The 72,089-nt window shown below is 43.9% G+C and overlaps 1 protein-coding gene across 1 annotated transcript; it reads right to left on the bottom strand.

Annotated features, from left to right (window-relative positions):
* Positions 1-44,835: 44,835 nt before the first annotated feature.
* On the bottom strand, positions 44,836-51,973 carry LOC309543568 (uncharacterized protein; the record flags this gene model as incomplete). Its single annotated transcript, XM_082242969.1, has 4 exons — positions 44,836-44,941; positions 47,501-48,527; positions 49,236-49,909; positions 51,072-51,973. The coding sequence occupies 4 exons, from the start codon at positions 51,971-51,973 to the stop codon at positions 44,836-44,838; spliced, it is 2,709 nt and encodes a 902-aa protein (XP_082099095.1).
* Between the last annotated feature and the right edge of the window lie 20,116 nt (positions 51,974-72,089).

Here is a 72,089-nt window from a genome sequence, read left to right as displayed (position 1 = left end):
AGGTAGAGGGGGAAAATCAAAACCCAAACAACAGGAAACCCCGCTTACTGTAAAGATTTTCAATCTCTCCTCCCATAATTTATCATCGTCTGAAACCCGTTTACTTGCTAGGACTTACCTTTGCTCCCAGCACCCCACCCAATGCGTTCCAACTGTTCAAAGATTTGAACAGATTTGTCCGCAATCTTACGGTTAGTAGATTCTATGACATTAGGGCCACCAAAGAGAAGGTCGCTGATCCTTTAGAAGATACCTCTATAGTTTCACCCCAGGACTTAGCACTTAACATTCTAGAGGAACTATATCTAGAAGACAACGGACCCATATTAGACCCTGATAATATAGAATCGGACGCATACATGTTTACACAGTACTTAAATCACTGTCCTCCCATCAGGCACACGTCATTTAAACCCAAATCAAACTTTTATCCCACTCAATCTAAGGGCCCATGTATAGAAGCCTTTTATCGAGTGGTGTATTCAGAATTTGAAAGTATGTGCAACAAAGACCTACTCACACATTCAAAACATAATCTTACATCAGCCGAAAGGACAGCTCTTGAGGCCTTAAAGACTAACACTAATATTTCAATCAAACCAGCCAATAAAGGAGGGGGCATTGTAATACAAAGTAAAGAAGACTACATAAAGGAAGCTTTCAGATTGTTAGGAGACCAGGATACCTACATTAAATTACACCAGGACCCTTTGCCAACATTTACTATGGAAGCTAATACACTGGTAAACAAGGCCCGCAAAGAAAACATCATCACTGCCCAGGAAGTGTCTTTTCTTCTAAAAAAGTATCATCATACTCCATACTTTTATCATCTGCCAAATATCCATAAAGACAATACAACACCACCAGGCAGACCGATTGTGGCCTCTATGGACAGTATTACCAGCGGGTTCTCGCAATATGTGTATTATTTCCTCCAACCACTTGTACAGGACCTACAATCATATATCCATGATGGGACCCATCTTCTGGAATTGTTGGAACCGTACAAGTGGGAATCCAACTACTCATGGCTGTCCTTAGATGTCACATCGTTATATACATCTGTTCCACATCATCTTGGTATACGAGCTGTACAAACGTCTTTATTGGATGATCACACTCTTCCCACCAATCAGATCCAATTCATTCTAGACGCTACATCTTTTTGTTTGACCCATAATTATTTTCAGTTGCAAGATCTTTTTTATCTCCAAGTGAACGGGACTGATATGGGTACCAATTTTGCCCCGTCATATGCGAACCTCACGATGGTATACTAGGAATCCTCATAGATCTTGACCCAGAACCCCTACATGTCACATATCGCCTTTTATGGGCGATATATTGATGACATTATTATCATCTGGGCTGGGGACACGCAGGATATACCTCTATTTGTCAGCCATTGCAATAACAACGACATGGGTCTTTCATTTACCTCGGTCCATGATATGGACCACCTTGCATTTCTGGATTTGGATCTGTACCATGAAAATGGTCAGATCTATTCGGGAAACTACTACAAACCTACTTCTGGGAACTCCTTTCTCCATTATAATAGCTGTCACCATCCGTGCTGGCTAAATAATATACCCAAAAGCCAGTTCTGCAGATTACGACGCAATTGCGTCAAGCTTGCGGTCTACCAGGAACAAAGACTATCCTTGAAAAAGAAGTTTTCAGATAAAGACTACCCAGCGTCTTTGGTAGAGGAGGCCTGTGCTTTGTACGACACCCCAAACCGAGGAAGTCTATAAAAACCAACAGTCAGGGAAACATCATATGCTTTACCACCCAGTTCCATAGTCAATACAAACGCATGGAACATATTATGCGCAAACATTGATCAATACTTCAACAGGACCCTCACCTAGCTAATTGCCTATCCAATCAACCAAGGTTTTCATACAGAAGAGCCCCAAATATTAAGAGCCAGATAGCCCAGAGTAAGCTTCGTTCCAGAAAACATACATTCCCCTCATTAAAATTCTTCTCCATTATCGAAATGTATCAGTGCAAAAAACCTCTGTGCCTCACTTGTAGTTTCATCCAACATGGACAAAAAGATTTTTACGTCAAGAGTAAAATTTACCCCATTAAAGAATTTTACACTTGTTCTACGGAACATGTGGTTTACTGTTTATCCTGCCCCTGCGGCCTACATTATGTAGGCCGCAATATACGGCCGCTAAGACAACGCTTTGGAGAACATCGCCGAGCAATTCAGGCCGGTAAAGACAACCACAGTATACCTCGCCACTTCACAAAACACCACAATAAATCTAGTGCTAGCCTAAAAGTATGGGTCATAGAGTCCATTCCCCCCACCTTTTCTGAAGCAGAGAGGTTCGTGCATTTATGTCGCAGAGAAACCTACTGGATTTATGCCCTTGACGTTTTGTCACCTGGGGGCATAAATAAGGAATTAGAAATTAATCCGCTATTAATGAATATTATTTTGCGCTGGATGTGGGGTTTTTTTTTATTTATTTATTTATTTATATGTGTATGTATATATATATGTATGTATATGTATGTTTTTTAATATATATTTTTATACATTTTTTTTATATTTTTAACATGGTAATGCAGTATTCACATTTGCGATAATTGTGCAATGGTTACCAGCTTTCAGGGGTATGCACATGCTGGTATCAATTTCCTATCCATTTATCTTCTGCCTGAATGCACCTGTCCCATTTAATAACGATTTCAGTTGCCTATATAAAAGTCCTTTTACCTCCAGCGGGTGGAGGTCTGACGAAGGAGCTGAGCTCCGAAACATGTAACCGCCCACCACCCGCTCTATTGGACACCAGCCGCTGCGTCCACACCCTGCCTTCAGGAAATCTCATGCCGACCAGGCTGAGACAGAGACGAAAGGACGCATCTACAGGAAGCGCATCACCGGAGGTCCTCATTTCAACCACTCAGCACAGCGGATAGGAAGACTCCAGACAGATCTTTGCTATGAGTGAAAAATGGTTGGTGCGCTAAAATAAGATGTGATCCCAATCAATGACTTGATAAGGAACGCAAATATGGATACATAAATTATATATCATATATGTGCAAAAATTCAAAATTAATGTCCATCAATATAAATAATATTCTGTGACAATTCCGTGATGAATTCTGTGCTGAAATTCAATAGAAATGAACATCCACGTGAAACGATCCCACCACCAGCAGGTTTAACTTCTTACCAGATATATGGATATAAATGGCATAGCTAATCCTCATGAACCGAAATTATTTATTTTCCCATTCACCATCACCCGGGTGCAAACACACTCCAAAGCCTCTTACCAGATGCAAAATGTGCTGAGCATTGGAAGTAAGCTTTCCTCTATTTGGGATATGGCTATGGGCTGACCAGCAATCCTACGGTCCACGGATGGTGTGATGTTCTGACTCTTATTGCTCCCCAATTCGCATATGTGAAAAAATTCAATAGGAACCACAATAGTGCATTACCTCCGATTTATTGGATAAAATATGGCAATTACAGTTACATTTATCCAGATATGAGATAACGAAATCGAGAAGAGCCTGTGGAAAACTTCACGTCCGGCTGCAGCACGGACGGATGACGCGAGTGGCGGTGCGACACGCCTCCTCTCTGGCGCGTTTCCTCTGACGAGAATTCTTCCGAGATAGGAGGGCTCCCCTGATATGCTGCAGCGCCCGCTTCCTGAGGCTACACCATCCAATGAGGCGCAGTCAGGTCCCCTGCACATATCATTCCAGCCAAGACACCTCTGTGGAGGGAGGGGGATTAAAATGAATTCTGCATTGTGATGCATCAATGCGCCAAAAAATTTCAAGACCCCTACTGACAATGTTTTTATTGCTTCTTTTATTGCTGCTTCTTTTATTGTGACTTCTTTTCCGGGTGACAACTGCAACTGCCTCCTGATGACAAGAAACTAAAAAAGCCTGATAAATAATAACTGTATCTCACTGAATCCCCAACTAAAGCTGGATATACACTGAAGTTTTTTTTCGTTCAACCAGAGGGCTGAAAAAAAAAACCCTCACAGATTCCTGCATCCACACAAGTGGTTATTCTCCCTTTGTCAAAATATACTGATTAGAACTGCAGCCATTGGCTGCACCAGCTGAGTAAATGTCGGTGTAGCCCTCTTTTGTAGAGGTTATGAGAAATGTCCCTCCCCAAACAGGATATTGCACTAAACCTGTAGGTAAATAAGAGAACCAGAACCTTCACTAAGTGGAAAAGTGGGTATGATAATAAAGTTGGCAGTGCCTCCACCCAAGACAGAGACTCTGTGAATGGAGGGGATTCACTTCCTGGGAAATTAACCAGTAATTTAATCAAAGTAATTGCAGCAGAAAAACTGCTGTAACCAGCATATAATATTAACGATAAATACATAGATGCAAACCAGTATAGAAATGATACAAGCTTTATAGATGAGAAGAAGAGAGTAATAACAGTACATACATTCAATGTACAAACAGGTATAAACAGCAAAGAGCCCAATAGGCATCCGGTACAACTATTAAAAACCCATTGAAGGCGCCAACCCAGTGTAAGTGAAAAAACTGCCAAATAACTACCGCCTCTTTAAATGTGAAACAGTTATAACATGAAATCTCTACAAACAGGTGAGTATTCATCAACTCCCCAAAAATAACTTGAAGTGCAAGTGAAAAACTGAATACTAAATGCCAAATGTTAGCACTTAATAACCAAAAATATATTCATAATGGTGACAGTTCACTATAAAATAAAATGCCAATAATCTGTGATGATCTTCCTTGAATAAAGTGCTCCACCTTGTGAAAGGCAAAATATACGCGCTCATCAGAGTCCCCCAGTCCCAGGGACCACTAAGCTTTATAGGGGTATGGATGCCAAGACACCCAAAAATTCTTCCACAGCGAACACTCTTAGCCTTGGAGCGCAACCTCCTCTCAGGAAGCAGATTACATAAGACATGAAAAGTGCCTAGACCGGCATCAGATTGAATCGCCTCTACTGCACCCACCCTCTTTGGCATCAGTAACGTCTCACCCCTCGCTCTGATCCACCAGCTGGCGTGCGTTCAACGGAGGTTCCGGATATGACGTCAGTGGTTAAACATGTACTTCAAACAGCAACCAGATCTCATTTACATTTTTCCATCCATAGGCATCATCAGGTATTCCATCCATAGGCATCATCTGGAGTTTTTTAGGCATTGTCACCGATAGAGACTTGGTCTCTATCGATATAGAGAACTTATACTGCGTTATTCCCCATACTTTGGGAATCTAAGTGGTGGAAAGCTTTTTAAATGAGATGCCATATAGTTTATTTATTGTGCGTCTATTACAGCACATCCTTACTAAAAATGCATTTACATTTAATGGCTCCCATTAACTCCAGGTGCAGGGGGTTGCGATGAGGACATCTTCTGCCCCATTATATGCCAACCTATACCTTAGGGGGTGGGAGCATTGGCTATTCGCAAATGACGCCTTGTCTTTATACCTGTCCAACATCTTGTGCTGGTACAAGTATACAGTATAGATGACGTGTTTATGGTGTGGACTTCCAGTAAAACGGAGCTGCTCGCTTTCACAAAATGATTGTCAGATAATGTGTTTAATCTCAAATTTACTATGCAAAGTAATGCAAGCATGGTACCTTTCCTGATCCTGAACCTTTACATATACAAACAAAATGATGGTACACTTGGCACAACATTATATAGGACTGCTGGGAATACTATACTTCACGCATCCAGGTCACATCCATAACCTTTAATCAAAAGTATACCATACTCACTGTATTGCGAATTAAACAAAATTTATCTAGCAATGAGGAATTTGAAACAGAGCTTAAACTTTTGAGGTCCAGGAGATACACTAAAACAACTTTGAAAAAAACATATAATAAAGTTTTCCAGAAAGACAGACATGAATTACTTTTTGGCAATAAAATGAAGAAAAAATCTGAAACAGTAAGAATTATCACGACTTACTCAAGCCATCACTATCTGATTAAGAGAGCGATTGGCAAACACTGCCATTTACTGACAAGTGATCATATTCTGAGAAAATACATACAGGAATATCCCCAGTTCTTATATATAAAAAAAAAAAAAAAAAAAGTAGATCCCTGAAAGATAAATAGGAAAGGGATGCATAAATGTGGTGCATGCGAATATTGTAATTGGATACATGAAGGACCATCATTTCAGCTGTTGAATGGATGCATTCATAAGATTGAACACTATGTTGACTGCCAAACCCCTGGCGTGGTCTACATTGTGTTCTGTAAATGTGGAGCATTCTATGCTGGAAAGATGATTAGAAATTTTTGGAAGAGAATATGTGATCATATTTACTATATCAGAAAAAAATCTCTTATACACTCCGATAGGAAGACACGTAGCACTTCAACATAAACATGATACATCTATGGTTCGATTCACCGTATTGGAAAAGGTCTTGGGAGCCCCAAGAGGAGGAGATTTTGACAGAAAATTATTACAACGAGAGGCGAGGTGGATAGTTAAATGAAATGCCACCTCTCAACCAGGTCTCAATGACACCTTCAGCTATAAGCCATTTCTATAATAAGAAGCCCATCTCCCCAACAATAAAATTTTCTTTTGAAGGGGATTTGTTGTGTTTTTTAAAATGTCAATTTTTTGTAAGCTTCGAAAAAATGTGTACATATAAAGGCACAAATTATTACTGCCACTTTCTTATCTGGCATATTATATTATACGGAGCTTATCTGGGAAGGCACTGTGTGATATGTTGCTATGATGCAATATTGCACAAAAAATTATTTAGATACATTTATAATTTTTTTCTCAGAGATTACTTATTTTGAGTGGACGATATAAGTGAGGAGATATCTGTGCAGGAGACGTGATGTACCCTGGATGCTGATAGCAGTTCTGCTGTTTAATACCTCCCTTATGGAACACCTGATATTTGGTTATGCCTATAGTGTATGTTTCAAGGATATCGTACCAAGTAAGTGGTATTTTCTTTTTTTTTTTTGTGTGTGATGCTAAGTGAGTCCTGTTGGCCAGGATGGCCTATTTACCCACCTATGCTCCTTATTGTACGTTATTACAAAAATACTTTTTGGCACTACAGTTTTACGGCCTTTTGTCATACTTCACATCATACCCTCATTGTCACATTACGTGTCCTGAGCTACCTTGATGGTAAGATTAGCGTGTTGATATGATCCAGGAACAATACAGTACTTTTGATATACAGTATCTCACAAAAGTGAGTACACACCTCAGATTTTTGTAAATATTTAATTATACCTTTTCACATGGCAACACTGAAGAAATGAAACTTTGCTACAATGTAAAGTTGTGAGTGTACAGCTTGTATAACAGTGTAAATTTGCTGTCCCCTAAAAATAACTCTACACACAGCCATTTATGTCTAAACCGCTGGCAACAAAAATGAGTACACCCCTAACTCAAAATGTCCAAACTGGGCCCAAAGTGTCAATATTTTGAGTGGCCACCATTTTATTCCAGCACTGCCTCAACCCTCTTGGGCATGGAGTTCACCAGAGCTTCACAGATTGCCAATGGAATCCTCTTCCACTCCTCCATGACGAGCTAGTGGATGTTAGAGACCTTGTGCTCCTCCACTTTGCATTTGAGGATGCCCCACAGATGCTTAATAGAGTTTAGGTCTGGAGACATGCTTGGGCAGTCCATCTCCTTTAGCCTTAGCTTCTTTAGCAAGGTAGTGGTTGTCTTGGGGGTGTGTTTGGGGACATTATCATGTTGGAATACTGCCCTGCAGCCCAGTCCAGAAGGGAGGGAATCATGCTCTGCTTCAGTATGTCACAGTACATGTTGGCATTCATGGTTCCCTCAATGAACTGTAGCTCCCCAGTGCCGGAAGCACTAATGCAGCCCCCAGACCATGACACTCCCACCACTACGCTTGACTGTAGGCAATACACACTTGTCTTTGTACTCCTCACCTGGTTGCCGCCACACACGCTTGACACATCTGACCCAAATAAGTTTATCTTGGTCTCATCAGACCACAGGACATGGTTCCAGTAATCCATGTCCTTAGTTTGCTTGTCGTCAGCAAGCTGTTTGCAGGCTTTCTTGTGCATCATCTTTAGAAGAGGCTTCCTTCTGCGATGACAGCCATGCAGACCAGTTTAATGCAGTGTGCGGTGTATGGTCTGAGAACTGACAGGCTGACCCCCCACCCCTTCAACCTCTGCAGCAATGCTGGCAGCACTCATACATCCATTTCCCAAAGACAACCTCAGGATATGACGCTGAGCACGTGCACTCAACTTCTTTGGTAGACAATGGCAAGGCCTGTTCTGAGTTGAACCTGTCCTGTTAAACCACTGTATGGTCTTGGCCACTGTGCTGTAGCTCATTTTCAGGGTCTTGGCAGGGTCAGGGTCTTTCCCAAAGCCTAGGTCATCTTTATGTAGAGCAACAATTATTTTTTTCAGATCCTCAGAGAGTTCTTTACCATGAGGTGCCATGTTGAACTTCCAGTGACCAGTATGAGAGAGTGAGAGCGGTAACACCAAATTTAACACACCTTCTCCCCATTCACACCTGAGACCTTGTAACACTAACGAATCACATGACACCAGGGAGGGAAATTTGCTAATTGGCCCCAATTTGGACATTTTCACTTAGGGGTGTACTCACTTTTGTTGCCAGCGGTTTAGACCTTAATGGCTGTGTGTTTAATTATTTTGAGGGGACAGCAAATTTACACTGTTATATAAACTGTACACTCACTACTTTACATTGTAGCAAAGTGTCATTTCTTCAGTGTTGTCACATGGAAAGATATAATAAAATATTTTCAGAAATGTGAGGGGTGTACTCACTTTTGTGATATACTGTATATTGTGATGTATATTATTGACATGTAATTTGCTGTGTTCATTTATTTTGAAAAGACCAGTTGTTTTCTTTGCAAACCATAATGCTTGAGGTCCTGAGGAAGCAAAAATTGCAAAACGTGTCGACCTCTTGAAACAGTAGCAAAGGAATATGGAAGAATTCTCATTATTATGATCTGCCCTATCCATATAAATACCGATTTGTATGATTATTTTTATGGTTTTTAGCTTTTTGTAATAAAATACTCTTTTTTAACACTACCAATTGTTTCACTGTCATTTTATGGTACCAGTAAAGTCTTAAAGGTTCTCTATTTTTTTATGGATCTATGTTATGGTTGAGGTACTAGAATATCATAGCATATATACATACTTTTTGATTCATTTAAAATGTCAATAAAATGTATTTTACCAACAAGCCAACCAACAAACTAACCAGCACTGTAGGACTTTGCTAATCTTTCTGTATATTTTCTTTTATTGTCTTTCTGCGTTTGTATAAACCACCCAGTAAAAGAATCTCACGAGTTCTGAGCATAGCTCAGTAAAAATCACAGCTTGATTGCAAGCTGCTAACTATCCCTTTGTATGCAGTTGCTAACTACCCCTTTTTTTATCCATGCACCACAGCACCTTTAAATTCCTGATGCTGACTGTTTTTTTATGAAAGAAGACAATACAATAGTATTTTTCTTCTAAAACCTGCTACCTGTTTTATAAGGGGAATTGGATGATTGCATTACATTGACATAATCTCATTAATGCAATTTTTTCATTTAGATTTAAAGCATTTTTGCTAATCAACTTATACAGCTAATCAACAAGAAACTGCAAAAAAACCATAATAAGGTGGTATTCAATACCTAAATGAAAACAGAATACATTAAAAAAAAACATCTGTATTTTATAATGATAGCATGACAAACTAATGTGACTATTCATCATCTAGAGTAATGCTGCATCTGTAACCATGCTAAGAGTAATGGTGGTAATCGGCTTCTGTGGCTTTTCTGGGATTCCAAAATACTTAAATTCAATCATAATTGGAAGGCTGCAGCTAAAATGTATGTAGACCCTAAATCTATTATTCACTATAATTAGCATCCTGGCTCGCTGTATGCAGTTTTTTTTGTGATTCTGTAATACTTGCTTGGAGATCATGGCAGTAACAACATTTCCTGTTGCAAGCTGACAACGGTAAGCCACTGCCTTGCAATTGGACTCAGCAATATCAGCATGCTATATGTGCTTCTATACTTGGCCAATGGGCTGTCTAACAGACATGATAGGCAGCCCAACAGCCAACTGAAGGACCATACAAGGCAAGCTGACAACACTATATCCAATTGCAAGGCAGTGGCTTATCGTTTTCAGCTTGCCTTCCCTAAACAGGATGTTCTGCTTTTAAGATACCTCCCCCCTCCAACATTATTAGCACTTTATTTTTGTTTTGGGGGGGGGGGAGCGAGCGAGTACTTATTTCTTGGCAGGTACCTGCTCCCGACCCCCTGCAAACCTCTTGAGACATGCCACAAGTCCCAGGAGACTGCAGAGCCATTGACAAGGTGCAGAAGTTGGCTGTGAATCTGCTAGGAGTCCCAGCTGGCTTCCCACAATAAACACGCCGGCTCCCGGGATCCAAGGACCAGCAAAGAATTGGCTTGGGTGGGGACAACCCTGGATTCATGGACAGTGTCCTTTAAAAAAAAAAAAAAGTTAGCAGTTACAGTATTTGTAGCTGCTGACTTTTATTTTTTTTTCTAGTGACTTAAAGTGGAAGTAAACCCTCCTATCATTTTCAGCCAAGGAAGCTGCCATCTTGGCCTTGGTTAAATATTCAACTGCCATGATTCTGCACATGTGATCAGTTATGACACCAGCCATTGGGTGGTTTGAAAGATTGGTTAAGAGCACAACCAATGTCACAGTTACATTTCTGGCACGTGCCATGAATGTAACTGTTTTTTATAACTGTTAAATTGATGGGTTTTACTTCCGCTTTAAGATCCTCTTTACGGTACTTAAAATATAAACTCCACTAGGTCAAGGACCTTCTTCCCTTACAGAGCATACAATCTAAGGTCCCTACCTCACATGCATCCATATACATGCTAGGGCAGTGATGGCGAACCTTGGCACCCCAGATGTTTTGGAACTACATTTCCCATGATGCTCATGCACTCTGAGGTGTAGTTGAGCATCATGGGAAATATAGTTCCAAAACATCTGGGGTGCCAAGGTTCGCCATCACTGTGCTAGGGCAAATTTAGACAGCAGCCAATTAACCTCCCAAATCTTTGGAGTGTGGAAGGAAACTGGTACCTGAAGAAAACCCACGCAAGCACATGGAGGTAGTGTACTGGTTGGGATTTAAACAAAGAACCCCAGTGCTACAAGGCAAGAGTGCTAACTATTAAGCCAATGTGTTGCCACAGATACAAATTAGGATCATTTTTTGGGATACTAGCTTGTTCATTTTCTTGCTTTAGCACACTTTCTAACTGCAGCTGAGTAGCAGTTGATATACGAATACACATGGGCATAAAAGGACTGCAGTTTTCACATATATCTAATTTTAAATTAGATATTTCTAGGTGAATTGAGAAGTTGGTGTTAATGCTACTTTGATTTGTGTATAGAGCAGATAGAACTGAACTTTTAGACACCAGCCATCATCTGCCTGTCTCCTTTCTTATCTTACACATTCCCTACCGATACAAAAAGCTACTCTGTCAGTGATTAAATAAAGCACTTACTAATGGCGCTGAGCAGCAGGGTAATTAGTTCCATTAATTTACAAGAGTTTTGTGTAAAAATAAAAAAAACACCAACATTAAATGAGTTTTAGTACACAGTAATTTTGTTGTTGAAAAGAATTTACATTAGCAAAGTGACTAATTAGCTCCCATATACAGTAATTGTAGGAGGTGGCATGCGGCATGACAAACAGCACAAATTCACAAAATGGCCCCTTGTGTGTGTTTGTTTTGTAAAATAAATAGATTTGACATCATTTGGTGAAGTTGGGTGTACATTTTGTTATGTTGGAGACAGCTTTATCTTCTCTGTTCAGCGGAGAAAGAAATATTTTTTCTTTTTAAAAAGAGAAATAGTTAGTTACAGAACTTTAAAGAGCCTTAAAGAGAACGAGTCAAACATAAGCATTTGTGAAAATCTGAATCTCTACTTCTAAGATATTTTAATAGTGCAACCTTATATCTCAGAGACGTGTTGTGCTGTTTTTCACTTGTAAAGTAAATCTATTAATAAAAGGTTTCCTTTCATATACACCTGACACCACTTTTGTAATATGTTTATTTCAAATCTCATTATATTGTTATAAAATAAGTATTAGAGTGCTTTCCATTCACTAAAGTTATATATGGTACATTCAATTAGCAAAGGCTTGAACGAATGCCTGTAGAATATATAAATGATGTTTGCAATTTTGATTTCAGTAAACACTTAGGAACTCTACATTTGAAATTTTCAAAAATTGAGATATTGGTGCCATGAATAATGCAAATCTAGTCATGTCCACATAATTTTTTGAAATTTAGGAACATATAGTGATTTGTAGTTTGGGTAACCAATACAGTAGAAACATAGTCCTCTAGATCCCTGGAGCCCAACCTATGCCATATGTGGCCCTCTGGTATATGATGTGGGGCCCTCAGGCCTCAGCAGTCTGAAGTGGGAACATTGATTAGGGTAATAACATTGAACTCTACCATGTAACATGCTCCCAGTTTCATATGGTCTTGTGCAGCCATCCAGACAAAAATGTAGCATGTCCACACTTTCGGACCCTCTTTTCCTCTATTAGGTCTGCAGTTTCTGACAGTTCTCTCGAGCATTACATATACTGAATATTATGTGTTTCTCTTTGGTGATGTCAGGGACCACATCTGAGGCCCCCTTTAGCTCATATGTTGACAACCACTGCTCTAGATGGCCAGAGTAATGATGAAAGAATAAGAGGATAATATATACAATTTTACTAGTGTAAATACTATTATAATTTTTTCACTATGAATTGGTGAAGGAAGAGAAGAGAAGGTAAGGGAGAAAAGCTAGAGGGTCTGTTCCTCATGCAGCGCTCAGGTATGAAATAGGACTTATAGCAGGGGTAGGAAACCTTAAGAAGGTGGAGATCTACCTGAAAAACATGGGAGAAGTCAAAGATCCCTGAGCACAGCGTCACTTCCTCACACCTGCCTTAAACATCCAATTGCCATACTACTGTGTTGCAATCGCATGCATTCCACGGGTAGCCATGGGTTTAAATCAGGTGGTGAGGAGGCCACGCATTGCCTTCTCACTACCTGTCAAATACATTTGGATCCCTTTTCAGAGGAGTAGCAGTGCCTGCTGCACTTGTGAATGAGCTCCTAATTGCAATCCGCAGTGGAACAATTAGGACTTGTTCACACTTAAAAATGGGGGGTGGTGAAAACCTGCGGTTGAGGCAGTTTAGTGTGAAAGCAGCCCTAAACTATTACGCCCAGTGTATTGCTTCATACCGACCTGAAGATCTCTCCTTTCCTGCTGCTGGCACCACTCTGGAGACTGTTAGCCGGGATAATAGGTGGAGTGCAGTGGGTATCACTCCACATGGGACAGGAAACCGCACCATAGAGAAGGCATCGGCTTTTGCCGCTCTTGCTCCCTACTACAGCTTCAACTTTACAAGCTGTCCCTTAGCATGGCACTCTGTTTGATGCGATCTACCAGTCACCTGCCTGAGATCTTCGGGTAGATCATGATCTACAGGTTGCTGATCCCCGATTTATAGTGTTACACTCACCTTGACACTTCTACCTCTACTACAGGGAGATAATACCAGTAAAAATATAAATGGTAAGCAATCTATTATAGGTAAGGCTGCCCTATTTTTTTCAACAGAGTAGATTCATATTGTTACAGATGCCCATTGGTGACTGTTTGTCCTCAATGGGGTCTGGATAAGAAAAACAAAACATTCACAAGATGATTTGGTACCCTTCATGCCAGATTTTTACAACATCTGCTGGTGGATGTAAAATCCAACCCTATATATACAGTTATAATCACATGCTGTGATTTTTTTTTATTTTTTTTTATTTATAGTCTTCAGTCTAACCTACAATGTTGATCAGTGAGATAAGAGGCTAACCTGTTTATAAGTGTGCTTTGGGAAGAGATGGGACACAGAAGGACCTGAATAACCTAGAGGTAGAAACCATATTTTGTAAATTATCTCTTCAAAGTGACTAGTTTAATAAGACTGCAACTGAAGTATAAAACAATCAATAATCAATGATATTTTGTGGGCTCAAATTCTAATTAACTACTTTACCAGGGCAACATTAGGATACAAGTGAGCCTGAGGCAATGGAAAATGTGATTCTTAGGTTTTCCCTAATAGGGTATGTGTATGCTTTATCATCAGACTTGCACAATTTATGAATCCCTATCAGCAGCAAATTGTACAATTCCTATATCTGAAAAACCTGCACAAATTTTTCAGAACTTGACAATTGCAATTTACTTAGAAAGTATCAGATTCTTTTCCGCATTCTGCCTTTCTCTTTTCCCAAACCACAGTGAATCAATTTATTTATGTCTGCCTATTCAGGGTAAAAAAACAGTTATGCTGGCTAGTCACCCATTCCGCTGCTGTAACAAACCTGCATTTACATCCTCTCCACCACTACATTTGCTGGACTAAAAGCAAATGTCAATTTTCCCCATTTTTATTTTTTTTGCAAATATAATCTTTATTAACTCCCAGAATGGGAAGAACCAAAACAACATATTGAATGTTTCAGACACATAATACATTTAATAGTAAAACAGTAACCTGAGATAAAGAACAAACAAAGGTATGACAGATAAGCCCAAGTCTGTCAGGGCTTTCCTCTTGTGATATCGCTGCTTGGAATAAAAAAAGTGCAACCAGTAAGGTCATGGGCCTCTTGGCTGCATCTCTGATCAGTCTTCTCCTTGTATGAGCTGAAAGTTTAGAGGGACGACCAGGTCTTCGTAGATTTGCAGTGGTCTGATACTCCTTCCATTTCAATATTATCGCTTGCACAGTGCTCCTTGGGATGTTTAAAGCTTGGGAAATCGTTTTGCATCCAAATCCGGCTTTAAGCTTCTCCACAACAGTATCTCGGACCTGCCTGGTGTGTTCCTTGTTCTTCATGATGCTCTCTGCGCTTTAAACGGACCTCTGAGACTATCAAAGTGCAGGTGCATTTATACGGAGACTTGATTACACACAGGTGGATTCTATGTATCATCATTAGTCATTTAGGTCAACATTGGATCATTCAGAGATCCTCACTGAACTTCTGGAGAGAGTTTGCTGAACTGAAAGTAATGGGGCTGAATAATTTTGCACGCCCAATTTTTCAGTTTTTTAATTGTTAAAAGTTTGAAATATCCAATAAATTTTGTTCCACTTCAGGATTGTGTCCCACTTGTTGATTCTTCACAAAAAATTACAGTTTTATATCTTTATGTTTGAAGCCTGAAATGTGGCAAAAGGTCGAAAAGTTCAAGGGGGCCGAATACTTTCGCAATGCACTGTAAATGGGGTAGTTCAGAATGTTTGGGAATGTTTAAAAGGCTATACGTTTTAGATAGGACTTGATGGACAGTTCCATCGCCCCAACAATGATCCTCAGAAGGTGTCATCTGGCAACCAAAGCACTGAGGATTAGGGATGGAGACTAGAAAGTGGTGAAGTTGGAGTGCGTTCCAGAAAGGGAGCTTAAAAGGGCCCCCGTCACTTACTAATGTTGGTATGGATAGCCTTCCTTCGGCTATTAGAAAGTGGGAGGCTTGAGTATGACCCCAAAGGTGTTGGATCTTAAACTCGGGAGTGTAAAGGCCCAGGGTAAATTGTGAGTTCCCCAGGATAGGGAATAAGGTAGAGTCATGGGTAGAGAGGGAGGCCTACATGCTAACCTGTGAACTTATTTTTAGGTGGTGCCAATTAACGGGTGTGATTTTAGCCCTGGAGGTAAACTATGGTAACACCACAGAGCACTTTTCTGGAGGATGTCCATTTGGGCCTGCTCTCATTGTGTCCAAAGTTTGGACTTATAGTGACGGCACCAGTCAATAAATCTACTAAAGTGAGATGTCTGGTAGTATTTCCAAACATTAGGAAGTGCCAGACCGCCAGACAGTTTAGGTAGGGTGAGAAGGTGGCAGGGGAGGCGAGGTTTCTTAGTTAAATCTTAGGAAGAGGGAGTGTATTTGTTTAAAGAAATGAGAGGGTATTTTTATGGATAAGGCTTGAAAAGGTACAGGCATTTTGGAAGAATACACATTTTCAGTAGATTACATATACCAAACCAGGTGTGCAAGCCTTTGTGCCAGGTTTCTAGAAGTGTGCGGGTTTTAGTCAACAGAGGTGGAAAGTTGAGAGCATATGTGTGGGAAAGGTCAGAGGGGATATAGGTATCAAAATATTGTAGTGCTGAATCTGTCCATTTGAATTTAAAGCTTAATTTCAAAGCTGATAGGAGAGCCGGGGGTATACCTACTCCCATGGCTTCTGACCAAAATTTATATTCAAATTGGAGAGAGCCCCATCAAGTTCGAATTCACGAAGAAGGGTTGGAAGCGAGACTGTAGGGTTTGTTAGGGAAAAAAGTAAGTCATCAGCATACTCTGAGATTTTGTATTGGGTGTTTCCAACAGGTATGCCCTGGTTATCCACGTTTAGTCAGATTTTACATGGAAACAGCTCAAGGGAAAGGGCAAAGAGAAGGGGGGATAAGGGGAAAACTTGTCTCGTTCCATTTGTAATTGTGAATGCGTCAGAGAGGAGTCCATAGGCTTTAACCTGGGCCATCGGGTTGGAATAAATTGAGGTGATCCACTGTATCATGGTTTCCCCTAAACCTATGTGTCTGAGAACAGAGAACATGAATTTCCAGTTTACACGATCGAACGCTTTTTCAGCGTCTGTCCCTAGAAAGACACAGGGTGTTTTAATCGTGTTGGCGACATGAAGCAAGTTAAGTTGCTTTATCTCTTGCCTCTCTAGATGGGATGAATCCGACTTGGTGTACGCGGACCAAGGATTGTAGGTGTTGTGCTAAGCGGGCGGCTAAGATCTTGGAGAACAGCTTAAGGTCAATACTGAGAAGGGAGATGGGTCTATATCTACCACAAGAGGATGGGTCTTTCCCTTCCTTAAGGAGGATGGTAACATGGACTTTTAAAGTTTTCCTAGCGAAGACCCCAGCGGATGCTATTGTATTAAATAGTTTTACCAACTGTGGACCTAAAGTCGGGAAGAAAGCCTTATAATATTGAAGGGTGAAGCCATCTGGGCCATGGCCCTTACCCTGTTTCACCTGATTGAGTATCCATTGGAGTTCTTTTAGTGCGATGGGGCGTCTAGCTCTGTCCGAATATCGGAGGGGAGTTTAGGTAATCGAGATGAGGAAATGCATTCCTCTATGTGAATCTGGGAAGGAGAGTGATCTGGCAGGTTGTATAAAGAAGAGTAGAAGTCTCTGAATACCTGTACAATCTGTTTGGGTAATGTCATTTTTTGGCTTTTCGATGACAGAATTTGAGGTATATACATTGTCTGTTTAAGTTCTCTGACCAATATAGCTAAGGTTTAGCCACATTTATCACCTGACTCATATCCCATTCTGTGGCAGATTTGTAGGGCTGCCTTATCTTTGTATAGTAATAGGTCGGTGATTTGCTTACGGAGGGAAGAGAGCTCTGATTCTAGAAGAGGAGTGGGTGCATGTTTATGTTGAAATTCTTTCCCATGAGGTTCAGTAAGGAGCAATTTTCCCTATTTTATACCCCGAAAATATCCATGCTACTGATCAATAACAGAAAACACTTATCTGCATTGTTTTAAGTCATATTAGAGGGTCTGTTACTTTGAAGAAGCTTTGGGTAAAAAGGGTAAAAAGGATGCTTAAAGATGAAAGCTGATTTTTAGATTAGAGGGGTGCTGAAAATTATTGGCACAATCAGGGAAACACAGGAGATTTCTATAAGATGAAGAACCCAGTCCATCATGAATTTATCTTATGTATTTTACTTTTACAGACTCCTAAACTATTTTATAACATCTTCAAAATGAACTGCTTATGTCATGATAGTTAGTTGTATTTAATGTACTTCCAGACAGACAAATGTAAAAATACCAATGATGTTTGGAAAACCAGACTTGAAGCTCTGTATTTTTGCACCCTTTGTATAGCCCACAGACTTCCCAAGTGATGCTGCAGAAATGCCTGTAACAAGCTCTGGGCTTAAATACATGACAACATCATCGAGCTCTTCAAGAGCTCAGTTAGTGGACTAAGACATCATTAGAATCCTTGTTTCTGGAATCATAGCATAAACATCTCCCACATTTACTGAAGAGTGATTCCAGCAACTTATTATTTGTAGTTTTAAGTAGGGCCCTAAAGGTCAATTAAAGTACCAGGCTCTTTTTACTTCCATTTAGCACAGCTCTGATTGCCCAAATAAGAACATGAGTGCATTTTTACTTCTCCGCCTCTCATACAAAAACAGCATCAATTAGACTGTGGCTGTGATGATTTTTCTCCTTCTTTGGCTGTTGCTCTTAAATACATTATAAAAGCCCCTTTTCCCCCTGTTTACAAACGTTTTAATGGAGAACGTTGATTGTGGAGGGTCCAAGAGACAAACAAAAGCAGGGGCGAGCAACCAAACAAACGGAATTTCTGAATAAGGCTGCTTACATGAAAAGGTCCTCTAGACCTCAACTCCACTCCTCCATTCTAATTCAGCCGTCAAGCCGCTACCATTTTCCTGCTAATTCACGTAGCAGGTATTGCTCTATTGAAAACTGAGCGAGGCCAGGAAAGTACCCATATTAACACAATGCCAGCTAAGATTACTTAAAAACCTCTGCTAGCACTCACTTCATTTTAACTAAATCATTAATAGAAGGAAGGCATACAGTTTCCTATTTTGTAAATGGTAAAAAAAATAATATGTAAGATGGACTGTGTATGAATAAATCATTTACTAATGAAAGCAATATTTAAAATGTTTCGATCTTTATTGGTAAAGTGAACCTATCTATTCTCCAAGCAAGCAGACAAAGTGGCAACTTCGTAATCTGCAATGTCATAGTCCGCTTTTTCTTTCTGCAAAGGTGCAGCATAAGCAAACTAAACAGCGCTGTTATTGATACACCTAGTAACAGTTAGTCACATTCAACTGGACTTGTTCTGTAATATTGAAGATGGATCCAGTGGCTTCATTCATATGGCTTCAATGGTGATGAATGTAGGAATATATCTCAGCATTTATAGCCACCCAGCTAACTCAATCACTTGGATGTGTCAAGGAGGATGCTGATTGTCCAAGAAAAGGATAGGGGGTGTTAACCACTTGCCGACCGCCGCAAGTACATATACTGCGGCGTTCAGCCCCGGTCAGGCAAAGTGACGTACTGGTACGTCACTAGCCTGTCACTGGCTTGTGAGCCAATAGAGGGCGAGCGCGCGCCTGCTGAGGCGCGTGCCCGCCCCAGCTCTTTCCCTAACAAGTCAGTGCGTGTGACTGGCGGACCCGATGTCCGCCGGTCACTTGCGATAGTTCGCCGGGAAGGGAGAAAGGCAGGCGGCTAATGTAAACAAGCCGCCTGTCATTCTCCCCTGTGTAAAAATGGAGATCAGACGGTTCTACTATGTAAGACCGTTGATCTCTGTTTTTACACTAGTAGCCATGTCCAATCACAGTTATAAACACGCCCCTAGGACACACTTAGCCCCTCCCTCTCCACTACAGTTAACCCCTTCCCTGCCAGTGTCATTTTTACAGTAACAGTGCATATGTATAGCACTAATTACTGCAGAAATGTCACTGGTAACCCAAAAAGTGTCAAAAATGTCAGTCAATGGTCCTATCTGTCCGCCGCAATGTCGCAGTCCCGCAAAAAAAAATCGCAGATGGCTGCCATTACTCGTTAAAAAAAAAACACCAAAAATTACAAAAATCTTTCCCTTTGTTAGTAAACGCGATAACTTTTGCGCAAACCAATCAAAATACGCTTTTTGCGATTTTTTTTTTACCAAACATATGTAGCATAAAACAAATTGGATTTTTAATTTTTTTGGGGGGGAATTTCATATAAAAAAATGTGAAAAATATTGTTATTTTTGCAAAATTGTGGCTCTTTTTTTGTTTATAGCGCATGATCAAAAAATCGCACAGGTGATCAAATACCACCAAAAGAAAGGTCTGTTTGTGGGAAAAAAAGGACGTCAAATTCGTTTAGGTACAGCGTCGCACGACCGCGCAATTGTCCGTTAAAGTCATGCAGTAAAAAATTGCAAAAAACCCCCTGGTCAGGAAGGGGGTAAAATCTTCCGGGGCTTAAGTGGTTAAAGTCTGTGAAAGCTCCCTGTTCTTTGGAGGCAAGATGGCAGCTCCCAGTGGGGAATTAGCAGGGTTACAAAAGACAGTTTTTTGCACTAATTAAGCACTGGTGAGTTGTTTAAAAGCTTAATTATTCATATGGGGTGCTTTCACATTGGATCGTTACAGAGCTTTACAAGCAAATTTTCAATCAAGCAAAAATAGACAAACATCAACATAGAAAAGTGACAGCAGATAAAGACGAGTAGTCCATCAAGTCTGGCCATTTTTTAAATTTTTAAACAAATTTTTATGGTCTTGTTTTTTTTTTTTCCGTTAACTTTGTTGTCTGACTAGATCTGTATTTATCCCAAGCATGTTTGAAGACATTTTCTGTTTACTGTCTCACTACCTCGCTGGTAGTATATTCCAAGCAATAACTGTCCTTTGAGTAAAATAATACTTTCTAAATTAGTTTTGAACTTCCCTCCAGTTAGTTTGAGGTCATGTCCCAGTGTTCTTGATTATGGTTTAATATTTCACATTTGGTTTCAAATGTGTCATGATAAAGTAAAAAGTCATCTGGGGGTCACTAGTTACAACTACCAATACCACCATACCTGCTAGACTGCAGTTCCTTTCTGATTCTCTGGAGTAATAACTGGGTATCCTAGTAGGATAGGCAACTGAACAGCATAAACCTAAATGAGATATACAGTGCCTTAAAAGAGTATTCATACCCCTTGAAATTGACCACATTTTCTCATGTTACAACCAAAAACGTAAATGTATTTTATTGGGATTTTATGTGATAGACCAACACAACGTCGCACAAAATTGGGAAGTGGAAGGAAAATGATAAATGGTTTTTACATTTTTTTTACAAGTAAATATCTGAAAAGTATGGTGTGCATTTTTATTCAGCCCCCCCCCCCCCCCCATGTCAATACTTCGTAGAACCACCTTTCACCGCAATTACAGCTGCAAGTCTTTTTGGGAATGTCTCTGTCAGCTTTGCACATCTAGAGAGTGACATTTTTACTTATTCTTCTTTGCAAAATATCTCAAGCTCTGTCAGATTGGATGGAGAGCGTCTGCGAAGAGCAATTTTCAAGTCTTGCAACAGATTCTCAATTGGATTTAGGTCTGGACTTTTCTAACACATGAATATGCTTTGATCTAAACCATTCCATTGTGGCTCTGGCTGTATGTTTAGGATCTTTGTCCTACTGGAAGGCGAACCTCCGCCCCAGTCTCAAGTCTTTTGCAGACTCTAACAGGTTTCCTTCTAAGATTGCCCTGTATTTGGCTCCATCCATCTTCCCATCAACTCTGATCAGTTTCCCTGTTCCTCCTGAAGAAAAGTATCCCAACAACATGATGCTGCCACCACCACGTTTCACGGTGTTAGCTTTCCGCCACGCATAGCGTTTTGCATTTAGGAAAAATTGTTAATTTTGGTCTCATTTGACCTGAGCACCTTCTTCCACATGTTTGCTGTGTCCCCCACATGGCTTCTCACAAACTGCAAACGGGACTACTTATGGCTTTCTTTCAACAATGGCTTTCTTCTTGCCACTCTTTCATAAAGGCCGGATTTGTGGAGTACACAATGAATAATTGTGCTGTGGACATAACTCTGCAGCTCCTCCAGAGTTATAATGGACCTCTTGGCTGCTTCTCTGATTAATGCTCTCCTTGCCCGGCCTGTCTGTTTAGGTGAACAGCCAATTCTTGGTAGGTTTGCAGTTGTGCGTTTTGCATTTTTTTTAACCTAACCCTGCTTAAAATGTCTCCACATTATCACTGACCTGTCTGGAGTGTTCCTTGGCCTTCATGTTGCTGTTTGATCAATAATGTTTCTCTAACAAACCTCAGAGGGCTTCACAGAACAGCTGTATTTATTCTGAGATTAAATTACACACAGGTGGACTCTGTTTACTAATTAGGTGACTTCTGAAGGCAATTGGTTCCACTTAATTTTAGTTAGGGGTACCAAAGTAAAGGGGGCTGAATACAAATGCACGCCACAATTTTTAGATATTTATTTGTATAAAATCTTAAAAAACATTTTATCATTTTTCTTCCACTTCACAATTATGTGCCACTTTGTGTTGGTCTATCACATAAAATCCCAATAAAATACATTTATGTTTTTTGTTGTAACATGACAAAATTTGGTAAATTTCAAGTAGTATGAAAATTTTTTCAGGGCACTTTGCAGGTGTTTGCAGTCACAGAAACCCATAACTCAGGAGGTAGTTAGCTTTACAAAAAAACAAAACAAAAACATCCCAAGTACCAAAGAAATCACCCCTTCCGAATGGATGAAGTGGACATGATGAGGTCTCTGCACTGCCTCTCCACCTCATTCAATCAGAGAATGATTTGCATTAATTGAGAAAACGCAAAGTGTTTCCTGAATGACACCTGTGCTGAGCAAGTAAACCAGTAAGCAGCAGGGCAGCCTCTCGGCATGGGACCCAGAAGCTAGTGGTGAACACTGTAGTAGCAGTGACTACAACAGTGATTTCCAGCTTCCACAGAGATCCCACAGGTATGGCACATACTGTATATACTTATTTTGGTCCAAGCTGAAACTATGTAACTAAGTAAAAAATGCCTTACCTAAACTTCAAACTAAAGGAAACTGAACAAAGATTGCATAGTGTGTGGCCAGCTCTATAAATATCAATATAAAAGTACAATGAGGCTTTTTTTTTTTTAGACCGCATCCTAAGAAGAACAGTTCGGACTCTCTGTTCATATGGAGTTATAGAAAAAAATCTGTGAAATAGATCCCATATGTATCAAATCAAAAGCTGTACAAAGACTTTGTTTTTTGTTTTTACTTAGAAAGCTTGCTAGGGACTAACGCCTTTCTATGTGTGATCTCTATGATCCAGTCAGAACTATTACCACTACTGACGGCTTCACGCTAAGCTAATTCCATGCCTGTTTCATACTAAAGCCCTGTACACACGATCAGATTATCGAACGATCTGTCGTCCGTTTTTTGTGGCATGCTAGTCTGATGTGGAAAGTGAAGAGGTTATTTTCATACGAATTTTCCCGTACGACAGAATTCTACTTCAGAAGTGATGTCATGTGTTGGATTGCTCTGTATGAGTTCTTTCTTCTCTGAGCATGCCTAGTCTTGCTCTTAAGATTTTTTTCCGTCTAAATCTGTACTAATGAGACGAAAATCAGACGTTGTTTAACAGACGACAAAAATTATATAGCCTGCACATCAGGATTTTGTCAGCCGAAAAGTCGGAGTCGGCTGTGGAAAGCACCTTACTAACAATCCAAAAATCGGCAGATCGGTCATCGGACCAATTTTCCCTACAGATTTTCTTATCGTGTGTACGGGCCTTTAACCACTTGCCGACCGAGTACGGTAATAGTACTGCGGCAAAGTGGTTCGTTATCGTCTGACGACGTAGTATTAACGTCGTCAGACACTCCCCCTTCTGGGCGGCGCTTGCGTGCCGCCGGAGGCTCGCTCCCGCTGTTTTCATTCACAGCGGGAGTCGGGCCAGGGGAGGAGCAGCGGCGATCGCCGCTGCTCTGCCCCGATCACCGGGGATCTAGTGTGGAGATCCGCCCGCTGTGTGTAAACACAGCGGCCGGATCTCCATAGTGACAGGGAGTGACAGATCGGACTGTTCAGCATAGCTGGACATCCGATCTGTCCATGACTCACTCAGTCACCTCCCCCCCTACACGTCAGTAAGCACCAGGCATACATTAACCCCTCCCTCTCCAATAAAATTAACCCCTTCCCTGCCAGTGACATTTTTACAGTAACAGTGCATATATATAGCACTGATTACTGCAGTAATGTCACTGGTAACCCCAAAAGTGTCAAAAATGTCAGTCAAGGGTCCGATCTGTCCGCCGCAATGTCGCAGTCCCACAAAAAAAATCGCAGATCGCCGCCATTACGCGTTAAAAAAAAAAACACCAAAAATGACAGAAATCTTTCCCTTTGTTAGTAAACGCAATAACTTTTGCGCAAACCAATCAAAATACGCTTATTGTGATTTTTTTTTACCAAACATAGGTAGCAGAAAACAAATTGGCCAAAAATTTTTTAAAAAATTGGTTTTTACATCTTTTTTGGGGGGAATTTCATATAAAAAAATGTTAAAAATATTGTTATTTTTTCAAAATAAACGCTCTTTTTTTGTTTATAGCGCAAAAAGTAAAAATCGCACAGGTGATCAAATACCACCAAAAGAAAGCTCTGTTTGTGGGAAAAAAAGGACGTAAATTTCGTTTGGGTACGGCGTCGCACGACCGCGCAATTGTCAGTTGAAGTCGCACAGCGCCGAATCGCAAAAAGTGGCCTGGACGGAAGACAGCAAAATCCTCCGGTGGTAAAGTGGTTAAGCTTGTGAGTGCATTGCCATTGTTTTGTTAGGTTTCTGTTGGGTAAAATTGGCCCCATACACTTTCCGATTTTTGAATACACAGATTCAGATCTGATTTTGAACAAGTGAAATGCTGCTTTCTTGTTGTTTTATTTTTAAAATTTTATTGCGAAAAGCAGATTACAAGTATACATATAGAAATGTAACAGGAAAGATGCAAATAATTCTGATAATTGTGAGGTACAATTGTACAGAGTAAATAATCAAAATTAATCCACAGAAGTTAAGGACTCTGCAATTATTCACAACAACATGAGCTGAAAACATCATTAAACCAAGTGAGGTTACCCCCTAGCGTTAACTTGCAAGTATGTGTCAATACATTTCGGGGAAATAATCCCAAAGCATAGGGGGGTCTCCAGATGAGTAGTTAAAGATAATAAAATGCTAAGTTGCGTAAATAGAACATGTACCTGAATCCAATTAGGAGAAGAAGAAGAAGACCAGAAAAAGAGACAAGGAGGGAAGGGAAATAATAAAAAAAAAAAAAAAAAAAGGTGGGGGGGTGGTGGGCCGGGAGGGTATTGAAGCAGGAGGATCAGAGGTAAACGGTAGGTACCAAGGCAACCAACTCACACCGAGTCGTGGGGAATCCATCACTCACCAGGAGTCTTTTTTTTTTTTTTACACTTTAACCACTTTAAGACTGGAAGGATTTGCCCCCTTAATGACCAGGCCACTTTTTTCAACTTGGCACTGCGTGATTTTAACTGACAATTGCGCGGTCATTCGACACTGTACCCAAACAAAATGTACGTCCTTTTTTTCCCACAAAGAGGATAAATTTGCATTTCTGTTTGTCAAAAAAGCAATATTCTTGTAACGAAGCTTAACTTGGTTTTATTTATAAAGACGTTATATCTATCACAACTGCTAAATCTGTGTCTGTAGTGCATGTTCAAACCCTAATACCATAAATAATACCAGTGTTAGATTTTTACTCCAGGAGTTTCCAAGTTCCAGAGAAATGCTTAACCACTTAAGCCCCGGAAGATTTTACCCCCTTCCTGACCAGGGGGTATTTTGCGATTCGGCACTGCGTGACTTTAACGGACAATTGCGCGGTCGTGCGACGCTGTACCTTAAAGAATTTGATGTCTTTTTTTCCCCACAAACAGAGCTTTCTTTTGGTGGTATTTGATCACCTGTGCGATTTTTTGATCATGCGCTATAAACAAAAAAAGAGCGTCAATTTTGCAAAAATAACAATATTTTTCACATTTTTTTATATGAAATTCCCCAAAAAAATGTAAAAATCTAAATTTTTTAACATTTTCGGCCAATTTGTTTTATGCATATGTTTGGTAAAACAAAATCGCAAAAAGCGTATTTTGATTGGTTTACGCAAAAGTTATCGCGTTTACTAACAAAGGGAAAGATTTTTGTCATTTTTGGTGTTTTTTTTTTAACGAGTAATGGCGGCGATCTGCGATTTTTTTTGCGGGTTTGCGGGACTGAGACATTGCAGCGGACAGATCGGACCCTTGACTGACATTTTTGACACTTTTGGGGTTACCAGTGACATTACTGCAGTAATCAGTGCTATATCTATGCATTGTTACTGTAAAAATGACACTGGCAGGGAAGGGGTTAACTGTATTGGAGAGGGAGGGGTTAAGTGTGTCCTAGGGGCGTGTTTATAACTGTGATTGGACATGGCTACTAGTGTAAAAACAGAGATCAACGGTCCTACATAGTAGAACCGTCTGATCTCCATTTTTACTCAGGGGAGAATAACAGACGGCTTGTTTACATTAGCCGCCTGCCTTTCTCCCTTCCCGGCGAACGATCGCAAGTGACCGGCGGACATTGGGTCCGCCGGTCACACACACTGACTTGTTAGGGAACGAGCCGGGGCGGGCACGCGCCTCAGCGGGCGCGCGCCCGCCCGCTATTGGCTCACAAGCGAGTGACAGGCTAGTGACGTACCGGTACATCACTTTGCCTGGCCGGGGGTGACCGCCGCAGTATATGTACTTGCGGCGGTCGGCAAGTGGTTAAATAATGCATTAGAATTTAATTAAACCCATTCGATTTTAGTCGGCTAAAATGTACTGGAGGTTTTAGTCGACTAAAATACAACTAAAACTAAAACAATTGAGACGACTAAAAAGACTATGACTAAAACCGAACTGGAATTTGATGTCAAACTTAACACTGTTTAATGAAATAGTTGTAGGAAATGGCTGTCAGACTCTGTTCACATTTGGGTGATTAGTAATCATGGGAAGAATCAGCGCAATTCTGCACCAATTTCAAATCACTACAAAACACATAATGTGTGTTGGGTACTATTCATCCTGAATGGCACCTCAAACACAGTATGATTTTGCTGTGATTGTTACATGGCAAAACTGCCTAGCTCAGGGTCAAATTTGGGTCCCTGAGCTTCTTTACCATGTCAAACATGCATAGGACAGCCAATTCAAATGAATGGGCTGCCTTACACCCACCATAGATGGTGCCATTTTCTTTCCTGCAATCACGGGCTGCAGGAAAGGAAACTGCTTGATTCCCCCATCAACACAGTGGGTGTGGATGGGGGAATCCCTCCTGCGGAGGAATTGTGTTCTCCTGGTGGGTGGGCAGGGGGAGACATCCCTGCCAGGAGAACACAGTGATTATTGCTGGCAGCTATAGCTGCTGGCAATAATTGCATGAAAAATCTGAGAACACAAGTCGATGGATCAATCAACTTGGGTACAATCAGCCTGCCCATACATGGTTTGAATCTCAGCCGGTCCCTGCTGAACTGGCCATGCTTTGAACTATGTCCAGCTTGTTGCACAACACACAGAATCGGATGATGCATAAACAAAATTGAGAGTGGGAAGGCTATTTCCCGATATGTAAAGTATGAACAGAGCCTAAGTTTGGGGGAGCACACAATCTCCATGCACCATTTCAGGGAGTTTTTTGAACTAGGGGCCCACAGTGCAGCAGCATAAATAAAACATTTTGCACCCACACACTTACACCCCACACTACTTCAGCGCAATTTCAAAGCCGCCGGTCAGTGCAATTTCATGTGCAGCTTGCTGACATCTGTGCAACTTAATGCACAGATGTCTATGCAAGTCGCACATGAAATCACCAAAAATAGTGCAGGAACCTTTTTCAAATTGGTGCAAGTCGGAGTTGCACCAATTTGAACAGTTCCATAGGCACAAATAGGGTGCAACTTGTCGTGCGATTTTAAAGGGTCAAATCACATGACAAGTCGCACCGGTGGGAACGGGGGCTTAGATTAATGCACAGTAGTGCTAAAATTGTTTGTATTTTATGACATTGAAATTCCATATACAGTAAAACCTTGGATTGAGAGTAACTTGGTTTGAGAGTGTTTTGCAAGACAAGCAACATTTTTTTTTATAAATTTTGACTTGATAAACAAGCGATGTCTTGATATACAAGTAGCGTTATGTCACATGTGAGTATAAAAGAGAAGAGAGGCGCCTCTAAGTGTAGCAATATGGTTACATTTAATGAAGGTTCAACATTTAGCAACTCACATAGTTGATGAATAAAAGAGGCAAATCTAAGTATGCAGGTATCCAGGGTAAAGCTGTCCACATAGACCATCCTCAGCACCGCCATTGACGTGATCCCTTCCACACTGCTCTCCCAAGTGCTACAAGCCTCGCTTTCAGATCGTTCTACTGCAGGGTAGTCTTCCCGGTCATGATTGCAGACTGGCAGCAGTGAGAGCCAGCGGTGAGGAGGACAGTCTATGTGGACAGCTTTACCCCGGATGCCTCCATACTTAGATTTACCTTCATTAAATTTAATCATATTGATACACTTAGAGGCGCCTCTCTTCTCTTTTATACCCTGTAGCTCCTGCTGGATTTTGCTTCTAATCCCCTTATGGAGGCGCCATTTGTGGATGGACATTTTATGGTTATACAACAATCACATTGCTATAATCTTTTTATATGGACACTAAACTGAAGGATTTATGAATAACAAATTGGTGGAACAAATTATCCGAGTTTCCATTATTTCTTATGGGATAATTCCCTTTGATATAAGAGTGCTTTGGATTACAAGCATGTTTCCAGAACTAATTATGCTCCCAATCCAAGGTTTTACTGTATATATATTTACTGTATAAGGACGTTTAGGTTGTTATTTTAGTGCATTCAGTTTATTGGTCTTATAATTATATATTATGTAAAAGACTTGTTGACTGTTAGACGATCCATTTTGGATCTACCTTCATATCTATTTAGGCACTAGAAGAGTACAAATGTCAAACCTATAAAAATAAAGGGCTGCGGATTGTATTTAGCACTTGTGTCCAATCCTGGAGGAAGGCAGGAATGGATTGCGGTCACATTTACAGGTACTTTGTATGCAGTCAGAATCCTCCTGATGTATGTGGGGAAGTGAAGACCTGGCGCTCACCAGCTGAAAGACAGCGAGAATGGAGGCTATTTGAATACTGATGTGTCCCTCACATTCTCCTATTTCCATTAATGACATGCTCATCAAGGGCAGACAATGGAGTCGGCTGCCTGCGCCTGTCACTCTGTGCCGGTCCTGGCAATGCCAGCTTGTCACTCCTTGGCTGCTTTCAGAAAGCTGCTAGCTAATAAGAAGTGTTCAGGGCAGACAGGTGCTTCCGCTGCTGGGACAGGATCCATTCCAGCCCAGATACCTTCCTCTTCCTCCTCCTCAGACCTGTGACAGACACCATGAAATGTGGGAATTAGCAGCCCCATCAGCTTGGCCCGCTGCCTGTGCTAAAAAGCAGAAAATCTTCTTGTCACCTTTTTGTTTGCTGGAATTATTTTTTTTTTTCCTTTCTTCAGTAAATTCAGATTTTTTTTTTCTGTTCATTGCCTTATGCTCATTAGTGTAAAGTGTACCCGTCACATGCATACTGCAGGCAAAATACATTTGTGGCTTTGTGACTTGGGGCTCGTTCATTCCATAGTTCTTACCGCTTGCATACATTTTGGCTTATGCATTCACACACATTTTTTTAATGTGTTCTAATGTGTTTTTCCTTCTTTTTTATTTTGACACTTCTTTCTTGACAAATCTTTGTTTTCATTAGGACAATGTGCATTTTGGTGCGTTTACATGTATGTCATGCGTTTCGGATGAACAAATGCAGAAGGTTTTACTTTTGTTGAAAGCACTGGAATTGACTTCACTGGTGTGAACTTGTAAGATCCTGGTACTTTCAGTACCTTCTAGCCTCTTACTTTCGGGTTGCGTTCCACCATTCAGGTAGATGGAACGCATATAGCTGCATGTCTCTTTAACAACTGATGACGTCATCACTAGGCGCCGCTCTGAGCGGCTATTTCAACCAACGGTCTGCACTCACAAGGTGTTCGTGCAACCGCTCATAATACAAGCCTGACTGACGCTGCCGTATCCTCCAGCTATCTTCCCTATACCTGGACTGACCGGAGCCTCGCTACTTGATCCTTTACCTCGCTACCTGATCCTTTACCTCGCTACCTGATCCTTACCCTCGCTCACCAGCCTGTGATAAGTACCCCGCAGGGGATCCCTTCCTACCAAACCACGTGCTATATCTTTCTGCATAATAAGAACTGTTACTAAGCTCTAAGATACATGCTCTCACCATCTATCACCTGCATCGCTACCTAGAGTGTTAGCTCTTGAACCTACTACCACCTGTAACCTATATCCTTGTGTTTGCTTAGCATATCCTGTACACTTCATCTGTTATCACCTATCACCTATTACCTGTACATGATTGCTATCTCTCCTGCATACTATCTATCACCATCTGCTATCACTCCTGCAACATTACTACCTGAGTGCTTATTATTATTTGCTTTCACTACTCAAGCCTATCCCTTCAGTATATCACCTCACTACTATTGCATAGACCTCTATCACTCCAACAACATCATCTCTGAGTGTTTGTGTGTGTGCATACTGAAGCAGGCTGAACCACCAGGTGATTCAACACATCTCTACACGACTACTGAGTGGAAATTCTGCAGCTGCAAATCCAGTTCACAAAATCAAACCCCAGAGCGTTACAGAACTAGGGCTATTGGAATAGATGGAAAACACTGTGCATGCATTCTGGGTGCGGTTTAAAGCGGAAGTATCATCGCTTTTTTACCTTTTACCTACAGGTAAGCCTATAAGGCTTACCTGTAGGTAAAATTAATATCTCCTAAACCTGCAAGGAGGTATTCGCCCTGCATGCAGCCGGCGGACCTGCAGAGCTCTTTACCGGCTCCCTGCCAGAAAGTGACTCCAGTGCGCATGCACAGGAGTGACGTCATTGCGGCTCCGGCCACTCACAGAGAGAACATCACAGCTCCCTCAGCGGTGTTCCAGGGACCGTGTCGGGGCTTCGTTTTAAGGTATTTCATAATGAGCTAGTATGCGATGTATACTAGCTCATTATGCCTTTGTTTCGGCCCATCCAACGCTGCCAGGGTGCACCTCAGTCTGTTCAGAAGCTCAGTGATGCTCTGGTCCAAATCTAGGAGGAAATACCCCAGGACACCATCCATCGTCTCATTAGGAACATGCCCCGACGTTGTCTGGAATGCATACAAGCATGTGGGGGCCATACAAACTACTGAGTACCATTTTGAGTTGCTGCAATTAAATTTCAGCAAAATAGATTAGCCTGCTACATCATTTTTTCACTCTGATTTTCAGGGTGTCTTTGAATTCAGCCCTCTGTAGGGTGATAATTTTCATTTCCATCAAATGATGTGGCATCCCTTCGTTCCTTACACATTACCCAATCCCTATCAGTATAGATATCAAGCATGATAATTTGCACCATAGAGATCTGATGTGTTTTCAAAGTGTTCCTTTAATTATTTTGAGCAGTGTAGATAAATCAAAACGTTCGTTGTTTCTGTTTCCATAGGTCTTAAAATATGGCAGAAACTACCAACGTGCATAGAGTCCAGTCCTTCAGAGAATAGCAAGTTAAAGCTCTCTTAGATGCAAACAATTTGACTTTAAATGTCTGCTGCCAGTTGTGTAGGGGTGAATGTAACACACAGAACAGTCATCTCTAGCAGTGGTCAGTGATTCCATGGAGCTCATAGTATTTGCCACAGACTTGTGCAGTTTTATTCGATACGAATACACCAAACTAGCCAGCATAAAAAAAGCATATTCATAATATAGATTTATAACGTTGAACTATCCACCCCTGTATTCCCTATGGAATCCCTAGCTCAGACGACCCCTATAAATTTTACCAATAGAAGAAACTATATCTCGGTCCACAGTTAGATTTATGACATATGACTTTGTAATCGTATAATATAATAATATCATTGATCTTTTTTTTTTGTTATTATTATTACTAGTACTACATCTATACAATAACTATATTATTTATCTTCAATATAAATGTGTCATGTCTCCTTATAGGACTGGCTGTTATCTAATTATGGTAATATCTGATTTTTAAAACTTCCTAGCTACATCTCCGTCTCGTTTTGCAAATTTGAATACTCTGCAGACTGATCTTAAAACAAGGGAAAAACTTTGACCAAAGTACCACGTGGCAAACTTTTCAAAGGTGATTTATATGGGTTTAATAGAAAATATACAGATTTATTCATTAAAGTGGAACTTTAGTCACAAAATTAAGCCCTGATAGATGACTTCAGGCTGGCTGCCTTTTCAGATATCCAGCAATGCACTCCAGTCTCACCCTTCTCTGCACATGCTCAGTTGCTCTCTATTCTTGGCGCTGTGCCTAAAATCAGAGCCACTGGTGGCAGATCAGCTGAAAGCTTTAGCGTGGTTGTAAACTTTAGTAATTAAGTTTAAAAAAAGTTTATCCCTCTATTGTGTGCACTTGTCTCAATCCACAGCACTAAGTGTCTCACTTTGACAAGATTTCCTGACACCAAGAGGTAAAAAGATGATGGGGAGGGAGCTCCAGTACACAACCTGTGATTGACAGCCTCAGCTTTGTTCCTGTGTGAAGGGGGGGTGTCCTTTCCCTCCGAATGTGATCTCAGATCTCCTCATTAAGTTCTGCAGAGTGTAACTTCAGCTAACCATCGCCTGATTTCTGAAAGATCAGACAAACTATATAAATACTGGATTTTAAATGGCTGTAGAGGAGATTGCTAATAAACAGGTACAACTTATTGATGAGGATTTGTTTAATCTCCGTGTATCATATGAGGCTATTCACTTCACTCCATGTGTGCAATGTGTGCACAAGCCCTGAGAGAGGTGGGGGGCTGTGCACTAAGACACAATGCACACATGGAGGAGCTGCCTGCTTCCCCTGTCCTCTGTGCCCCCCTCCTGCAGCACTGATCATCCTCACTGCTCTGCCCCCCCCCCCCCCTGCACTGCCTCCTTTCCCTACAGATCCCTGAGACAGGGGAGAGATGCTGAAGCCACGAGCCGCAGGGAGCCGACTTCCGCGTCACTCTCCTGTCTCCACAGGGCTGCCGCTGCAGCAAGGACCATCCCACGATCCCGTTCAGGATCCTACACACAGCCCACCCTGGCACTGACAGTCTTCCATGTTAACTCTGAGTTGAACCTGTTATTTTGTTTTTTATATCGTTTTACACTATTGGTCGCTTGGCGCCTTTTTCTCCCTCCCCACTTATGTTTCAGTGTGGGTTCCTGACCCCAGAATAGGTGGCCTGTTTCCAATGGACACCACAGACACTCCACAGTAATTTCTCATTGATTTCCTATCCAGACGGAGTACGTTAAAGACATGGTTTCATATTAAGATGCATGTTTTTGCATAACTTAATACTCTACTTTTTAATCTTATTTTATTTTTCACTATCCTGGACTTTCCATTTTTATCATTTTTTTGGACTTCTTACCAGACAAGCTATGGCAGTGCTGAGAATTACTGTTTGTTCGTTTTGATTTACTAAAGATTTCAGCCACTGATTTTTGATATGTGTTTAAAAGGGCAAATTGGCATGGGCACTGTCCACTGCTGTTGTGCTGTGCTTCTGGTGTGTCCCTTTGCCTTTAGGAGGGAATGAGCTCCCTCCAGGCAGACCTCCCCTCAATGTATCCATTGCTATATAAACTTATGGCCAACTATATTGGCACCCCTGCATTTCTGTTGGATAATGCACCACTTCGGCCAGAAAATTGTTGCAATTACAAATGTTTAGGCATTCTCATGTTTGTTTATTTTGTTTGTATTGGTATGACACAAAAAAGTGGAGAAACAAAAATCCAAATCTGACACATTACACACAAAACTCCAAAAATGGACTGGACAAAATTACTGGCACTTTCTCAAAATTGTAATAAATAATTGCATTCCAATTTTGTGATGCTCCTGTAATTTGTAATTAAACTCACCTGTATCAATTAACAGGTGCCGACAATATAGAAATCACACTGGTAACCAGTTAAATTTGCTGAAAAATTGACAACAATTCTGGTGAGTGTCTCTGTGTGCCACATGGAGCATGGAGAAGAGAAAGAGCAGCAAAGAATTGTCTGAGGATTTGAGAACAAAAATTGTGGAAAGGCATGGACAATCTCAAAGTTGTAAGTCCATCTCCAGAGATCCTAATGTTCCTGTGTCCACTGTGCGCAACATTGTCAAGACGTTTACAGCCCATGGCTCTTTAGCGAATCTCCCTGGATGTGGACAAAACCAAGAAATTGATCAAAGATTGCCATAAAGGATTGTTCGAATGGTGGATAAATAATTATTACAAGCAGGAGCAGGGATGTAATGGAAGCACTGAATGGGTTTTCTCTAAAGCAATTAGTAAAAAGCCCAACCCAAGCTGATCATATTCTAGACCTAGGACTGACAAATGGGGATCAACTGTCTGATGTTGAGGTGGGAGAGAATTTGGGTTCTAGTGATCACCAATGTCTTTGGATTGATATTAAAACATGGGGAAATCTTTTTAAAAAAATGACAGGAGTAGTTAATCAGTGGACGCTGTTAAAGTCTACCATCCTGGAGGCAACTAGTTCAAATGTCAGGCAAGTTAATAAAAATAAATGGAAGGAAAACCCAATATGGTTTACTGAAGAGGTAAGTAGGATAGTAAAAGAGAAACAATGAGCATATAGAAGATTTAACCACTTTACCTCCGCTCACATGGAGGCTACTGCGGCAAAGTGCCGCGATCCCGTCCAGCGACGTAGACCTACGTCGCTGGACTCCGCCCCTTGTGGGCGGCGCTCGCGCACCGCCGGAGGCTCGCTCCCGCTGTGTTCATTCACAGCGGGAGTCGGGCCAGCGGAGGAGCAGCGGCGATTGCCGCTGCTCTGCCCCGATCGTCGGGGATCGAGTCTGGAGATCCGCCCGCTGTGTGTAAACACAGCGGGCGGATCTCCATAGTGACAGGGACTGACAGATCGGAGTGTTCAGCATAGCTGGACATCCGATCTGTCCTTCTGTCACACAGTCACCTCCCCCCCCACACGTCAGTAAGCACCAGGCATACATTAACCCCTCCCTCTCCAATAAAATTAACCCCTTCCCTGCCAGTGTCATTTTTACAGTAACAGTGCATATATATAGCACTGATTACTGTAGAAATGTCACTGGTACCCCCAAAAGTGTCAAAAATGTCAGTCAAGGGTCCGATCTGTCCGCCGCAATGTCGCAGTCCCGCAAAAAAAATCGCAGATCACCGCCATTACGCGTTTAAAAAAAAAACACCAAAAATGACAAAAATCTTTCCCTTAGTTAGTAAACGCAATAACTTTTGCGCAAACCAATCAAAATACGCTTATTGCGATTTTTTTTTACTAAACATAGGTAGCAGAAAACAAATTGGCCAAAAATTTTAAAAAAAATTTGATTTTTACATTTTTTTGGGGGGAATTTCATATAAAAAAATGTGAAAAATATTGTTATTTTTTCAAAATAAACGCTCTTTTTTTGTTTATAGCGCAAAAAGTAAAAATCGCACAGGTGATCAAATACCACCAAAAGAAAGCTCTGTTTGTGGGAAAAAAAGGACGTAAATTTCGTTTGGGTACGGCGTTGCACGACCGCGCAATTGTCAGTTAAAGTCGCACTGCGCCGAATCGCAAAAAGTGGCCTGGACAGAAGACAGCAAAATCCTCCGGTGGTAAAGTGGTTAAGGAAACAGGTGTAGCTGACAGAGAAGAGTATAAAAATAGACAAAAGGAGGCCAAACACATTATCAGCTCAGAAAGAGGAGGAAATATGCTAAATCTTTTAAGAAAGGAGATAAAACTTTTTTTTAGGTAAATTAGTGATAGAAGGAAAAAATACAATGGGATCACTAAAATGAAAACTGGGTAAAACACTTACTTTGAGGGAGACCTGGATGTAGCAAACCATTTAAACGATTACTTTTGTTCAGTCTTCTTAGAAATAAATTGTACCAACAATAACAAGATGGAAAATCATATTGGTTCTAGGAATGACGATTCATTTTCAGGATTCTGGAGACAGAGGTAGCAGAGGAACTGGTTCAGTAAAGCTTAAAGTGATACTAAAGTTTCTATTTTTTTTTTGTTAAAAATAACAAACATGTTATACTTACCCGCTCTGCGCAGTGGTTTTGCACAGAGCAGCCTGAACCCTCCTCTTCTCTGGTCCCTCTTTGGCGCTCCTGACCCCTCCCTCCTGTTGAGTGCCCCCACAGCAAGCAGCTTGCAATGGAGACACCCAAGCTGAGTCATAGCTCCCTGTGTCCATTCAGACATGGAGCCGCGGCCCAGCCCGGCCCTACCCGCTCTTTCTCCTCATTGGTTCACTGACTTTGAAAGCAGGGAGAGCCAATGCCATCTCAGCCAATGAAGAGGAAGAGTCCTGAGCAGCCAAGACACTCCTGCAACATCGCTGGATCAAGATGGACTCAGGAAAGTATAAGGGGGGCTGAGGGCGGCTGCTGCACACAAAAGGCTTTTTATCTTAATGCATAGAATGCATTATGATAAAAAACTTTTTACTTTACAACCACTTTAATAAAGCAATCGGCCTGGATGGTATTCATCCCAGAGTTCTAAGAGAACTTCGAGGTAAACAAAATGTCATGGGGTCACTCCCAAAATCCATACCAAACCCTTATCTGAGCATGCAGTCTGGCAGGCCAGTAAAGGGGCGGGGCAAGGGAGCCAGCAGCCCCTCTCCTGACCATACCTTGCCACATACCCTTAACATGGGGGGCTCTGCCCTCCCCACCCCAAAGCACCTTCTCCCCATTTTGATGGGTACAAGGGCCTCTTCCTCACAACCCTGGGCTGTGGTTGTGGGGGTCTGCAGGTGGATCGGAATCTTGAAACCCCCTTTAACAAGGGAGCCCCCAGATCCTGCCCCCCTCCCCATGTGAATGAGTAGTGTAAAAAGTGAATTAAGACAGTACACAAGTTTTTGACAATTTCTGTATTTAAAAATAAAAAGTAATTTCCTCCAATATAGATTTATCTTATATCATGCCGCCCACCACATTGTTGGACCTGGAAAAAGAATAAACAAAAACAAAAAAATCCAGCTTCGTAGAAGGCTCGCTGCCGACAGCCTGATGCTCCTCCTGACATTTCTTTAATAGGTAAAGGGCGGAGTCAACCAATGATGTCAGCAGGTGACCCCCGCCCCCCTTGTGACATTAATGACAGAAGCAGGCAGTCAGCAGGGAGCCTTCGACAAGGCCGGACGTGTTTTGTCATTTTTTTTTTTCCGGGTCTGGCACTGCGGTGGTTGGCGTGATTGACACTGGATCAGGGAACATTGTTTTAATATTTTTTAATAAAGGAACTTGTGTACTCTCTTTATTCACTTTTTACACTTTTATGGTGAATGGGTAGGGGTACTATGTACCTCATACCCATTCACATGGGGGGGCGGGATCTGGGGGCCCCCTTGTTTAAGAGGGCTTCCAGATGGTGTCCGACAGCCAGCGGGAACAGACGTGGGAAAAGAGAGCTCCGCCAGTGCCATCTCTAATCGGCCTCCATCCGCTGACTATTGAAAGTCTGAGAGCACCATTTCTCCCTCGGGAGCCTCCTCTAATCACCAGGGTCCGATATCATCCCTTATTTTTCAGTTTGGAGCCCGTTTGGCGGAGCGACATACCTGAGGCCTAGTACCCGAGTGAAGCCACGGTCTTTCCTGCCGCGGACCGCGATCGCGTCCACGGAGGCCCGGTAGGAGATCCACCAACGCTCTGAGACCCCCTGCACAGGCCGGTCCACGAATTTCCAAGCTGGGGGCTGTAGATCCGAAGTTCGGACATCGGGGCCTACACCTGCACCGAAGCCGCGGTCTTTCCTATCGGCCGCAGCGGCCCGCCGTCCCGCACATCGGCCGCTCTCTGGGCCCCCACGGTCCCTCTGCCTCCCAACAACAGCCATCCTCCGCCTGACCGAGTCCCCCAGGGTCCGCCATCCATCCTCTGGGGTCAAACGCTCAGCTGCAAGAGGACATCCGAGATTGCGGCCTAGACATCCCAGAAGCCGCGGCCTTTCCTAGAGCTGTGCCCCATACGCCAGGCACCGGGTAAGCACTTGCCTCTGCTTTCTCCATCACCTAGATCTGCAACCCTGCAACCCAGTAGCTGCTTCTGAACTGTGCCCCCCGCAATCTTCCCTGTCTGCAGTAGCAGCCATTAGCCGATTACCCACCTTATCTTTGATCAGCTCTCACTATACAGGCTTCACTGGGGACTAGACTCTCGAATGGCAATGACCGGCCGTGATTAGAACGAACTTTGGCGGCACCCTGATGAACTAACCCCCTGGCAATTCAATGCCTTCTAAAACACCCTCCTTACGCTCCATGACAGGCAAAAGGTCCGGGAAGGGATCCTCATCCAAACTGCCCGGTTCCGGGACCATAAAACGCTTTTTATCTGCAGGAGGCTCGAGCACTCGCACACGAGGGAGCAGAGCTGAGGCCTCGGTGTCGGGCGCGGTGTCATCCATCCGTTCCGCTTCACCACGGGAGCGCTCTCCAACTTCATCCTATTTTTCTGATCCACTTGAAGAAATGCACTCCCCGGCGGCTTCCGACATGTCCTCCCTTCTACATGGTCTGAAGCAAGAAATAGGGGGCATGTTCCGCAATTTGGAGAAGTCGCTTAAAAAGGAAATAACCGCTGTCCGCGCTGATATGTCCCACATACTTGGCAGAGTGGAGGACACGGAGCGGAGGCAAGATTCTCAAGAGGACTCCATTAGAGAATTACAGGACAAGGTCACGCAATTGGCGGTTGCCCACCGAGCTGCCCTATACAAAATGGAGGATCTGGAAAACCGCAACCGGCGGAATAATGTGCGTATCCGTGGCCTCCCCGAAGCTACCAGGGATGACGACCTTGAAGCATCGGTAAGGGGCATATTTAATTCCATCCTGGGGAGGGCACCTACTGATCCTTTACGTTTTGATCGCACACATAGAGCACTCAGACCTCGTAACCTATCCTCTGACCTGCCTCGGGATGTCATCTGTCGTCTACACTATTTTGAAGACAAAAATGCTATCATGACTAAGTTACGAGGCACTCAAGTTGTTGACTTTCACGGGGCTTCTCTTAACATCTTTCCTGACCTCTCCAAGGAGACCTTGGAACGACGCCGCGCACTTAAGCCGCTCCTGGAACAACTTAGGGCCAATGGCTTTACTTATCGCTGGGGTTTCCCCGCATGTCTAATCGCCACCAAGGATGGTCACTCTGCTACCCTCCGCTTCCCGGAAGATCTACCAGCCTTCCTCCAAGATGTTGGACTCCCACCCTTGGACCTCCCTGGGTGGCATGATTGCATCCCCATTTTCACTTTCAAACCAGGTACCTCTTGGGGTAAAACGCCTTCTAAGAAAATGCGCACCTCTGCTCCATCTTCTGCTCGCAAATCAGGGATGACACCTATCTGAGGTATCCCCCTTCTGGGGGTTCCCGGATCTGGGGCCCTGGCGCACAGGACATGTTCTTGTGCTCGGCGTCCTATCTCTGGGATCACCCATCCCCCCAGGGACCACTGTAGTTTACTGCGTGCCGATACATGGTGTCCCATTGGATGTTGTCTCTGTATTGATGTTATGTATTCTCCTCTTTTCTTGCTGTTTCTTCTTCCCTTCTTTTCCTCTGTCCTTTCCTCTCTCCACCCCCTCTCTCCTTCCTTTAGGCCCGGGTTTTCAATGCTTGTGGGAGGGGTGTTTGTGAATACCTAATGGCGACCATAAAAGTCTTGTCCTATAATGTTAGAGGATTGAACACGGCATATAAACGCCATCAAGTGTTCCGGGAGCTGCAACGTGAATCTTGTTCTATTGCGTTCCTTCAGGAAACTTATCTCACCCATTCTACTCATGTCAAATTGTTCTCCCCACAGTACCCGACCTGGTACTATGCACTTTCACCCTCTAACAAGGCTAAAGGTGTCGCTATCGGGTTTCGCAAAGACACTCCTTTCCAACTTGATGCTATGCTTGCCGATAATAATGGTCGTTATCTGTTCTTAAAGGGTTCAATAGGAAACACCCGCTGTACTCTGGCTAACATTTATGCACCGAATCAGGCCCAGTCCACTTTTCTACATACAACACTTTCTGAGCTGGCGAGGTTTGCTGAAGGTCTCCTGGTTCTTGCTGGTGACATCAACATGGTCCTGGACCCAGTTCTTGACACCTCGAAGGGCCGTTCGAATGTCCCGTTTAAACAGATCGCAAGGCTTAAAAGATTGTTACATTCCCTTCAACTAGTCGACGTCTGGCGAATCCTACATCCTAAAGATGCTGATTTTTCACACTTTTCCAAAACCCATGGTTGTTATTCTAGGATCGACAACATTTTTCTGAGCCACTTTCACTTACCCCTTTTGCGATCCGCCTCCATTGGCTGTGCCTCCATTTCAGATCATGCTCCTGTGATGACCACCCTGCTCCTTCCCTCCCTCCCACCCCGCTCCACTAATTGGAAGCTGAATGACTCGCTTCTCTCGAACCCAGCAGATGCAGCGCTCTTATCTTCTGCACTTAGCCAATATTTTTTTGAAAATACCACTGAGCACGCATCTCCCTCCTTGGTGTGGGAAGCCCACAAGGCTACTATAAGGGGCAAACTGTTGGAGCTGGGGGCGAGGAGGAAGCGGGAGCAGGGCCAATTGATCGCTGAGCAAATTGCCCTGGTGGCGGATCTGGAAAAGTCACACAAACTATCATTGCATGTCTCTCACCTTCAGGCCTTAACAGAGGCTAGGGAATCCCTACGATCCTTACTTGACAAGGCTACCAAGCGCAAATTTCACTTTTTAGCCCATAAACGTTACGAGTGGGGTGATAAACCCGGTAGAATGCTTGCCAGGTCTCTTAGAGCCCAAAAATCAGCAGCTTTCATTCAGAAGGTGAAGCTTCCTTCTGGCCTTATGGTCCATTCCTCTCCTGATATTGCCAAAGCCTTTAGAGATTTTTATGGCGAGCTTTACCATGTAGAAGGTGATCTCTGTCACCTCCCTTTAACTGAAAAGCGCAAACGTATTTGGGCTTACCTCAAAAAGGCTAATCTACCAACCCTTTCCAAACGCTCCCTGCGGAAATTGGAAAACGATTTTTCTGTTGAAGAGTTCCAATTGGCACTAAAAACCACCCAAGTCGGTAAGGCGCCTGGCCCTGATGGCTTTACAGTTGCATATTTCAAAAAATTTGCTGATGTCCTACTCCCTCACTTGACCTCATATGCCAACTCCATTTCTAAATCTTCGGGTTTTCGTCCAGAATCACTAGCTGCTCATATTTCAGTCCTACCTAAGCCTGGCAAAGACCCCACAGACTGTGGCAGTTATCGCCCTATATCCCTCCTAAATGTGGATCTTAAATTGTACTCTAAGGTGTTAGCTAATAGACTACTGCCCTTGATCCCCTCCTGGGTCTCAGCTGATCAGACTGGTTTTATCCCAGGTAGAGAGGCGAGGGACAACTCTCTCCGTGCTCTCTCTCTAATCCACTTTGTCCGCACTAGGTCCCAGCCTACCCTGTTCCTTTCTACTGACGCTGAAAAAGCGTTTGACAGGGTGGACTGGGACTATTTGTTGACTACCCTCCATTTTTTTGGCCTTGGCCCCAAAGCTATACAACGTATTGCAGCTTTATATTCCCAACCAACGGCTCAGGTACGGGTTAACGGCCTCCTTAGTACTCCCTTCCCCCTTCATAATGGCACGCGACAGGGGTGCCCTTTATCGCCCCTTTTGTTTGCCATTTCCCTCGAGCCCTTTCTATCCACTATTAGGCACTCCAACGATATACATGGTGTCACTGTGAACCGTCAGACGCATAAATACGCAGCTTATGCGGATGACATTCTTTTTTTCATTCAACAACCTCGTATCTCTTTACCTGTACTCTTACGAGCCTTCGCAGACTTCCGCCACCTCTCAAACTTCAAGATCAACATGTCTAAATCCGAAATATTAAACATTAATATCCCCCATGCTGAAGTTTCCGCCCTGTCCCCACATTTCCCGTTTCAATGGTGCCCAGACAAATTGAAATACCTAGGTATTTATCTAACCCCCCGCTTGGATAATTTGTTCCGCCATAACTATATTCCCCTATTGAATATGATCAAATCAGATCTTCGACAGTGGTCCTCTTTACACCATTCCTGGTTGGGCAAGACCAACATAGTTAAGATGAACATCTTGCCTCGTATTCTATTTTTTTTTCAAATGTTACCGCTGGGTGTTCCTATTGGGCTTTTTACTATTTTGCAGTCTTTGCTTTCCAGGTATATTTGGCAGGGCAGGCGCCCCAGGATTGCCAAGACGACGCTTTTCCTTCCAAAGCGTTGTGGGGGACTTGCTCTCCCTAGTATCAGGGACTATTTCCGGGCGGTCTCACTAACTCGTGTGGCTGACTGGAAGTACTCCATTGGTTCTAAATTGTGGGTACAGCTGGAATACGATCTATGTGACAGAGACTTGTCTGCAGTACCATGGATTCCAAAATCCGCCAGGGCCCTCTCCCCGAACACCTCTCCCCTGACCCTATCAACCTTGTCTGTCTGGGATTCCATGCATACAAAGTTTTCCTGGAACTACAACTCTCCTTTAATGCCTCTGCTGAATCACAACCACTTCATGCCTGGCAAGCTGGATGCTGGATTTAAAAATTGGTCTCCTAAGACTCCCCTCCTGTTGTCCCACGTAACTCACTCCAATACTGTGAAGCCACTTAGCCACATCTTGGGCTCCAGCCCCGCAACGGATATGGACCATTGGAGACACAGACAGTTATCCAGGTTCATAGCTGCTCTTCCACGTCCGCTGCGTGACTCCAAGGATTTGAACCCAATTGAGGCAATATTGTCCCCTCGGGACCCCCCCCTTCACTCCACCTCGCAGTTTTACAAGGCACTTATCTCATTGCAAAGCCAACCTTACCCGGATTTCTTACACAAGTGGGAACTAGATATTGGATCTCAAATTTCCGATAGCCGGAAGGACAAAATTCTTGCATTGGCTCACGTTTCCTCTCTCTCCACCAAGGTGGCGGAATCCAACTACAAGTTATTGTCCCGTTGGTACTATACCCCGCGGAAAATGCACATTATTTCTCCGGCCATCTCCCCGTTATGTTGGAGGGGATGCGGAGATATTGCATCGCACGCACACATCTGGTGGCACTGTTCAATAATACAACCATTCTGGATGGAAGTCCTTCGGCTTATACATGTGATCACGGAAGTTACCATCCCATCAGATCCTTGGGTTGTCCTGCTGCATGGAACTAACATACCGCTCTCTAAGTACAAAAGATCAATGATCCCTCATATGCTTAATGCAGCCAAAGCCCTGATCCCCGCCCTCTGGGGCTCACCGACCATCCCCACGATACGTCACTGGCTACGGAAAATTGATATGACATATCAATTAGAGGAACTTACTTTCATAGCCCGTGACAAACTTGACCGCTTTCACTCTACATGGCAACCTTGGTCCTCTTTTAAAAGCACTTCTTCCTATGTGGCCCTACTCACTGAAGACACCCCCCTTGGTTTATTACCTTCTAATGTAATCCTATCTGATTAAAAGTTTTTATTAATTGGTACATAAGTCACCCGTGGCCTATTCTCCCACCCTCTCCTACCCCCTTTTTCCTCCCTGCTGCCCTCTTCTCCTCTTTCTCTTTCTCTTCTACTTTTTACTATCCCTTCACTTTCTTATAGGCTCTCTCTGACATTGGTTTTATGATGCAAGATGTTCTGCTATCAGTATGTTTTCTCAGCCTTTTCATGACTGGGCGTGCTTGACGCGCTCTTAGATGTTTATGTATTCATTGATATTGTTTCATGGCTACTTGCCGTATTTAATGTCGGACTGTGTGGTCTATGTTCTGTTTTTCTTTGTCTTCTTGAAACATTTTTTTCAATAAACAGAAATTAAACAAAAAAAAAGAGGGCTTCCAGATTCCAATAAGCCCCTCACCTGCAGACCCTCACAACCACAGCCCAGAGTTGTGGGGAAAAGGCCTTTGTCCCCATCAACATGCCCAAAGCCCCCCCCTGCCCCAAAGCACCCACCCATGTTGAGGGCATGTGACCTGGTATAGTCCAGGAGGGGGAGGGGGGCTGCTCGCTCGACCCCTCCTATTTCTGACCTGCTGGGCTGCATGCTTAGGTAAGGGTCTGGTATGGATTTTGGGAGGAGGACCCCACGCCAATTTTTGTTTTACATTTTTGTCGGTTTTTTTCCAGAATTTTCTATTGCTGGCATTTTTTTTTTTACATTACAGCCCTCAGTGGGGAAGCTGCTGACAGCTGATGATGGTGGGTCATCAATTGTTAAAGATGCGGTGGCCACTTCCCAGCCGGCTGCTTAACAACCAGCTATTCTTCACACACAACTTGAATCGGACGATCATTTTTCAACCGATCCAAATTCGAATTGATCTGAAAATTTAGAATTCTTTAAAAAACTAATAAACAAAATGAATTTCAACCGAATTCCTTACTATTTCATCCAGAGATTCGGATACATCTACATTCATTGAACTAGATGGACTTGTGTCTTTTTTCAATTTGACTAACTATGTATTTCAAAACTTTGTCCCAATTCACTGAAACTAATTGAACATGTCTAGAGGTAGTGAGTAACAGTAAATGGCTTTGAACATGCTTGGGACAAACATAGATCTATACTCAGACAAAAAAGAAAAGAAAAAAATGGGCAGACTCAATGCACTACTAAATCTTTTTCTGCCGTCAGTTTTCTATATTTCTGTGTCTTATGAGACCATCTTGAGGCATATGAGTGGGCATTCGTGACAATTGGGCGCATTCTGAGTAATAATATAACATAACAGAGCAGAGCAATTCAAAAAAGAATAGACAAATAAAAAATCTTTCAAAGCCATTGTGGTCCAACATTTGAGTGCAAATTATAATACTACTTCAAGTATCACCTCTCTAGTACAGTTTCGAAGTAAGCCTATAATTAATGGAACCGTAGTGGTATCAACTTCCAGATGCTAGACTATATCAAAAATAGGGAAAGGGGATAAGAGAGACCTCAGACTCCCCAGGTAAAGAGGTACTCAATGGGACAGGGGAGTGGGAAATGGGAAATTGGTTCTGGATTTAGGATACCAAGGTATGTTAGTTACAAATCAACATCAAATATAGATAAAATAGTTTTTATTCCATAAAAAAGTAAATCACATAGACATAACAATATACATGTATATTGTTATGTCTATGTGATTAACTTTTTTATGGAATAAAAACTATTTTATCTATATTTGATGTTGATTTGTAACTAACATACCTTGGTATCCTAAATCCAGAACCAATTTCCCATTTTCCACTCCCCTGTCCCATTGAGTACCTCTTTACCTGGGGAGTCTGAGGTCTCTCTTATCCCCTTTCCCTATTTTTGAGATACTCTCTAGTACAGTGATATTCACCATTGTACGGAAGGCCAGAAATAGCAGGACACATGAGAAACATGAAATTCCCATAGGCAGATACACACTGAATGAAGTAGATGTAAAGCCATTTACTAAAATCTCATAAATTTATCTTGGTATTGTAATTTCTATAATAAGGTTCAAACTTAGAAATCTACAGCTTTCATTAAATAATACCTGATGATTCTGCCGTGAAGGTCTTAGTTCAGGCACTTCCTGTTATAGGGTGACAACGTTCAGTCCTTATCTCCCAATTTCTCTCCTGCATTGTCATTGTCACCTTATCATATGCACTTTCATTGGAAATGACAATGTTGAAGCCCATCCTGAGCATTGACATGCAGACCCTACTGGAGAAAGAAGTTGACCAGGAACAATAAGATGAAAATAAAATAAAAATAACAAAGGTGAAAACAAACCTAAACAAAGTAAAAAATGGAAAAAAATTGTTTGTTACAAAATATGTTAAACTAAATGTCATCCATGTAAAATTTGCTGTTTCTTTACGTCAGTACAGGTCATTATTATATGTACAGATAACTGCCTATGCTGTATAAAGTGTACTTCACCTAACCTATGGCTTTTTTTTTTACTGTACTATGATTATGGTAGTTAATTGCATAAACCTTACTGAAGAGAGATGTGAAGAGAATTTCATGTAATTCCTTGATTACTTGTTAGCTTTCCTTGTAGAAAAGTGGAGTACTGTAGATTTTTCCAAGTTTAGGAGCTGGGAATTACCCATTTTACATGCACTGCCACCTACTGGGGACAACTGGTATTCCAGTGTGAATACAATATACATCAGTCTGACTTCAGCCTGCCAGGCATCGTAAACAGCAGTTGGGCGGGCAAGATTCTCGTAGTTGTTTACAACACCCCTGAGGGAGATGAGAAACTCCGTGTGTTACTTCCCCCCTAAGAAGATTTCCATTTTACATGGAAATTCCCTTAAATCTTAAAATTAGCAAATAAAAATATTACTTATTTAATATTAAACAGCTCCTGGACGAACAAACACCATCAACATATCTTGTAGACAGGAGAGAACATTAAAGCACCCGAGTGCCATCCAGCAAATCTGTTGACATAAAGTTACCTAAAATATAGTATGGTAAATGAATGTAATTTTGATTGAAAATGTAATCTTTATTTTGCATAAAAGATATACAAAAAACAAATACTTTTGTCGGGGTACATTCTCCCCTGTACTGCGACGCAGCGCATAAATACACTACATTACAATACATTTCCGGTCATACTAATAAATACATTCAATCACATACATTCATTCTGCGGTATGATGCCTGATGTGTTGTGCGGAGTAAGGATACCCCGTGCCATCACATCATGCATGACGCCGCAATACCCCTAAAGCATGAAACTGAAAAATACGTTATCTATACGTTGCATTCCTTAAACGATATCAAATAATAAACATTTCAAAAAAGCAACAGGTGTGATGGGGGGTGGGAGAGAGGGGTAAGGGGAGGGGAATGAAATCACAGGCCCGAAGCTTTATTGAATGGACAAAGACACGCAAGGGAGAGTGGGGGAAGGGGAAATCTTCAGACCTCCTCTTCCTCCATGAGATCCATCAGGTTGTAGTCTCTGAGCAGACTGTGAACCAGTCTGCGACAGTCCTCAATGGACATCCTCTCCCGCTGGTGGATAAGGCGCTTTCTGGCGCACCATAAAGCGTCCTTAAAGCAACACAACACCCGCCAGGCGTTGTCAATGTCCTCCTGGGAAAAAGTTCCATGAAAAAGTCCATTCAGCACAGCAAAATGTGTGATGGCAGTCTGTGGAACAAAGTCTCTCAGTTCAGGTTCCAAGGCCCTCAACAGGCTCTGTGCAAATGAGCACTCCCAGAAAACGTGAAAAGACGTTTCCTCATGGATGATACAAAAGGGGCAGTGCCTGTATCTGCACAAGTTTCTGGCATGCATAAATGTCCTGAGTGGCAAACCCCCCTGGACAGCCATCCACGCCAGATCTTTATGCCTGTTGGTCAGTCTCTTTGAAGAAACATTCCTCCAGACCACTTTGCAGGTGGCTGAAGGGAGGCCTGGAACAGTCTCAGCAATGTCCGATGCTCTGATCAACTTGTAGATAGTTTTTGGCTTCCACAAGTCGGGCTTAACTCCATGTAGCCCCAGCTCCTTGATGAACTTGAAAGTGTCCAAGTAGTACCAAGGAGTGTCCCAGTTGTAGGGGATGGAGCTGTCCCATTTGTCCCATCCAAGGGACCTCCAGAGAGGCAGGAGGAAAAAACGGGACATGGAGTTGCCTCCAGAGTCCGAAGTTCTGTCAATCAAAGTTCTGCGGATGCAGTTGCAGGCAAAGAACACCCCCAGTAACGTTGCGATGTCGGGCACGCCCTTACCGCCCTTGAGGGGTTCCTTGAACATGACTGCTCGCTTCACTCTGTCCATCTTGGAGCCCCAGATGAAGTGGAACACCGCCCTGGTGATGGCCTTGCAGGTGTTGACCCGGGGGGGCCAGGCCTGGGCGAGGTACTGCAACACAGGGAGGATCTCGCTGCGGAGTACCAGTGTTTTCCCTTCGATGGTGAGTTCTCTGAGGCTCCATAGTCCAAACTTTTGTCTCATCTTGGACAGTCTCTCCTCCCAAGACTTCAGGGCTGCGCCCTCAGCTCCAAACCAAACTCCAAGAATTTTGATGAAGTCCGCCTTGATGCTGAAAGGGATTGATGCAGAAGAAGGCAGGAACCACTTTCCGAAGAGCATGATCTCTGACTTCCCGCAGTTGACTTTTGCCCCTGAAGCTTTGCCGAAGTCCTCACAGGTCTGGACGAGCGAGTCGATGGAGCGCTGGTCAGCACAGAACACCGTTACGTCGTCCATGTAGAGTGAGCACTTGACAACCCTTCTGTCCGGTCCCGGTGCGGTGATCCCTCTGATCTCTGGGTTCTGTCGGATGCATTCGGCAAAGAGCTCTATACAGCAAACAAAAAGCAGAGGTGAGAGAGGGCAGCCTTGTCTGACCCCAGAGAGAACAGGGAAAGGGTCAGTTTTCCAGCCATTCACCAACACCGTACTACAAATGTCATTGTACATCACATTCACATACGAACAAAACATGTCCCCAAGACCAAACCTGCGCAGAGCTCTGCACATAAACTCATGGGAGACACGGTCAAAGGCCTTTTCCTGGTCAAGACTGACCAGGGCCGCGTGCACACGGCGGCCTCGAATGTACTGGACCGTGTCCCGGACAAGCGCAAGGCTGTCCGCAATCCTGCGACCAGGAATGCCACAAGTCTGATCCGGGTGGATGATCTGTCCGATGACAGATTTCAGCCTGTTGGCCAGAACCTTGGCGAGGATTTTGTAGTCCACGTTCAAGAGAGAGATGGGACGCCAATTTTTCAGATCCCCTCTCTCCCCCTTACGCTTATACAAAATCGTGATCATCCCCTCCCTCAGCGACGGAGGCATTGTGCCCTCCACCACCATCTCCTCGTACAGCTCGAGCAGGTCCGGGCCAACGAGATCCCACAGCGCTACATAGAGCTCCGCTGGGAGACCGTCGCAGCCCGGGGTCCTGCCTTGCCTAAAGGATCTGACGGCAGAGTGCAGTTCCTCCAGCGCCAAGGGGGCGTTGATTGCCGACATACCTGCAGGATCAATTTGGTTAGTGATACCTGACAAGAACCTGTCGGCCTCAGCCGTATCTGTTTCTTTCGGGGAGTAGAGGTTGGTGTAGTAGTCGCTGACCACTTGCATCACAGCCTCCTTCCCCTTCTGGAGTGTTCCGGTCTCGTCCCGCAGCTCAGACAAGGGAGTGTGTCCTGAGTGGAGTTTCCTGAAAAAGAAAGAGTTACATTTCTCACCTTTCTCAAGGTTCTCCACCTTGGAACGGAAGACGAGGTGCCTGGATTCTTCCTCAAAGTGTCCTTTCAGGCTCTTCTTGGTGTCCTCCAGGTCCTGCCTAACGTCCCAGCCGCAGTGGTGAAGGTCCTGCAGGGACTGCATCTGACGTTGCAGTCTCCTGAGTTCCCTCTTCCTGGCACACACTTGCTGGCGTCCCCTTGCCTGAAAGAAGCTGCGTAGCTTGACTTTCACAAACTCCCAGTAGTCACTTACCTTTCTGAAGAACCTCTTGTCCTCCTTCCAGGTAATGTAGGCCTCCCTGAGTTCCTCCAGCAGTTCCTCATTTTCCAGCAGGGTACCATTCAGCTTCCAGGAGCCCGGACCGGGGGCAAAGCCCTCGCCCAGGTCACCCCGAAAGTGAATGGCCCTGTGGTCAGAGAAAAAGCAGGGGACCTTGGAGAACCCGCGATGTCTGACTGTCTTGGAGGTGAGCACGAAGTCTATCCTAGAACGCACGGATCCATCAGGACGGCACCACGAATAGTTCACGGAACCTTTCCCTATGGATCCCACGGCGTCCTTCAAGGAAGCCTCCGCGATCATCTCCTTGAGCAGCCTAGACGTGGTGTCGAGCTTTGCGTACATGCTGGAGCTGCGCCCATCCTCCTCAATCGGACAGTTAAAATCACCGCCGATTACTACTGCCCTGGTGGTGACGAGTTGGGTCCGCAGGGTCTGGAAAAGCTCCAGTCGCTCATTCTTATCTGGGGAGGCGTACACGTTGATGAGCCTAACTGGCTCTCCCGCCCACGAGCCGTCTACGACCAAAAGACGGCCACAGACGAGCTCCTGGACGGAGTCAACCGTGAAACGACCACCCCTGACAAGAATGGCTACCCCTGCAGACTTACAATCGACACCCCCGGACCAGTAGGAGGGACCATGGGTCCACTGGGAGGACAGATGAGTGTACCTCCTCGAGAAGGGTAGGGCACACTCCTGAAGCATGTAGACATCACTCTGCTGTGTGGAAAGAAATGTCAGCGCCACCTGTCTTCTAGACGCATCCTTGATGCTCCTAACATTAATGGAAAAGATAGAGATCTCTGCCATCATGTAAAGGAGATGAAGGGGCTAGTTAGCAGGTGGGCTGAACTTACCTCCCCTGAGGGGGGGGTGGTTCTTCCACTGCCTCTTGCGCCTGTCCGGTGTCCTGGTTCAGGCCGTTCTCCTCGAGGATGCTGTCCATCAGGTCCTGGGTGAGGTCAGTCTCTGGGGGAGCCAGATCCTTACCTTCCTGCATTTCTCCTTCATCTTCCCCCGCAGACTCAAGGTCCTCGAGGTCCTCCACCACTGGGTCCAGTCCAGCGTTGTCTTCTTGCTGGGCCACGGTGGGCCGCTTGGTGGGTTCTTCAGTTGTCGGGCTGTCTAGGTTCCGTTTTCGGCCTTTGCTGGTGGGGGGTGGGGTGGGGGGGGCGGTGGGCAGGGTGGGGAAGTCCTCCATGGAGGACAGGGCGGGGGGGGGCTGGGAGGGGGGAGGGGCAGGTGAGGTCACCTCCGACTCAGGGGGGTTGGGGAGGGATGGGTCGGAGGAGGTGGTAGGGGCCTGGGGAGGGGGGGACTCACCAGTGGCTTTCCGAGGTTCCTTCGCAGTCTTTTCCCCTGGCTTCTTTTTCCCAGCGCTGTCTGGGGCTCTGCCCTTGAGCAGGGCTCCAGCGTAGGACCGGGATCTCTGGGGGCAGTCTCTGTAGACGTGCTCAGCCAATCCGCAGAGGTTACAGGTCTTGGACCTCGGGCAATCCTTGGTCTCATGGCCTGTAGCCCGACAGAACCTGCAAGAAGGTTCCTGACAACCAAAACTTACGTGACCCTGCATGCCACACCTGCGACAGGTCTGGGGCATGTCTGCGTAGTAAAGGAGTCCTGCGGAGGCTCCCAGAGAGAAGCAGGGCTTCAGGTGTTGGAGATCCCCCGAAGGCTCTCTCCTTAACCTGCAAGAAACTGCCCACTTACCTGTCCAGAAGCCGTTGACATCGAGGATTCGGACTGGGTCTTTGGCCACGATGCAAAACCTCTGGAGGTAGGTAGCGATGTCTTTTGCTGGGGTATGGGGATTCCTCATGGACACCGTCACCCGCCTTTCATCCCGTTGAATGGGAGTGTTCGCAACGAAGTTGCGGAAAGGGGATTCCGGGCCACAATTCTTCACCGCCTCCCAGTATCTTCTACAGACCTGTAAAGACACAAAAGTTATATAGAATATACCTTTCATGAAGGTCTGCACGGACAGTGTCTCCGCCTTGCTGAACCCCTGCTCGAGGATCATTTTCTTGCCAAAGATTTCCGGGGTCATGTCGGGGATTCTTCCGTCCACCTCCTTCAGCTGCAGCACCACTGTCTGCCTCATCCAGGGTTCCAGGGTAGGAAGCCCGTCTGCGGACCTGGTTGGCCTTGCTGAGCCCGACTGGCTAACGGCCACCGGGGTGGGGGTGGAGGTTGAAGCGACTTCTCCCGAAGTCTTGGCAGAAATGGCGGGGACATGCTTCTTCTTCCCAGTGCTCTTCCCCATGACGGAGGAGTTCGTCGGTAGTCGCTTCAGGAGAACTTCGGCGGCTTCCTTCTTATTCCTCGGCGTCTTCACTCTTTCGCAGCCTTTAAAAAGGCCCTTGTGCGCCTACTGCCCGAAGGTAGTAGCGCAGAGTGGGGGGGAGGAGGGAAGATCGCAATCTCGTTCCTTGTGGGGGCTAAGCCTCTAACCCAATAGCAGCGAGTAGGTGAAGCTGAATTTAATCAACGATCCTACAAGGCCGAGCAGAGGGTACCCCACAAGGACCAAATGGCTTGGATAGATACAAATGTTTCTCAACGTCCTAGCCGTAAAGCAGAGACACCCCTAAGGGCTAAAGTCGATACTACACTTGATCTTAGCCAAAAGGCCGAGAAGCGATCAATCAAGAGAGGAACCCCACGATCTACCCCTCTTGGGACCACTTCATGGGAACAGGTCGTATAAACCTCACCTAGTGGTCAATGAGGGTAATACAGCACCCACACTTCTAAGGAATATAGCACTTCAGAATTCACTTTGGTTATATGCATTCATCACTTCACCACTAGGGATTTATAAATTGTATAATGGTTTAATTTTGCACTGTACCACTTATTGGAATAAACCCACTATAATATTTGTTCACTTGTTGGCACAATTATTATTTACAGATAATACTCACCACACACTAACAGATCATATCGGTTGTGTTTACTGACAGGGATTGTGTGGTTTTTTAACCCTTTATAATCAGAATTCACAATTTAATATTTGCCGGTGTAACCCCCCCCCCCCCCTTTTCAAAGGGTCTTTGCACACTATTGCACTTTAATCAGCACTCGATCACTTTTTAGGTAGCGCCGTTTCAACCCCTTTGCACATTTCAGCTTCTAACCTCAGCTTGTTTACCCACCTAAAGCGGAGCTCCACCCAAAAGTGGAACTTCCGCTCATTTGCTTCCTCCTCCCCTCCGGTGCCACATTTGGCACCTTTCAGGGGGGAAGGGGGGAACGGGTACCTGTTTTTGACAGGTACCCTTCCCCCACTTTCAGGGGGCGGCGCTGTCGCTCGGAAGTTTGGCCCATCTACTCCTTCCCCAGCCGCCGAGCCAATGCGCATGCGCATTAGGGACCGGCCCGTGAAGCCGCAAGGCTTTACTGCCGGGATTCCTCACCGGTGTTCCATGAAAATTCCCTACCCTCGTCACTTCCTGTGCACCTACGTCATTAAACAGCTGAGCAGCTTCCCACTGCGCATGCTCACAGCTGCAGAGGTTAGGGAATTTTCATGGGGTAGTGTTTTTTAACCTTACACCGCATCAGCTGTTGCCGTGCTTACATTACATCATCTCCGCTCCAACCCCTCAGACTTCCCTGATCTCGGCTCCAAAATGTAAAAGCGGTGGTGAAAATATAAATCACGGAGCCGAGATCATGTGGGACACCGCACCTGCTGATGAATGATGCACGCTCGCAGGGAAATCTCAGTGTTGGAGTGGAGATGATTTACTCTAGGGGCTGCCCATGTGCAGTGGGACGCGCGGCAACTGCTGATATATGATGTGGTGTAATGTAAAAAACACTACCCCATGAAAACTCCCTACCCTCCGCAGCTGTGAGCATGCACAGTGGGAAGCTGCTCAGCTGTTTAATGACGTACATGCACAGGAAGTGACGAGGGTAGGGAATTTTCACGGGGTAGGGTTTTTTAACGTTACACCGGCAATGGCGGCGGCAGCACCCGACAGCCGATGGAAACATCAGCTGCGGTGCCGACATCGCTGGACTCCAGGACAGGCAAGTGTCCTTATATTAAAAGTCAGCAGCTACAGTATGCGTAGCTGCTGACTTTTAATTTTTGGAGGGGGAGAGGGGAGGCTGGAACACCGCTTTAAGGACCAAGACTATTTCTGTCACTTGTTGTTTACAAGGTAAAAACAGTATTTTTTGCTAGAAAATTACTTAGAAACCCCAAACATTACATCTTTTTTTTTTTTTTTTTTTAAGCAGAGACCCTAGTGAATAAAATGGAAATTGTTGCAATACTTTATGCCACACCGTATTTGCGCAGCAGTCTTACAAACGCAATTTTTTTGGAAAAAATACACTTTTTTTAATTAAAAAATAAGGAAACAGTAAAGTAAGTCCAATTTTCTTCTATAATGTGAAAAATAATGTTACACCGAGTAAATAGATACCCAACATGTTATGCTTCAAAATTGGGCACGCTCGTGGAATGGCGACAAACATTGGTATTCAAAGATCTCCATAGGCAACGCTTTACAAATTTCTACAGGTTACCAGTTAGGAGTTACAGAGGAGGTCTAGGGCTAGAATTATTGCTCTCATTCTAACGATTGCAGAGATACCTCATATATGTGGTTTGAACACCATTTACATATGTGGGCATGACTTGCCTACTGTATGCGTTCACTTCTGCGTGCAACCCCCGAGGGACGGGGCGCTTTAAAAAAAAAATGTCTTATTTATTTTACCTTTTATTTTTACACTGTCCCTTTAAAAAAAAAACAAATAGTTTTGATCACTTAAACATCCCTTGTAATAGAAATAAGCAGGACAGGTCCTCTTTATTGTGAGATCTGGGGTCAAAAAAGACCTCAGATCTCACATTTGCACTAAAAAGCCCAAAAAAAATGTAATTCTTTTTCAGCAAGAAAAATAATGGGCTCTTTATGGCGGTTGGGAGGAAGCGATGTAGGACATCGCTCTGGTCCTCCAAGGCAGTAGAGTCGAGTGGGGGCCGTCTTGCCCTCACTCGACTTCATGCACAGCACCTGAGAGGACCGGATCGTTTTCCCCGCTACCAACCGCTCCAGTAAGTGGGGAAAACAACTGGGAAGTGGTGGGGGAACCTCTCCTGCTGCCCATAAAAGTGATCTTGTGGCAAATCCGCCGCTGCAACCACTTTTATGTGAAAGAGGTCCGCCCGGTAAGAAAATACTGGGGTTATGGCAGCTATCTGCTGCCATGACACCGGTATTTAACGTCAAAGTACCGACGTAAAACTGCGGCGGGCAGTCCGGAAGTGGTTAATAAAGCTTTAGCAATAAAACCTGGAAGCTGATTGGTTTCTCTGCAGAATTGTGAATAATTTTGCCCTCTCTAGCTTTAGTAAATCAACCCCTTTATGTCTATCAAAAAATGAGCAATGTACGATTTCCATGGCACTTACATGATTATTCTCAATTTCCTGTGTACCCCTTACATCAGGTGCCCCCACCAGAATACATCGTACCTTAGCACCAGGCATGCAGTGGGTGAGAGCAGGCTGTAGATCTACATGGAGGAAGTTCCCCTTCCATTCTCTGTGATACAGTGATACATATTGATGCTCTCTGTATACAGCTAATGTATAGAATGCCCCCAGAAATGTCCTACTTGTGTGATTGGCTCACTGATTTCCCAACTGTCTGCACTAAGATACAAATTAAAATTTAGGCATTCCCTGAAACAAAAACTTCATTTTTGGTGAGATATTCCTAAAGGGTTAATCACTTCTGAAAGGGATGCAGACCCTACAAAAAATAAAAAAAAATATGAGAGACCCAGTGAGTGACTGGCAGTTGTTTGTCCCTTCAAATAATATCCTGCAATGCTAGGCATGGAACGGTAATCTTCTGCACTATTTGGTTTTTGTGTCTGGAGAGAACAGCAAGTTTGTCTGCCAGGCTGATGTCCTGTTCACAATATAAGTAAAATAGAAATCAATTTGCCTGTTTACACCATTTATCTGGGGAACCACCTCTATTCCCCAATCTCAGCATTTGTTTGCAAATAGAAAGTTGTTCTTTGATTTCCCAAGGCCGGCCATACACAAAGCAAATTTCTTTCTCTGTCATTGAGCCATTGTCTTCCTCGGTGGGAGATGGGAGTGGGTAAGCTATCCCCGGAGAACACAGTCATTATTGCTAGTGGCTATAGCAGCCGCTAGCAATAATCGCATGTAAACCTGATCAATCAGTCTCAAATCGAACCGTGTATGGCCTGCCTAAGAATGCTTTTATGTGGCTTTATCACCATCAGATTGACACTTTGTCCCCTGATCCTTTGCGCATATATATATATTTATATCATGATGAAGAGTTTTCTAGGTTGGATACATTGGTATTAAAACATAGAAACAGTCTGAAATATACAATATGTTGCCAAAAGTATTGGGACGCCGGCCCTTACACACACACATGAACTTTAATGGCATCCCAGTCTTAGTCCGTAGGGTTCAATATTGAGTTGGCCCACTCTTTGCAGCTAGAACAGCTTCATCCCTTCTGGGAAGGGTCCACACGGTTTAGGAGTGTGTCTATGGGAATGTTTGACCATTCTTCCAGAAGCGCATTTGTGAGGTCAGGCACTGATGTTGGTAAAAAGGCCTGGCTCGCAGTCTGCGCTCTTCCCGAGGAAGTCTTCCCAAGGGTGTTCTATAGGGTTGAGGTCAGGACTCTGTGCAGCCCAGTCAGGTTCCTCCATCCCAAACTCGCTCATCCATGTCTTTATGGACCTTTTTATGTGCACTGGTCCAAATCATTTGGTGGAGGGGGATTATGGTGTAGATTTGTTTTCTAGGGGTTGGACTTGGCCCCTTAATTCCTGTGAAGGGAACTCTTAGGGCATCAGCATACCAACACAATTGGGACAATTTCATGCTCCTAACTTTGTGGGACCAGTTTGGGGTTTGGCCCTTCCTGTTGCAACAGGAGATGCGCACCAGTGGAAGAATGGTCAAACATTCCCATAGACACACTCCTATACCTTGTGGACAGCGTTCCCAGAAATGTTAAAGCTGTTATAGCTGCAAAGGGTGGGCCAACTCAATATTGAACCCTACGGACTAAGACTGGGATGCCATTAAAGCTCATGTGCGTGTAAAGGCAGGCGTCTCAATACTTTGGTAATGTAGTGCATATGACAACATTTTAAAGTGTCCTTATTCTAAAATTCCTTGAGATTTTGTTTGTGTTGGTTGTGTAGCAGAATAAAGTCCATATTCCTATGTTATCAGTCATTGGGCTATTTCTGGCAGAAAAAGAAGCTGATTACAGTATTAGTCAACAAAGAAACGTGTATTGAAAGGAGACTACCATTGTTGAACACATTGCCCTATTGGCTTCACAAACCTAGAAAAAGTGAAGTCAGCTCTCCTGATTTTCAAACTCATCCTCCGTCAGTGGCTCCAAAACAATGTAAGCCACTGGATTAGTATGACAGTCAGGTAACTAGAATTTTCAGAAGCAGAGGTCAGCAAGTCTACAGTATATGCTTTTTTTAGTACTGATTTTTTTAAATTCTTTATTGAATTCTTTACTTGACACTTTACCATTTTTGTGCAATGCATTATCGCGTGTTGCATTAAGGCCGCCCATTTATTTTAAATGGGCTAACAATATACACGAATGAACCAAAAAACAGACATGTCCCTAAATGCAGACATCTCTGAATGGGAGGTCTCCCTTGCCATCAAGGCCAGCTGCCCCTCCAAAGCCCCAGGGCCCGAAAGCTTAATGGGCTCCACTTAAAGGCTTATAACAGTAGCCTCAAAAATAGTGCAAAGCCCTCTCTGGACTCCCTGAAAGCCCACATTTCTATGACCCCTAAGTCCAATGAGTAAACTGCTGAACCCCAGGTCTTTCAGCAGATCTCTCTTTTGAACGAGGACATCAAAATTCTTGGGAAGGGCCTGCACCAATCGCTACCTGCGCACGCTCATGCACAGGGACCAAGTGGGCTTTTTCTCTAGTCAACAGGCGGGTGACAATGTCTGCAAAGTGACCCACCTGATTCATTTGTTGAATCACTGTAAGATCCCAGGCTTTTTCCTCTCCCTTGATATTTATAAAGCATTTGACTCCCTCTCTTATGTTCTGAGGAGATAGGGCTTCTTTGATTTGTTTCTAGCATTGGTTAATGTCCTCTACTCCCTCCCATTGACCGTAGTGCTATATGCAAGACACTTCTCCAACCCTTTTCCCATTTTTCAGGCCATTAGGCAGGTGGGGGTGCCCCTATCTCTGGCTATCTTTATCCTTACCCTAGAACCCCTAGCCATAGCACTCATGGACAATCCCAACTAGGTTCACCACCAGCACAATGGCGACTGGAGGGAAAGATCCTAGCCATTTCTACGCCTCCCTTTTTAGGGGAAGTTATTATCCCTTGCTTTGCTCCGTAACAGCTCCTATGCATATCTGACAGTTCCCAACACTGTCCTGGATAGGCCGCATACATGTGGTTAAAATTACGATCATGCCCAAAATACTCTTATTGCTTCTGTACCTTACCAATCCGTATCCCCGCCTACACCCTGCACCTTTTACAGTCAAGGATTTTATCATTCATTTGGGCCTACTTTTGTCCCAGAATAGCTTGTCCCACTCTCTTCATACAGAGGCTACAGGGTGGCTTGGGAGTCCCCAATGTGGTGAAATACTACTTGGCGGCTCAAATTTCCCAGCTTACCATGCTGCATGCAACACATGACATCCCATGGGTGCTGCTCAAACTACCTAACTGCGTAGCTACTCCAGTATTTGCCTTGCTATGGCGACTACACAGTAACCACCCATCTTCCATGAGCCCCATAATGTCACATAGGTTTCAACTCTGGGACTCTGTGTGCGCTACTCAGGCAACCTCATGTCCCCCTTTCTACCCCTGCTTCCACTTCTTAAAAATCCCCTCTTCCACTGGGGCTTCAGGTACTAGTCCAGCAATTTAGACTTCATTGAGCGCGGCTGGTGCCCCTCGATCTTCTCCCTCCTACACGTTTCTTTGGAAGTGTGATCTGGCAAACCCCTATTGACCCTGAGGATTGCCTGGTCTACTACTACTTCAAGATGATCATTCAATGCTATTACCCTGGAGGAAGCATATAAAGTCTTACTAAGATGGCACTAGGTTCCAGCCTGTATAGCGAATCTCTCATATAGTGATAGATGTCTTAGTGGCTGTGGCATACAAAGAGATGTCCTCCATACTTGGTGGACTTGTCTGCTCCTAACTGGATTTTGGTCAAGGACTTTCAGACTCCTGCAAACCTATTTACCCATTCGCAAGGATGCAAAGTTGGTATTATTGCACTGCCCTATCCCAGGTCTATTCTCTTATCAATAGAAACTGGCCACCTATTTGTTCCTGGCGGCTAAGAGTAACATAGCCAAGGGCTGGAAAAAAAACCCATGGTCTCCTTTGCAGCTATAAATGGACTGTTTGACCACTATGATGGTCGATGAAAAGATGCCCAGCATTTTGTATGACTCCCACTCTAAATTCCTAAACACATGAGAATCCCAGTTATCTTACGCTTTTCCAGCACTAAACCCAGCCAACTTTTTTTCTTCCTATTTGTCTTACTCTGATCTCTCTCTATCTTCCTTCTGGGCTCCTTTCTAACATTTTCCTCACATGCTCTTATGTCTGGGCCTCTGTTTAGGCCAAAGACTGTTGTTTGTCCAGATTTTTCAAACTTGAAAACATTGTTCATTATACTGTCATGCATGCACCCACGCTTTTTTTGATAATTACTGTTTGAAGGTGTAAATGTTTCTCATTTACATGTGATCATAAATGACTCCTGCTTTGTATTTCCAACATTCTTCAAAACTCTGGGGCTCAGTGTGTTACTCTAGAAACCTTATTTCTCTGCATTTGCTGTTATTGAGCCGATTGAGGTGTACTCGGTTCCTCTCAGCATACGATAACTCCCAAGCATCCAGGTGCTGTGAACTTCAGGCCTCATTATTTTTACATCATTGCTGTGGGAAATTCAATGATATATTTTCTCTCCCTGCATTAACAGTACAATTTCCTCAGTAATCAGAAACAAAGCTAGCATCCAACTTCTCACAAATATCTCATGTATCTGTAGACAGGATGTGGCTTAATCTTGAAACTATACCTTTCCCTGACCACCACCAAACTTTCTAAATATTATCTTATATGTTTAATCGGAGAAAGAAATAGGGAAAATGCTAGTTTTTGGAAGACTAGAGTGACATTTGGAACCTTACCTCAAAAAGTTCCTGTAATATTATCACCATGGAAGGTGGCCAGTTCACACCATAGAAACGTAGTCTGGATGCATTACGGATGCTTTTCTGCATGCGCATTTTTGATGTTTTTTGTATGCAGTTCAGTGCATTTTTCCCCTTTTTTCCTAACCCTAAAAAAAGGACACGTGCGTTCCAATACGTTTTTGGTGCATTCCAGGGCATTTTAACGCATTCCAGTACAGTCCAGTGCAGAAAAAAAATGCATGTTCTAAATTTTTTTTGGAACTGGAACACACTAGAACTGACTACACTGGTGTAACTATGCCATTGAAAACCATATAACCTACTATCCATGTGTTTAACTTACACCTACATGTAAGGCCAATTACACTATGTCCCATCTGAAAGTATAATATGTTTTCAGGCATGTGCAGACCAAGACACAATGCATCACATACTGTATAGTGGAACTGTCCTACGCTTCAAATATTATGGACAAGAATCTACCTAAATCTAAATAGAACAATATTACACAAGAATTTATGTAGGAATCCACAGCAAGCCCTATTGCACAAACCTATTGGTGCTTTGAGTCAACCCAAATTTGGATTTTTTCCCCCTCTTTTTATACCTCTCTCTCTTCCCACATCCCAGCAAACACATACTTTGTCCCTTAAACTATTTTTCTTGCAATACTCCTCTTCATTCACATTTCATTTCTCATACCTTGAAGCTTCAAACCTATCCCCCTTCCCACCCCAAAATCACACTCTTGTGGTGGATGAGTGGATGGAGAAAATTAAATTCCAGTTAAGTAGAGGTGGGATAGGCTTTTCTAATCAGAGGAGTGCCAGAAGGAGTCGAGAGTAGGAGCTAGCTGGATGGTTTGGGGTAGAGAGTTCTAGTGGAAAATCAGCATGGGAGTGACGAGGGGGTAGAGAGCAGAGGGTCTTGGGAGGAATGAAGAGGATGGTTTTGGTGATATTATGAGATTAGGCTAGTGATGTAGTTTGGGGCTTTGGGGAATTGTGAATGGCTTTGTATATTACTATTTAAAATTTTGTTTTTAGTGAACAGAAGGCATCAGAGGAATTGGCAGAGAGGGTTGGCATACACTGTGTGGTTGGATAGATGGAAGAAGAGGGGTGTAGTCTATACATCTACATAATGCAGGCAGTGTAAGAAAGCATACATGTATTTAACATTTCCATATAGAACTGTTTTCTTGAATACATTTGTTTTCAGTAGCTGTTTTTTTTTTTTTTTTTTTTTTTTAGACCTCTACAGGCTTGCTGTATCTTGATTTCAATAAAAAGGCACTGCAGATAATGCAATTAACATCCTTGCAGAATGAGAGAAAACCAGTTTCATCATAAGCAACCTAGAGAGCTGACAGACCTTTGTCTTCTGCCTAGCAATGAGATGAGAAGAGCCATAAAACTGCTGTACTATGACAAGGTAAAAACCGGAGAATATTCATACCAGAGGACAGGTGGAACCGTTTTGGAAAAACAAAATAAATGACATACATCATTAATAAATGAAGTAGCTATACAGCGAATCAAAACATTTTTACTTGTTTTTCGTAGTTTTTTTTTATTTTGTGGCAACATAAATGAGAATTAATGTGGTTTTATAAAAAAATCACAGTTGATTCATAAAATATTTGGGGACCAATTTACTAAACTAGTAGAGAATTTTCTCGTTGCAAAGTGCATGTTCACCTACCTTAGTGAATTAGGTGTTCAGTTGTTCAATCATAAGAAAGCAAAAATCCTGTGGCTTTATTTTTTTAAATTCTCTTGAATTGGGTAGTCAAAGTAGACGACAGACAACTCTCTTTATGTAAAGCCGGCCATAGACAGTTCAACTCTTGGCTGGTTCAGCAAGAACCGGCTGAGATTCAAACTATGTCTAGGCAGGCTGAATGTACGAAGTTGATCAATTAAGCAGCTGTTATAGCTCAGCAGGAGGTAGTCCTGCATCAACGCTAACTGTATTGATGGGGGAATCGAGAAAATTTCTTTACGGCAACCAGTGGTTGCAGGGAAGAAATTCTCTCTCCGTTAAATGGCCTGCCTAAGGTTAGGGGGCCACTTGTTACCCGATTCTGCCCTGTGTGTTCCCCCAGTATGTGAGAGGCCAGGGCTGGAACTAAACACCCCATTTGCACACCCATTAAGATAATAGTAGAAAAAACTACAAACATTTATCTAACAGGGCACTGCTGTCAATGGAAGATTGCAGGGAGGCTGCATCTGCTGAGCTACTTTTTTTTTTGTAAAATTCTTTTTTATTGATTTTATAAAAGAACAGAGAAACACAAATAGACATTTACAAACAGCCAAAAAGAGGCAGACAATAACCCTGTGAAGGAATTTAAATTGTATTAGTTTGTCCCTAGCAGCAACTAAATATTTGAAAGGCTCAGTCCATACATCATCCCAATCATCCCCCTGTAGGTCCGTCATCTCAGCCATCCATTTTTCCCTACATCTAACTATGCTAGGGGGTGTAAGTCGGAACATATCTTTATACACAGTGGAGAGAGTTTTAAGTGTGGTATCACAAGTCAACACGCATTCCAAGTCTGAAGGAGACAACTCCACAGAAGACGAGGCAAATTGGGCCTGAAAGGCATGACGCAGTTGGAGGTATCGAAATATGAAGCCACTAGGTAGGTCGAGAGAGCCCCCGCCGCTGTTATATCACCCAAGGTTTTTACACCCCGCGTCGCCCACAACATCAGATCAGGCAAGCGACGAAAATGGGGAAAAGTAGGGTTCATCCACAAAGGAGCGGTGGGGGAGGATCCGACAAAACTGGGGCATGTCAATTTCAAGGACTGGGTCCATGCCTTTACAGTCGCCCTCATGGAGAGTGTCAGAGGGAGATCCGAGCCCAGACCTCTAAACAGCGCCAACCTGAGGGTCTCGAAGGAGCCCAAGTGAGCCGCTTCCAAGATTGTTGCCGAATCCTCTCCGTCAGCCCGCAACCAGCGCCGTGCAAACACCATCTGCCCTGCCAAATAATACTTGCGCCAATCAGGCAGTGCCAGGCCTCCATTACCCCACGGTTACTGGAGGGCCCGAAGGCCAATCCTGGGAACCCCGGGCGACCAAAGGAATGAACAGACGAGGCTGTCCAATTTCTTAAAAAAGGACAGTGGTACCCATAACGGAGAATTTCGGAGAAAATATAGGACAACGGGCAGAAATTTCATTTTAAGGACACTAATACGACCAAATAAGGAAAGCTGGAGACGCTTCCAAGCCAGGATATTTTGTTGGAGTTTAGGCAATAGAGGAGCTAGATTTAACAAGAAATAATCCTGAGGGCGCCTAGTAACCTTAACACCCAAGTAGGTGAAAGTATCCACCCAGCGAAGGGGCAGGTCCCCAGCCGCAGCAGGTCGAGCACCGTCATCGAGGGGCAGAATGGAGGACTTACCCCAGTTGACCCGAAGTCCTGAGCATTTGCCAAAATCATCCAAGATAGACAGGGCCACCCTTAAAGAGGGGCCCGGATCCTCCAGGAACAACAGCATGTCATCGGCGTATAAAGCCAGACATTCTTTAATAGAGCCGACTTTAATCGACTCCACGGCTGAGGAGCTGCGCAGCGAGGTCGCGATGGGTTCAAGCGTGAGGGCAAGCAGGAATGGGGAAAGGGGGCATCCCTGCCTCGTCCCCCTCCCCACCCGGAAATATGGAGAAGTAAGATAGCCCAACTGTATGGCCGTTCTAGGGCCTGTGTATAAGAGTCGGATCCAGGTCTTAAATTTGGGTCCAAATCCCATACGATCCAGCGTCTTGTGCATAAAGTTCCAATCGACCGAATCAAAGGCCTTCTCAAAATCAATGGAGACCACCACCCGCTGTCCCGACGCCTCCCCCGGAAGTTGAAGATGGGTAAACAATCTCCTAATGTTAGTGTCCACAGATTTACCCGGCATAAAGCCCGTCTGGTCCGGGTCTATCAAGGAGTGAATGACCCCAGCCAAACGGGTGGCCAGGACCTTCGTCAGGATTTTAAGATCTATATTTAAAAGGGCGATAGAGCGGTATGAGGAGCAGTCCAGAGGGTCCTTACCCGGTTTCTGAAGCAGCACCATATAGGCATCCAACATGGAAGGAGGAAGTTCCCCCACCTCCAAACAGTGCTGCAACAGAGAGCTAATTCTAGGCGCCAAATGTTCCGAATACTGTTTGTAAAAGTCTGCGGGGAAACCGTCAGGACCCGGGGCTTTGTGTGGTGGGGAGGCCGCAATGGCTCTCGCCACCTCTAGAGCCGTTATCGGAGCGTCTAAGAGGGCGCTATCCTCAGCCGACAAGGACGGCAAAGCAACACTCCCGAGGAGGTCATCCGTGGTCACAGTGTCACTATCTGGTAGTGGGGCATACAGGGCCTCAAAATAGTCAGTAAACGTCCCCAATATGTCACGAGGATCTGTCCTAAGCACTCCTCCAGCGGTCCTAATAAGCGGGATATTAACCGGCGGCTGTTGGTCAGCCACCATCAGTGCCAAGAACTTGCCATTCTTGTCACCTTGTGCAAATATAGAAGCCCGTAGATTGTTAGCCTCAGTATGAGCGAGATCAGAGACGTGGAGAGAGAGAAGGCGTCTCGCCTCCAGCAATGCAGCATAGCTGGAATCAGACGGCAAAGCCGCGTTCTCTCCCGCACGCCTCCGCTCCTCCTCCTGTAACATCCGTACCTCCTCGTTGTGATCTTTCCTAGCAGATTTAATGGCCGATATACACTCTCCCCTCGCCACTGTCTTAAAAGTCTCCCATACCACACTCTGATCAGCCGAGTCCACGTTTTCTTCCCAATATGACTGGATCGACTTCTCAAGGTGGGAGGTGACCTGATCCTGTTGGAGCCAGCCAGTAGCCAGCCGCCAACCCTGCACTGAAGCCCCCAATTGGAGGTTCACTGTCAAGAGTAGCGGGTTGTGATCAGACACTCCCCCGGCCCTGTATTCCGAGGCAGTCAAAAGGGATTGCATTCTGGCAGTACCAAACGCTAAATCAATTTGAGCAGATGAGCGATGAGCGGTGGACAGGTGAGAGTATTCCCTCGAAAGCGGATGCTTCCATCTCCAAAGTTCAGTCATGCCCACCGTGGAAGCCCAGGCAAGCAGATCCACAGAGGGCGGTCTATTGGGGTTGGAAGTATCCAGGGCAGCATCCAGGATGGCATTAAAGTCACCCATGAACAACACTGGTAAATGCATATATTCAGCCAACTTATCAGTTAAATCATATAACAGTTGTACCTTAAATGGAGGAGGCACATAAATAGTAACCAATAGCATGGTAACGGAATACACATCCAAAAGCACAGCCACATACCTGCCCCCTGGATCAGAGATCACCCGCTGGATTGAACAAGGGATGGATTTGCTAATGAGGATGGAGACCCCTCTAGCATATGTGGAGTACGTGGCATGAAACGCCCTTTGTATCCACGGCCTCCGAAGAGCTAAAATCATGTTTCCATCAAGGTGGGTCTCCTGCAGGAGGATGATATGTGGCTTAATAAGCTTTAAATACTGAAAGACACTGGCGCGCTTGAGCTTATTATTCAAGCCCCTCACATTCCATGAGAGAAGTCTTATACTGTCAGCCATGGGAATCAAGGAAAAAATGATGCAAAACCCAGGTAGGGACCAGAAGCATAATGAAAAGGAAGTGGGACCCAAAAACACCCACCTCAAAATACCCATGAGTATAAAAAAACTGGTGCTGGTGCAAAACTCCCCGTGCCATTATACCAGAACAACCCACCCAACAAACAAAGAAAAAAGGGAAAGCAAAAAATATTTCCCCCAAAAACAAAAATAGTCTGGTATGCGGCTTTAATCCCAAACTGCCCAAAAAACTGTAACGTGCGACGGTCCTCCTATGTGAGCAGCAGTCCGGTAGAGAAGATGTCCTTACAGTTCCGAAGGAGCCTCTGAAGAGACCGGATCACCCGGTGTGCAAGAGGGCAATAAGACACTCCCCCTCCCCCAATGACCAGTCTCCAGACCGTCAGGACAAGAGACCCCAAAAGTAGACATCATGGCACCATCAACAAGCTGTAGACATCCAGAAGGAAAGGTAGGACAGGAGAATAGCGCCAATAGCAGGGCAATCAGGGGCAGCTTTCAACAGGAAAACAGAAAACGGACCACATCCAGAGGACAGACAGCCGGGAGCGAATCCACTGACAGCCAGGACTCATCACAGACCATTCAGCCAGTCTGAAGCCTCCTGCGGAGTGTCAAAGAATTTTACCGAGCCCTTGTACTGCACTCTGAGCCTGCTAGGATACTGCATACTGTAGATAGGTTCCTTAGCCCTCAGGCGCTTCCTGACATCAGTAAAGGAACGCCGGCGGCGTTGTGTCTCCGCTGAAAAATCGGGGAACAGCATGACAAGTGCATTCTCATAGTGAAGTTCAGGGTGTTTCCGCGCTTCCAATAGGAGCATGTCTCTGTCTCTGTAATTGAGGAACTTCACCAGGAACGGGCGGGGGGGGGGGGGGCTCCAGGGGGTCTAGCCCCAGTTGGCACCCTATGAGCCCTTTCCACCACGTATGTGGGGGGTAAATTCTCCAGAGAGAGGAGTTGCTTGAAGAACTGCTCCGCAAATGGAGCAGGCCTCTTCCCCTCCAGCCCCCCAGGAAGCCCCACCACTCTTACATTATTCCGGCGCTGTCTATCCTCCGCATCGTCAGCGCGGTGTTGCAGGGATTTCACAACCTGTTGCAGTTCAGCAAGCTGGGTACTGTGGGAGTGTGAGCTGTCCTCTACCTCAGAGATCCGATCCTCCGCAGCAGTGAGCCTCCCCCGGAATTTGTCCAGGTCATGGCGGATAAGCGTGCACTCTGATGCCAGGTGGTCTATGCGTACCATCAGCGCCGCTTTGCAAGCATCAATGGCTTCCAGGATCGGGGCTGTTATCGCCCGCTGGTCTGCAGCTACCTCCTGGGCAGGTCCCTGAGAAGCACCGGGAAGCAGGGGGTCTGTAGGCCTCTGTGGCTCCATGCCTGCACTCGTACCGCCACTCCTCCGTGAAGACGTCGGCGCCAAAATGGCGGAGGCGGAGCCTGGGCCCTGACTCTTGACGGAGCGGGTCTGGCGCTGGTCCTGCGGCGGCTGCCGGGCCGGTTTTGGGGTCGAGGATGGCATCGCTGGAGTCCTGAGGGCTTCCCCCACAAGATGGGATAAGAGAACGGCCCCACCGCACACCGAAAACGGAGGTTAGTTACAGGATAGACAAAGAGCTCCGGTCCGGCACGTCTACCCTCGCTCACATCCGGCCACGCCCCTGCTGAGCTACTTTAATCCTACATTTACACCTATGCGCATTTTTTGTGTTTTCCTTTTTTCAGAAAGGCCTACAGTCCATTCAACATGGTTTCCTATGTTACACGTTCACATCTATCTGTTTTGCAGCCGGTGCGTTTTTGGAAAGGGTCAGTAGGGACTTTATTCCTTCAGCACATTGCGTTTTGCGTGTAATAGACTTCAATGGAGTTGCACCAGAAAGTGTTGCATTTTTTTTAATGTGTTTTTCTTCCCCCTTTAACCACTTGCCGACCAGTCCCGTTGACTGTACTGCGGCAAAGTGGCTTGATTCCGTCCAGCGACGTAGACCTACGTTGCTGGACTCCTCCCCTTGTGGGCGTTGCTCGCGTGCGGCCGGAGGCCCGCTCCTGCTGTTTTCAGTCACAGCGGGAGTCGGGCCAGGGGAGGAGCAGCGGCAATCGCCGCTGCTCTTCCCCGATCGTCGGGGAATCGAGTTTGGAGATCTGCCCGCTTGTGTAAACAAAGCGGGCGGATCTCCTAAGTGACAAACAGTGACAGATTGCAGGGTTCAGCATAGCTGAACATGCAATCTGTCCCTGTGTCACTCAGTCACCTCCCCCCACACACGTTAGTAAGCACCAGGCATACATTAACCCTTCCCTCTCCAATAAAATTAACCCCTTCCCTGCCAGTGTCATTTTTACAGTAACAGTGCATATATATAGCACTGATTACTGTAGTAATGTCACTGGTACCCCCAAAAGTGTCAAAAATGTCAGTCAAGGGTCCGATCTGTCCGCCGCAATATCGCAGTCCCGCAAAAAAAAAAATTGCAGATCGCCGCCATTACTCGTTAAAAAAAAAAAAACACCAAAAATGACAGAAATCTTTCCCTTAGTTAGTAAACGCAATAACTTTTGTGCAAACCAATCAAAATACGCTTATTGGGATTTTTTTTACCAAACATAGGTAGCAGAAAAATTGGCCAGAAATTTAAAAAAATTTAGATTTTTACATTTTTTGGGGGGGGGGGGGGGGGGGAATTTCATATAAAAAAATGTGAAAAATATTGTTATTTTTTCAAAATTGTCGCTCTTTTTTTGTTTATAGTGCAAAAAGTAAAAATCGCACAAGTGATCAAATACCACCAAAAGAAAGCTCTGTTTGTGGGAAAAAAAGGACGTAAATTTTGTCTGGGTACGGCGTCGCACGACCACGCAATTGTCAGTTAAATTCGCACAGTGCCGAATCGCAAAAAGTGGCCTGGACGTAAGACAGCAAAATCCTCCAGTGGTTAAAAAGACTGTATATAGCTTGGTTACCAAGAAGCAGGCCGGGAACCCGGCTGCCTTGTCCTTAACAACCGATGAGTCATCGGCTGACAGTTGGGTTTCTTCCTGCTAACAGCAGAATGAAAAAAAAAAAAAAGAATTGCAAGCTAAAAAATGTGTGAAAAAATGGTGGACCTTCAGGTCTGGTATAGATTTGGAGGAAAACCCCACACCAAAAAAAAAAAAAAAAGGCGTGGGGTCCCCCCAACAATCCACGAGACACTTATCAGCATGCAGCATGGCAGGTTAGGAAAGGGGGGATGGGATAAGTGAGCACCCCCCTCCTGAACCGTATCAGGCCACATGCCCTCAACATGGAGGGGTGGGTGCTTTGGGACAGGAGTTGCTCTGCTCCCCTGCCCCAAAGCACCTTGTCCCCATGTTAATGGGGACAATGGCCTCTTCCCCACAACTCCAAAGCTGACAGCTAATGACTCATTGGTTGGAAGGTGCTCGGTTGATAAGGACGTGGCAGCTGGCTTCCCAGCCCACCCCTTAAAAACCAGCTATATACAGTGTTTTTAAAGGGGAACAAAACAAAAATAAATGCATGAAAACTGCATGCAAAAATGCAGGTTTAAAACCACAAAATGAGCTGGAAAAACAAATCAAGCACAGGCCGCATGGATGTGAACCTAGGAATGCAATTTCTTTTTTGGGGGTAAACCTTTTTTAGTTGACCAAATGCTTAAAGATTTAAAAAAAATCTAAAGAATGTATTATGGGATGTAAGATAATGAACCTACTCAGGAGGGCACTATGTGTTCCTTGCCTCAACATTTCAGGTCCCTATAGTTTTTTTCATCTTTTGCTTGAAAGGCTAATAAAAGAGAATGGGCGAAACAAAGTCATAAGCTGGCTCTGTCTGAAATCTATGTCATCTCGTCTCCAGAGAAGAAACAGACCATTTCCATGTCTGGCCCGACAGTAACACCTGAACTGGCAAGAGCGCAATTCCGTTTGATTTATAGAATAACTGCGTGACAAATGATGACAAAAATAAACTTTTACTGCACCCAGCTCCTCTTTTATTTATGAAATTTGGCCATGTAGTGAAATCTTTTATCTGCAAGTTGTAACGCAGAGGGGAAATGAGCAATTATGATGGGGTAGTAGTGATCTGCCGGTAGAGGCCGAGTCAGTTGGAAATGGATAGAGGGAGAATAGTCGTCGCACTATGATAAATGTGAACATTGCTTTGCTGACAGATGATCTAACAGGTGTTCATAACAACTATATAAGAGGATTTATTTATGACCAGCCACAGCCGCAGCAGTGTAAATCAAACAGAGCAGCTGCACTCCACTGAAACCAAGTCCCCGATGGAGGCGCTGAGCAAGAACCCAACAACACAATTCATTCTAGAATCTCAATCATCAAATAACAAGTTTCACTTAATTATGCTGTTGCATATAACACACAATTACGTTCAATTAGGAAACTAACTTTTTGCGGTTGAAGAAAGCTATCTCAGGCCAAGGGATATTTTTAAAGCATAGCAGAGGAAGCAAATTTAAAGAGAAATGTTTTTTTTTTTTTTTGGTAAAGGGTTTGGAAGGGCTCATTTAGGCTAAATTCACACTAGCTTCAAAATCAAGCATATAATGAGTATTTTTGAAGCTCTAAGAATGCTTGCCAAAGTTGTGCGCATTGCAGCACCCAGTGTCGTTCCGACAGTTGCCTTAGCCTCACGTCATTGACCCAGCATGTGTAGTTTGTCAGGCTTTGCAGCTTCCCAAATTCTTCCATTGATGTCAATGTAAATGTGCTGCGAATGCATCATAAATGCTCTTATGGCGTTTGCAGTGCATTTAAGATGCATAAAACCACTTTCTGTCTGCCTAACCAACATTTACTGCCGCAGGTTGGCTGTATTGCGTAAAATCACATAACTGTATGTCATTTAGTGCAATTGCCACCAGGGGGCGTGTGCGCCACTGGAGGCGTGATTGCACGCTGATTCAACAGAGGGAGAGCCAATCAGCGGGTCTGGCAGACCTAATGTCCGCTGTCCACCCACGATCATTCCCGAGACAGGCAGAATGGCGATCTGCCTATTTAAACAAGGCAGATCACAATTCTGACAGGGGAGAAGATAGAGATCTTGTGTTCCTGCTAAGCAGGAACACAGATCTCTGTCTTCCCCCAGTTAGAGAAAACAGCACACAGTTAGCAAGCACCCCCTAGGGACACATTTAACCCTTTGATCACGCCTGATGTTAACCCCTTTCATGCCAGTGTCCATAGTACAGTAACAGTCCATATTTTTAGCACTGTATTGGTGTCACTGGTCCCCATAAAAGTTTCAAAAGTGTAAGCTACGTGTCGGATTTTTCCGCCACAATGTTTCAGTCCCACTAAAAATTGCTGATCGCCGCCATTGTTAGTAAAAAAATAAATAAAAATGCCATAAAAGTATCCCATAGTTTGTAGACGCTATAACTTTTGCGCAAACCAATATACACCTATTGGGATTTTTATTACCAAAAATATGTAGCAGAATACATATTTATATATAGAATTTTTTTACATTTATTTATTAGGAATGTTTTATAGCAGAAAGTAAAAAATAGTTTTTTTTTTTCAAAATGGTCACTCTTTTTTGTTTATAGTGCAAAAAATCAAAACCACAGGGGTGATCAAATACCATCCAAAAAAAAGCTCTATTTGTGGGGAAAAAAAGGACATCAACATTTTTGGGTACATCGTTGCACGACTGCGCAATTGTCAGTTAAAGTAACGCAGTGCTGGATCGCAAAAAATGGCCTGGTCATTCAGGGGGTAAAACCTTCCGGATTGTTAGTGGTTAAAAAGCATTTCTAGCCGAGATTAGAATACAAAAATTTACGCAATAAAAACCAACACAAAGGAGGCGTTTGGCAAGTGTTTAACAAGATGCAATCGCACCATTTACACATCAGGTACATGGCTGCTCAAATTTCTTTGCATGTCTAAATGAGCTCTTCGATGTGCAAAGAAATTTGAGCACCCAATAACGCACCTAATGTGTTACGATGCATTACCGACGCGTTTTGGTGCGTTTGTTAAAAAATGCTTGCCAGACATACCCCTACCCCTTGTTGGTTTTTTACTGTATGGATTTTTGTATTATCTCGGCTATTAACACTTTCTAAACACATCTCAAATGTGCTGTGAACTCCATAGAGACGTTTGGGACGTATTTACATTGACATCAATGGAAGGGACAAAGCCTGGCAAACGACACTTTGGGTTATATTTGATGCAACGTGACACTAATACAACCATGTGAATAACACTGTGGGTCCTGCAATACACATAAATATGACAGAATTTGTGGAGCTTCAAAAACACTACAAGGATATTTCCCATCACTTCACTGTCATCTGGACAATCACATAATAAAATCTCCCCAGGAAGGATACAAACAGCGATAAAAAAAACTTACTGAGGCTAAACTCCTTCCCCTACTACATGGAATAATAGAAATTAGGAAGGGAATCCACTTCAATGCGATATTAA

This window comes from Pelophylax lessonae, assembly GCF_965119305.1.
Source record: "Pelophylax lessonae genome assembly, chromosome: 1".
Lineage (NCBI taxonomy): Eukaryota > Metazoa > Chordata > Amphibia > Anura > Ranidae > Pelophylax > Pelophylax lessonae.
This window is presented reverse-complemented; position numbering and strand designations above follow the sequence as displayed.